Source organism: Cricetulus griseus, chromosome 7 (assembly GCF_003668045.3).
Source record: "Cricetulus griseus strain 17A/GY chromosome 7, alternate assembly CriGri-PICRH-1.0, whole genome shotgun sequence".
Classification (NCBI taxonomy): Eukaryota; Metazoa; Chordata; class Mammalia; order Rodentia; family Cricetidae; genus Cricetulus; species Cricetulus griseus.
The window spans coordinates 12,302,155-12,372,660 of record NC_048600.1 but is presented as its reverse complement, the minus strand read 5'-3'; the positions used below and the strand labels follow the sequence as shown (position 1 = coordinate 12,372,660).

The 70,506-nt window shown below is 49.0% G+C and overlaps 1 protein-coding gene, 2 long non-coding RNA genes and 1 pseudogene across 4 annotated transcripts in view; 3 read left to right on the top strand and 1 right to left on the bottom strand.

The window, feature by feature from the left end:
* LOC113836596 overlaps positions 1-10,070 on the top strand; it is a 12,301-nt gene extending 2,231 nt beyond the window's left edge. Inside the window, exons 1-4 of the long non-coding RNA XR_003486939.2 lie at positions 1-3,989; positions 5,492-5,970; positions 6,853-6,935; positions 7,614-10,070. The exon at positions 1-3,989 is cut by the window's left edge and continues 2,231 nt beyond it. This is a non-coding gene — a long non-coding RNA (uncharacterized LOC113836596). The remainder of the gene's footprint in view (positions 3,990-5,491; positions 5,971-6,852; positions 6,936-7,613) is intronic.
* On the bottom strand, positions 4,599-12,204 carry LOC113836597. Its single transcript, XR_004770819.1, has 3 exons — positions 11,510-12,204; positions 9,846-9,997; positions 4,599-6,003 (listed from the first exon to the last, which is right to left on the bottom strand). It is a non-coding gene; the product is annotated as an uncharacterized LOC113836597 (long non-coding RNA).
* Positions 12,205-33,864: 21,660 nt separating this feature from the next.
* Positions 33,865-56,404, top strand: Fosl2 (FOS like 2, AP-1 transcription factor subunit). Of its 2 annotated transcripts, none has more exons than XM_027424424.2 (4): positions 33,865-34,817; positions 45,250-45,501; positions 48,679-48,786; positions 51,160-56,404. In XM_027424424.2, the coding sequence occupies exons 1-4, from the start codon at positions 34,716-34,718 to the stop codon at positions 51,667-51,669; spliced, it is 972 nt and encodes a 323-aa protein (XP_027280225.1). In that variant the 5' UTR covers positions 33,865-34,715; the 3' UTR covers positions 51,670-56,404. The 2 variants fall into 2 exon arrangements, with proteins under 2 accessions (XP_027280225.1, XP_027280226.1); XM_027424425.2 differs by lacking the exon at positions 33,865-34,817 and adding an exon at positions 35,049-35,821.
* Positions 56,405-67,090: 10,686 nt separating this feature from the next.
* Positions 67,091-70,506, top strand: part of LOC100762100 — a 13,088-nt pseudogene continuing 9,672 nt past the window's right edge.

The window sequence follows — 70,506 nt, the reverse complement described above, 5'->3', positions numbered from 1 at the left end:
GCACACTTGCATCTGCACACATGCATGTACACACTACATGCATGCACATACAAAAGAAGTCATCACTGAATTGATAGCAATTGCCAAGACCTACCATTGTAGGTATGTGGGTTTTTCTTTTTTTTAATCATCTGTTTGGAGATAAAGGCAAACATAGTTGCACATAAAATAATACTGTGTCTGGGGCCGTTTTAAAATAACAGAACAGTGAAATGGAAGTGAGCAGGGTGAAGTTCTGATGAAATTCTAAGGTGATTGGTGGGCCCCCAGGGGTCCTGGCACCACCTTCTCCTCTTTGTATGTTTGACCTTTCACAGTATCAAGTGCAAGATAACATGTAGCCTAAGTTTCCCAAGGACCCATGTGACTTTCTTCACTCCCTCCTTAGAAGTCCCTTGGTCCGGGGTACCCTGGATATGGAGATGACTGCTTAGGTACAGAGGCCTCAGGCCAAGGCAGCTCACACTGAGCAACAGTGGCACCCCAGCTGGCACAAGCACTGTTGCTCCTCGTGCCTTCTCATCCCAGTATCCATCCATCTGCTCACTGGTTCCATTTCTTCCTCCAAAATCTCTCTCAGATTCACCGTCCTTAACTTCATCTTCTCTCCTCAGCATTTGTCTAAGATGCCATCCTTTCCCCCAACCCAGTGGCCATCCAGGCCACCTCCTCTCCCCCTCAGTTTCTCACACTCCTTTTCTTCTCAAGTCCACACCAGATCCTCAGAAGTTGAGAGCATCAGATGGATGCTTGGTGCTCAGAACTGGTGATTTAAACACACCAGGTCCCCGCCCTTGGCCTTCCAAGCAGGGACACCAAAACCAAATGCATGGATAGCCCTGCTAGACATTGTGATTATGGACAATACTGTGATGTGCCATCCAGGTGGTGGTGACAGGCCCTAACCATCCTGGTGGCTGTAGATGCCAGCGCCTGTGAAAGCCATGTCTCTGTCGCCAAACCCAGTCCTTTGTAGAGATGACAATTGTGACCTGGGGTGGAGGCAGCTTGGTTCCTCTCAAGTTCCAGAGCTAAGGGCTACAGCTAGGCAGCTAGACTGCAAAAAGAATGTCAGCCTACTCCTTCCAGAGAAATCCCTGACTGATCAGTTCCCCTGGCAGGGGACAGGGCAGAACTAGAAAGGACCCAAGAGGCAAGCCTGCTTCTCCTAGGCCCCTAGTCCCAGCCCATGCCTAGGTAAGTGGAAAAGCATTTCTGTTTAATACTTCAGTCTCCACCCACTGCTTAATGAAGAAAAGGGCTTTTCTGGGCCCCCTCCCCAGCCCCTTAGCCACCACACACAGCTTGAGCAGGCCCCACAGGGCCTTGAAAACCCAGCAATTTGATTTTCCCAGGCCCCTCCTATCCCAAGTAGGGCCCAGAAGGCAGCTCCTCAGTCACGAATCAGCCTGTGCGGCCAGCTCCAAACCTGGGCCTCTTGCCAGGGGTGTTAGAAGGGAAAAGCTGGGTTTCTATGCTGTTCCCTGTGCCTCTGGCTCAGGCCTCACTGCCCTTGCCAATGAGTCTTCCTCACCTCCAAGTCAACCCTGCATCTCATGGTCCAGCTCTGGGCCTGCCTGCCTTCACTGAGCAGCCTCAGAAAGATGATTAGATGAACCCCAAGTTCTGCTGATAGGGTACAGAAGCTGGCTGATGAGAGGACAGACTAGCCAGAGTCAGGGTGGAAAGCTGTTGGGGACATGAGTAGGCAGCAGGGGCCACTTCTGAAATGCTCCTGACATCCAGCACCCTGGGAGTCTGCCCCTACAGTCAGTCAACAATATGGATGTGCCTGCTGCAGCTGAGGTTGAGAATCCCCGCCAAGGATGGAACCGCCCTGCCTGGTTTCCTCCCAGGCTGTCCTGGAGACCACCCAAGTGGACTCTATCTGCTTGAGTTAAGCTAAACTCACTGTCTCCAAGCTGTACAGGTCTTCCTCTCTGGACTACTAAGCCCCAACAGCTGACCATGGCATGCATCAGGGCCACAGGGATTGAGGTGTAAGAATGGATTGGGGCAGAAGATACTGAAGTGGCTCCCACCTGGACTGGTTCCTGAGAACACTGGCTTTGCCTGAACCAAAGGCAAGAGGACTGTTGCCTAGCGCTGCTCTGGCCCACTCTGACCTTGGTGTCTGCTTGGCTCTTCTTTCCATTGCTCCCGTGTTGCTCCTCTCATCAGCACTAAGAGTTCCACTCAAGCTGGCCCCGTGCCTTCCCCTCTGCCTGCTTCCCAGTCTGCATCCTACCTACCATTCTACCTAGGTCCTATCCAGATCCCTAGCTCTCTTGCACTCCATCCTTTGCACGAGTATAAATTTTTCTGGAATATGCATCCTTTTGCCCCAGGTCTGAGTTCCTGATCTGTTGTGGACAGGGCCCTGGGACCAGATTCTAGTACCAGTTGGATGACCTCCAACAACTGAAGCCTTATTAAAGAGGAATATTAAGGCCAATTAATGGGCTGTTTGGTAAAGATTGGATAATATGTGAGTGGCTGTCACATTGGGATATTTGGTAAACATAGTGATCATGCAATGATGTGACCAGGGCAGTGTCCACTGTCCCGTCAGTGTCTCTGCAAGGATGCAGCTCTTTGAGGACTGGATCAACCTTTCTGTCTTCTATCCAGTCCTGTACTCTTCTAGTGCCCAGTGTGACCTGCCCAGGAAGAGGCCCAGTGAGAAACTGGTTCACATGGAAGGAGAAGGGTCCCACTGGGAGGGCCCAAGAGCAATCTCTTACTCAGCTCTGGACAGATCAGATGTGAGGTGATCATGAGGTGCTTTGGTTACTTTGTATTTACAGACAGGAGCTGCCCCTGTCCCGGCCCACATCCTGCCCCCTGACCAGACCCCGCCCATGACCCCACCCCACCCCTGGCCCCACCTGCTATAGGACCTACCCCTTTCTCTGCTTGGTAGAAAAGGAGAGGTGGGGAAAGGGAGGCTGAAGGGGCTCTGTTTCCAGACTTAGGTTGTCTTCCTGTTTCTTTCTGTAGAAGGTGAGCCAAGGCTCAGAACCCTGAGGTGGCCAATGGTAGTAGCACTTGGGATCTTCAGGTCAGGATTCTGGGTGCTGAGGTGCCCAGATTTCCTCATGGCTATCAGGAACCCCCATGCTTAGAGAATCCTATTGCTAACTTTTATAGAACAGGGAAACTTCCCTTCAGGCATTCCAGGTCACCTGTATCTTGGCTGAGTGTGAGGACTCTCACACAGCCCCAGATGCCCTCCCTGAACCTTCCACCCTGAGTCAGAAAAGGCATTATTTCCCCCAGGCCAGCCGAAACTTTGAGTTCTTGGCCTTTTCTGGTTTATCTAGAGGAAGGGAAATGACGTCATGAGGTAAACCACAAGGCTGGGTGCCCCATGAGCTTTGCTTTCCAGCAAAAGTTACTTGTACATGTGGAAGGGACAGGGAGTCTGGGTCACTCTGCTTAGAGATGAGTGGGGTGGCAGCAGGATTTTTAACATGGAACTCCGAGAAAGAAGGGTTCCCAGAGATGTTGGACACAGAGGCCAGGCAGGGTAGACAAATGGGTGATGTGAACACCTTGACTTTTCTATGTGGCAGGTCAACTTCTAGGCAGGGCAGGCTAATGGCTGACTGCTCACAAAGTCCCAAGTTGACCTGTGTAGAATTCCAGATCATATTTACCATGGCATAGGAAGAGCGGCAAGAATAAGAAGCTGGGCAACTCATGCTGCTAATGTCTCTGTTACCTCCTTTCCATGACCTCCTGAGATGGAACCCTGTGAAGAAGGCATTCACCATGCACAAATGAGCAGCAGGAAGCTGGTAACTCCCTGGCCAGGGCTTCCAACTCTACATACAAAGCTTATTTGGAAGCAGGCTGGCAATGTCTGCTTGAGTCCTGTGTGACTGGCCCCCTCTATGAGCACCAGCTCTCGTCTGCTACCTGTCCCCTAGAGAAGCCTGCTGCCCTTGGCAAGTCTGGGCCTTTTAATCCTTCACTCTGCCTCATGGGTGAGTTATTTCCTCTTGTTAATTCTTTCCCTTTATAAGACAAACAGCCCATGGGAAAGAGAGCTCAAAACCCTGTGTTAGAACACAGACTGTGTAGACCACATAGTCCAAGCCCCGCCCTTTACTGGCAGTTGGAGCCACCGAAGGACAAGGATGCAGCTAGGACCACATAGTTAGCAAGGAAGTGAGCAGTCAGGGCTCTGCCCTTGCTATGGGTTTTCCCTTCTCATCACTACTGCCATCTTAGTCTGTTTCCTTAGCCCGTCTTGCTAATAGCATGATAGCGTAGATTATGTTATAAAGAAGAAGCAACTTGCGGCTCATGCTTCTGGTCTAAGATCAAAGTGGCATATCTGAAGATGGCTTTTTTTGCTGGAATAGCCATGAGGTAGCACAGGACATTATGGGGTCAGAGACCTAGCCAAGGTGGCTGATATAAGCAGATTCAACCCTAGCAGTTCTCAGCCTGTATGTCATGACACCTTTTGGCCGTTTCACAGGGGTCGCCTAAGACCATCAGAAACACAGATATTTACATTATGATTCATAACAGTAGCAAAATTACAGTTATAAAGTAAGCACAAAAATAATTTTATGACTGGGGGCTGGTCACTACAACACATGGAACTGTATTGAAGGGCTACAGCATTAGGAAGGTTAAGAACCACTGGTCTTGAGATAATCCATTGATCATGTGGATGATTCTTGAGAGTGGAGCCCTAATTACCCTTAAAGGTCCCATCTCTTACTGTCTTCTAATGCCATTTAAATATCAATGTGAGTTTAAGACAAATAAACCGCATTCAAACAACACAGTCCCATTTATGAAGTCTCCGTCAGTCATTTCTAAGATACAACTAACTCTGAGCAGAGGTAAGCCTGGAGCTGAGGAGTATTATGAGGGGTGAGATGGAGCTGGGGGTGTTCCTCAGAGCCAGAGGCTGCAGCAGACAGTCAGGAAAACACATATTTTGTCATTTTCCCAAGACCAGCTCAATACCTTGGACATAAGAATTAGTCATAAGCAACTGCCTGACCCCAAACCCATGGTTCACTGGGTTGATGTCCCAATGATGGTTTGCTGACTTGTGGCCCAGGATGACACAGGGTCCTGAGGGAGAAGCTAGAGAGCCTACTGGACCAGCTCCATGGTCCACAGTTTCTCTTTCTGTGACGTAGAATTGGGACACACCCTTTTGCCTGGCTGCTGGGACTTCAGAGCAAGGGTGGTGGGAAGGGCTGACAGAGAGGTGGAGTTGTTATGGCTACAGGGCCTGGGATTCTCTCTGTTCCCTAGCTTCTGCATCCTTGACTGCAAAATGAAAAGTCAGCTGGTCTCTGGGCAAGTTCCCAGTCCAAGAGCCAGGCTCTGCCCCAGCTCTTCTTGGGAAGGTTGGGATGGTTTAAGGCAGGCACAGGGGTGAGGCCTGTACCCACTCCTTACTCCAAGATCTTCTAGACTAAGCTTGGAGCCTGCTCACCCTGACTTCCCATCTTTCCAGGACCCCCTGAGACCACACAGCCAGAACCTCAGAGCTCAGCCTCTTGCTTTTTGCTTCATCTGAAAGGAGAGGCTTGAGGCGTGGAAGCTGAACGGCCTCCCAAGTCTGATTTCACTAGCCATCCCTTGTATGTAGTGGGTGAGGCCAAGAGAGGACAAAGGGTTTATCGAAGGCTGCCACGAGGCAAGCCAGAGTTCCGGACTCTTCCCCCAACATCGGCTGCTTCATGCTTGTGCCTGAACAAAGCACTCTCACGGGAGAGCTGGAAGCAGAGGGGCTGGGGAGGATGTCTTCCTTACCATCTCCATCAACATTAATGCCATCCTCACCAGTGTCAGCCGGTCAGACCCTTCAACACGGGTACAGTTCCGTGGATGCTTCCTTGCTTCCTCGTTTGCGAATTCATTGACTCATTCTCCGAGACTGCCGATGAGAAGCAGGCTGCCTGGCTCTCTTGCTAGCCAGTTGTGTGACCTTGAGTGAGTTCCTCTCCATCTGTTTCAGCTCCTTGGCTGTGGAAAGGATACCAAGGTGTTCCTTGGGGTGCTGTTAGGAGGCTTAAATCCAATCACTCCTTCAAAGTGCTGGGAACAGGGCCTCCCACCTACTCAGTACCTAGGCAATACTGTCATTCATTCACTTACTCTGCTCTGCCTGTTTTCCAAGAGATTTGAGATATTTCACATGGGAGCCCATAAAAGAGTATGTGAGGGGGCAGGAGAGATGGCTTAGAGGTTAAGAGCACTGGATACTCTTTCAGAGGACCTGGGTTTAATTCCCAGCACCCACATGGCAGCTCATAACTGCCTGTAACTCCAATTTCAGAGGATCCAATACCTTCACACAGACACACATGCAGGCATCACATGAGGGGATAAAGTATGGAGGGTCTCATTCCATCTCCTCCAGGGGCCCCGAGAAGTGACAGGCCTCTGAATGTGGCCCGAAACCATCCTGTAGACAGATGTCACTTGAGAATTGAGGCCCATATATAGATAACAGTAGTCATACAGACACACAGCACAACAAACCCATCATAAAAAATTCTGAGCCAGGTGGGCATTGGTGGCGCACGCCTTTAATCCCAGCACTCAGGAGGCAGAGGCAGGCGGATCTCTGTGAGTTTGAGGCCAGCCTGGTCTCCAGAGTGAGTGCCAGGATAGGCTCCAAAGATACACAGAGAAACCCTGTCTCAAAAAAACAAAAAAAAGAAAGAAAGAAAGAAAAGAAAAAGAAAAAGAAAGAAAAAAGAAAATTCTGTGTCTATTGTGGGGAACATGTGTTGCCCCCAATTCTTTGGCACCCCGTAGCTCAGGGATTCCATCCTGGGCTCTGATGGGAGTTACCTTCCCTCTTCACAGCTCTCTTCCCAGACCTTGGTCATGATGCTTAGAATGTCTTCCCCAGCAGCCTGGAGCTTTCTGTCATTAGTCTTCAAGGCCTGGTAAGCATTTTACTGCCTGCATTCATCAGTGTAGACAGTAGTGAGAGGCATCTCCTGAGGTCACCTCTCATTGGGTCTCCAAGCATAGCTATGCCTCTCCACTCTGTCTTCCTTATTCCCTGAGTATGCCACTTGGTAAGAGGGAAAATGGGACCAAATAGGATGTGATGATTTGCCATACCAATGTTAGCACATACATGAGTCATGAGAACAGTTTGGCAAAAGGTGTTTTTGAGGGACAATGTAAGACAGTGGTATTCAACCTTCCTATGCCATGACCCTTTAATACAGTTCCTGGTGTTGTGGTGACCCCCCAACCATAAAATTATTTTATTGCTATTTTGTAACTGTAATTTTGTTACTGTTAAAATCTTAATATAAATGTCTGATCTGTGATGCCCAAAGAGGTCATGACCCACAGGTTGAAAACCGCTGGTGTAAGACATGGGTGCGAGGGAAGTCCCAGATGTTCCTTGCACAGGTCCTAAAATGCCAACATCCCTAGAGTGGACACTAGGGCAAGACAGTTCCATTTGGTTTGAGGCTTGGTCTTGACTGGTGGGTAGAGCGTGTCCAGTGCCCCCCAGTTTCTGTCCCTGTCACCTCTTAGCTGATTGTTCTAGCCTTCTTCCTACTCATGGCTCAGCCCTCTAGTGACCCTGCACACCTATTCTTCAGCTGTTTCCCACAGAACACATTGGCAGCTTTCTCCAGACAGATAAGCAGTGATGTCTCCCCCTGGTCAGAGTGTCAGTGACTCTCAACAGCCATGGCAAACAGAAGACGCTTGGGCCTTTCGGGACCCAGGCCCCCACTTCCAGGCCTTGCCCTCCCTCTCCAATCCTGGAGACACAGCCCAACATCTTCAGGAGCCCCACTCCTCCACAAGGGCTTGTCTGACTATGGGATTGCAGTGGCGGTGTGTTCTCAGATGCTGTGCGTTCTCGTGCTAGGAAAACAGCCTTGGGAACCAGATGGGTAAGTTGCATGAAGCTAAAATGGAGCAGTGACTGCCTGAAGTCTGGAAGAGAGAATTTTAGACAAAGACAAGGGAGCTGGCCCTTTGACAACAGAGCAGAGGCTGGGTTGATGCATGTGCCAGTCAGGTATTTGCAATGTGCTGACCCCAGCCAGAAGCTAGGAGAGAACAGGGTATGGTCTTTTCTCAGAGCCTCCAAAAGGAACCAGCCTACCAAGGCCCATGGGAGACCTGGATTCCTGATGCTGTAACCCTGGATTCTCTGGCAGCTCTACTAGCCTCCTTAGTTACCTAGGCCAACCAAGTCTCTACCTTTCCTTAAGCTGTTTCTACCAGGGTCCTTTCTCATTCAACTGGGAGAGGCCAACATGATAACAGATTTAAAGTGTATTGCTTAGTACCTGGCTGGTGATGAGCCATCTCTAAATGGCAGTTATGATTGCTTTATTCCAACTCTAGAGCAAGGGCCCTGTCACAGGTTGTGTTCCTTGGGGAGTAGACTCTCAGAGGGAGAGGCTTAGGTTAAACCTCTATGGACAGGGGCAAAGATACAGCATAGGACAAAGGGATGCTGATCTGAGATTGGGCCCATTGGGAATTCTGCAACTCGAATTGCTCTGTACAGTCTTGCCATGCTGGGCCAAGGTTGCTGGGCCTTTCTGTGATCACAGCCTTCGGCCCTTGAACCTGCACCACCTGAGAAGAGGTGAGGCTCTAGGAGAGGCTCCTCCCTACAGCTAAAGTTGTTCCTGGAAGGACAGACAGCAGATCAGGCACACTCTCAGTAATATGTCCTTCCCAAAGGTGACCCAGGAGAGACATGGTGGCTCCTGTCACACCTATATATTCAACATGTAGTGTGAAAACATTCATCATTCAAAACCTAGAGTTGATGGTGGCAAAGCCCAGTGACCCAGGTGGTCTCAGTTAAGGAAGTCTTTCAGACATGATGCCCTAGTGGTGGATGGAGATGGAGTCAGAGTAGAAGGACACACCTCAGCAGGGCTGGACAAGAGGTAGTCGTGTGAGGTGTGACCAGGTGTGGTGGCTTGGCTCCTCAGTTGTCTGAATGAGTTAGTAGGTAAGCAGGGCACTGTCTATGGCTGTTTCTGTTGCTTCTCTTCTCCATAAAGGCAAGCTCTTGAAGCTCTGCCATTTGTTTTTCTCTGCTAAGTAGCTCTCTGTACACATAGGGTAGAGTCTTCCAATTGGATAACCCTTCAGAGTCTCCCCCTTTTTTTAGTGCTTTGTTTCCCAGGGTTTTTCTTCCTCTAGCCCTGGTATCTCTACATCCCAGGCCAGAATAAAAGCCTCCTGTACACACTGCACACAGTTAGGACCTACTTGTGTGCTTCACTAACCCTAGCCAGGACAGCTGATGGCCTGGCTCTATCGCAAAGCCAGGCCTGCCTGCCTTATCAGGTGAGATCCAGGGCTTAGAGAGAGGAATCTGGTTGTTCAAACAACAGTAGGTGGTTGACACAGGAAGTGGGACCTACCCCCCACCCACCCTGGGCCTTCCCTGGGCACAATGCAAACCCCCCAACGAAGCCAGGTTCATTTCTCTAAGGAGCATCTGGGTTCACACACAGGGTTTTCCCCAACATAGAACTGGAGAGAAACAGGCTGCCAGAGACAAAGGGATGAGGAGGATGACTTGGCATGAATGAAGCAGCCCTGTCTCTGGGACTACTTGGTCCTATCTTGTACTCCTTCTCCAATTACAGGTGATAAAAAAAAAAATGGAGTCCCCAAAGTGAGGCAGTGCATCAGTAATTTCTCCATGGGGGTCAAGTCCAGGTTGGCTGCCCTATCTTTCTATCAATTATTTTCCCTAAACTTGCTTTATTCCCTGAGTTTATGTGGAGCCCCTTAAGAGCTATCTTATTGTGTCTGGGTTCTAAAAGGTCTTCCAGCCCTGGCTTTCTTACCTCAAGTAGACCTTGGGCAACCTAAGGGCAGATTGCTAGGAGAGATGCTGTGATTAGCAGGAGAGTCACTTTACTTGTGCCCTTTTGTTTCCTGTAGCCAGTCCGCTGGTGAAACAAGCACTTCCATGGAGGTCATTCCGCTTTGAACGTTTCTAGAAGGGACGAGTGTGCAGAGAAGGACTGAAAGGTGGCAGGCAACTGTGTGTGCGCCAGATGCCTGCCTGATAAAGGGGAAAGGGTGGGAAGGGGGCTTAACGGGGAAGCTAGGTGAGGCTGGGGTTCTCATGCTGTGAAGAGGGGAAAGCATGTGGGAATTCCCCCAATGGTGTAGCAAAACAAGCACCTTAACCTAAATGTGCTCTGTGCCATGTCATCCTTTCCATTTATGCTGCAGTGAGGACTTCCACCCAGTACTCCCTCCAGGAAGAGGACAGAGAAGAGACAGATGCCATGCCTAGGTTACAAGCTAGCCCAGAAGGGAAAAGGCAAATGTAATACATGAAAATAGAAGAGGCTTAGAACTTAAACCCTGCAGCTCTGGGAAGGAGGGAAGGAAATCCTGTACGCTTCTCCTCCTGGTGTTCCAAGCTGGGCATGCCTTGACCTTGGGAGAGCTAGGTAGCACTCGGTCACACCTCATACCTCCATTTTCTGATTGAATCCTTTTCTTGTCATTATTGCTATTTTCTACCAGGGACTCAGAGCTGCATAAAGGGTAATGCACGAGGCCCCCAATAGTTTAATGGTCAAGTATCCCAGGGTCTAATCTGTGCCTCCCAAATGCCTTCTATTACATTCTGACATCTAGGGATACTGGGTTCACCCAGCATTGATTATTTGTGAATTGTATCTGAGGAGTGTTGAGAAAAAGCACTGGGCTCCAGAGACCTGGGTTCAAATCCTGCTCTGGCACTCACCCCACCCCTTATATTAGGAAGGCTAAAGACTCAGAACTTCCATTTCCTTGCCCGTAAAGTGGGTGTTGAGCTAGACACTGAGAGAATGGCAATATCATTGTCAGTGTTGCTTGTCCTCCAGAGTCCTAGAGCGGTGGCCTCTGCCTGGCAAATTTCTCTGCTGTGGGCAGCCCCACCCTTCCTGCTCTCCTCTCTGTTCCTCCCCAGTTCAGTAATAGGCTACTTTTAGGACAAGCATTCAGCCTGGCTTGTTCCATGAGCACTATCCCTTGAGCTGTGATAGCCCTACCCTCAAACAGGGGAGCCCCTGCAAAGACCCTGGAAAAGGCCAGTGACCAGGGGTCCCTTTGGGACTAGGACCATGGCCGGAAATGGGTTGGATGGTGGCCTGTGGCAGTGGCTGGCTGGGTGGCTTAGTTCCCAGTTTAAATGGGGAACTGCTGAGACTACCCACTTAACCACAAACAAGGGCCCCAGCCTTTCCTCATGCCTCTGCCTCTGAACTCCAGTGTCTGCACTGTATTCCTGGACCTGCTGGTATGGGTGGGAAACCCTTCTCCCAGCTCCTCTCCAGCCTATTCCTCCGTCTGAGCCATGAAGCTCCAGTTTCTAGCTGGTGTCAGTTCTCTGCCCCTTGGATCTGTTCAGCCTCTGAGAAGTTACCAACCAGGGACTCAGAACACTGGCACTCAGTGTTCCTAGACACCAGGCACTGGTGAAGTTTGCCATAATCATATAATTACTGACCCATTTCATAGATGAGGCCCAGGTTTGTCCAAGGCCAGGCAGCTGATTGGTGAGCCACTGACATTTCAGCAGGATCCAGCTGTCCTCAAAGGCTGCTCCAAGGACTTGGAAGGGAGAAAATGAGAGGGAAAAAAGGAAAGGATATAATGGCTTTTGCCCATGTGCAGAATGCAGCAACTTCTGCCTAGAACTGCCTTTTATCTCTGCTGGAGGAACATTTAATTGCTTCCTACAAATAATAACAAAACACTGTACAGTGCTAGGCTTGTTCTATGCCGGGTACTAAGTACTTCACATCTCTGAGCTGGTCACAGGGTGGGGCTCAGCAGCACTGTCCTCCCTCGGAGGTTCCAGCCACCCTGAGCACTGGTCCCCATCATCCCATACTGGCCTCCAAACATGACCTCTCTTGCCTTGATGCAGACATCTTTTCTGCCTCTAGCAATGGAGGCCTTTGACCCCAGTAGGCTACTCATCAAGCATCCTGATCTCCAGTTTTGTGACCTCTATAATCTCAACTGAAATCACCTCTCCTTCAGCAAGTTGCATTGCAGGCAGGAATCTTGGCTTCCCCTTGGAGAGCTCCCTTCTTAAAGTTCCCTTGGACTACAGTTTTTTGTTTGTTTGTTTGTTTAAAATAAAGTACGAACTGGGTATGGCAACTCACACTTGTAATTCTAGTACTTGGAGGCTGAGGCAGGGCTATTACTGTGAGTTCTAGGCTGGCCAGGGCTAAGGTAAGATCCTGAATCAAAATGATAATAATTATCACCTCCAAAAGTCCAACATTTATACCAACATTTCTTACTTAAACGTACACACACACACACACACACACACACACACACACACACACACACCACAGGGACATGTACCTGGGAAGATGCCAGTGAGTAAGAGTGCTCGCTGGGCAAGCACAAGGACCCGAGTTCCAACCCTGGCACCTGTGTAAAAAGCTGGGCGTAGTTGCATGCCCATGCCCCTGTAACCCTGGGGCTGTGGGAGTCCAGACAGGAGGATTGCTGGGGCGTGCTGGCTGACAGCCAAGCTCCACTTTCAGTCAGAAACCCTATCCAAAGAGAATAAGATGGAGTTGACAGAGTGGAACACCTGATGTCCTCCTCTGCCCTCTATGTGCAGGACACACACACACACACATGCCACCTGTCCACACATGAGCGTGAGAAGATTGAAACTGGATGCTGCTCTAGCAGAATTAAAAAATACCTATGTCAAACCAATAGGCAGCATCCCATGAGATGCTGAAACACTAGGACATTATCAGACATAAGATGATTCCAAGGGGCCTGGAGAGCTGGCTCAGCAGGTAAGAGAACTGGCTGCTCTTCCAAAGCACCCAGGGTTCAATTCCCAGCACCCACATGGCAGCTCACAGCTGTCGATAACTCCAGTTCTGGGATCCAACATCCTCACACAGGCATGCGGGCAAGCAAAACACCAATGCACATTTTAAAAAATTAAATTAAAGAAGATGCCAGGATCTTCTACTGTTACTTCACATTACAGTATTCCAGAACTGGTGACTAGTAGCAGGTGCCAAGAGACAATGACACCCAACAAAAACAAGCCAACAGGTGTCCAGATCACAGTTTGTATATGCCATTCTCTGCAAAAGGTACTGGGGTTCACTCAGGAATCTGATGGAGGAGGATTGCCATGCGTTTGAAGCTAGCTTAAACTTACATAGTGAGTTCAGGCCAGCCTTTGAGAGAGGAAGGAAGGAAAGAAGGGAGGGAGGGGGAGGGGGGAAGCCTCTTAACCTCTTTTTGTGCCAGACAATGAGGAAATACTCAAAGAATTGACGTCAAAATGACACAAATAAATCTGATTGGGTTCCCACTGGCTAAATCTAGGACAATTTGTGTATCAGCATAAATAGCTGTATTAATAAACTATAACATTTTGGTTAAGATAGGAATTTGTGGGTCTATGCATTTCTTATAATAGGGTGCCAGTGGATGGATGGATGGATGGATGGATGGATTGATGGATACATGGATGGGTGGGTGAATGGGTGGGTGGGTGGGTGGATGGGTGGATGAGGATGGGTGGATGGATGGATGTGTGGGTGGAAGGAGAGCGAATGATAGACATGGATGATCTTCATTTGGTAACTACTGTGGTGGATGATGAAGGCTGAAGTCATCAAAGGATATAAGGGTAGTGGGTGGAGATTTGGTGAAGGACAGAGTATTGGTACTGTCTTGCAGTTTCTCCTCACCACACAGTTATCAAATTCAAAGCAAAACATGGTGAGTGTGTGATGTGGAAACCTGGCAGGCACCAACTTGACCCAGTGGCAGGATGAGTTGTTAGAGAGAGCTCCGTCATGCCTGTGAGAAGCAGTGTCTTTGCATAGCATTCTTGACAAGAGTGAATGGCCTGAGAGTAGACATGCAAACACAGGTTGGAAACCATCCAACAAAATGATGCCCTGCACTTTTTAACATTGTCACCAGACATGTGACACATTCCTGTAATCCAGCACTTGCATGGCAGAGGCAGGAGGGTCACTAAAAGAATGAGGTCAGCTTGGGGCAACATGGCAAGTTTTAGATTAGTCAGAACGGCATAGTAAGACCCTGACTCAGAAAGACAAAAAGAAACATGACTGTCAGGGTGATGGTGATAGGGAAAGACTGAAGATCTGTCTCAGATTGAAGGGAACTAACGAGGCATGACAGCTAAATGCAACTGGCAACCCTGACGTGGATCCTGAACCAGAAAGGCGGATGGAGCATTGCTGGGAAAGCTGAAGGCATTTGCATGTGGTCCAAGAATTGGATGACACTGTTAAATTGATTTTGATTTCCTAATTTGGAGTGTTGAATAGAGATAATGAGAAGAAGGTGTTTTTTGGAGGAAATAAAAACTGGATTATTTAGGGCAGTGGTTCTCAACCTATGGGTTTTACCCCTTGGGTAGTTGAGCAGCCTTTTCACAGGGGTCGAATATCAGATAGCCTGCACATGAGATGTTTACATTACAATTCATACCAGTAGCAAAATTACAGTTATGAAGTAGTAATGAAGAGAAATGTGTCTCTGGAGATAACAGTGCTTGCTCTGGCACTACCTTAAGACATAGCCCAGCTTCCAGCTCTCAGAATTTGATGCACCAGTTGATAGCACATTGGTAGCTTGAAAGCAATCATGGGAAAAGGGCACCATGGAAACGGCCAAATGCTAGACCAGGTGACTGTGGGGGTGTGTATTTTTGTTGTTGTTGTTTTGAAAGTTGGCTAAATAATCTCACTAGCATGCCACTGAACATCAATGTCTCCCATCCAATGCTCTGACATCTATCTAGAGCAGTGGTTCTCATCCTGTGGGTCACTACCCCTTTGGGGTCATATATCAGATATTTACCCTGATTATGATTCCAGGGAGGCCAAGGTGGCTCCCTTTGCACAGCCATGCTCAGCAGCTTCTAGAAGGCGCGTTCTTCCCCTCTCCCAGCAGATCAGATATTATGATTCCTAACAGTAACAAAATTACAGATATGAAGTAGCAACAAAATAATGATGGTTGGGGGTCACCACAGCATGAAGAACTGTATTAAAGGGTCACAGCATTAGGAAGATTGAGAACCAGTGATCTAGAGAGTAGGCCAAGAACGGAAAGCCTAGAGTGATCTAACAAGACGAGCCTGGTAGAGACTCACACTCTTCGACCAGATCTGTTCTTGAATAGTCTTGCAGCTGATTACAGTATGGCACTAAATTTACTTCGTATAGTTAGGATTATAATTCTGTATGCAAATAAGTACAGCCCATGTTCAAAGTCCCACCTCTAGGATGCTTTTTTTTCCCAAAAAAACCTTAATCATAGTATCCACATTGCACAGCACCATGGAGCCAACCACAGACATCAGGAGCCCCTGATGGTCTCCAAGAGGCAAGAAGCATCTCCAGAGTGGGTGGACAACTGCTTGTGCTCTCAGCCTTCCTTGGCACCAATAGCCTGGCACCTGTCCTTCTTCTTGTCCATCCTGTAACCACAGGTCTCTCCCCGGACTTGGATGACCCTGTAGAGATCACCTGCAAGGCTGGCCTTGGGTCACCCAAGTTTGAATTTGACCTCATAGACAGGTGACCAGCAGGGTTTGAGGAGGAATGGGAGTCTGCTCTCACCCTCCTCCCGTGTCTCCCAGTGAAGACTTTTGCTGTCCAGCTGGCTTAGACATGGGTCACCCTGAGTTCTCTTTGAGGAAAGTTCATCAAGAAAAATAGAATCAGAGAAACAGGTTTGAAAAAGCTCTTGCTCCGAACCCCTCCATAGCTCTGCAATCAAGGACCCTGGTGACCCAGCTAAAGGAGATGGCCTAAGTATAGCCCGAACAGTGTGGGTGCAAGGACCAGGCCATAGTAAATTCTAGGAACACTGGGATGTCTCTTAGCCCTTCTGCCCTCTTGTGACTTGACTTCTGTCTGTGCCTTAAGTTTCCCATATGTGAAATGGAGCTGATCATCCTCAAAACACCCCTGCAAGGTACTAATTACTGTCTGTAAAAGGCTTTGAGATCCTTGGATAGAATATAACAGGACTAATAGTGGATAATAACACTCTGTCCGTCCCCCAGCCCTTTCATCCACGGATCTCAAAGCCTTTTACAAACCTTAATTAATTCTCACAACACCCAAATGCAGGAGGCTGGTGGTCATTAGTTCCATTTTACTGGTGGGGAAACTGAGGGAAGCCGGGAGGCTGGCTTGAGGCCACACAATAAGCTGGTAGCTGATGAGGGTTAGAACTCACAGCCCCCGGCCCCTGGGTAGGGCTCAGACAACAGGACTTCCGTCCCGCCCAGCAGTCAGCATGGAGACTGGGGGACTGGGTGATGCTAGGGGAGCATGGCAAAGGCAGGCAGAACTCTGTGACATTGAGGCCAGCCTGGTCTACAGAGCGAGTTCCAGGACAGCCAGGGTTGACAACACAGAGAAACCCTGTCTTGAAAGCCCCCCCCCCCAAAAAAAAGACTCAGGGACGTAGACATTGGTCCACAAACTAGGGTTTGCTAGCCTGACCTGGCAGTTTGAGGAGAGAACTAACATTTATAGGATACCTAGTGTGTGCTGATCCCTAAGAGCCTAAGATTTAGTCATTCATTTATTTATTTTATTGGTCATTTGGTCTAAATCCCACCTGTGAAGATAGGCGTATGGTCCCATTTCACAGAGGAGCCTGGCTCATTGAAGATATTACCACTCAGACTCACTTGTTTCTGCCTTCATGGCCACTAGACATCCAGGCAATGGGAGGAGGCGTCATCAGCCATTATTTAAAAGATAGAGAAACTGAGGTACACAGAAGAGAACCAGTTTCCTTGATGATGGGACTGTGGCCAAGCCACTGTTCTTAAATGACCTCTTTCTCCCTTCCCCAGCCCCTGACTCCCTCCCAACCCCACGTGAGGTCAAGTGAGATCATGTCAGGAAGGGTTTTGAAGTGCCCAGAAGCAGTGTCTCTGGTCCTCCTTGGGGGGAAGATGAAGAGAGGAGCCTTGCCATGGGTTCCGTGCCATCTCATGGGGAAGTTCTCAGAATATTGGAAGCAACAGGGTCATCTAGGCACAGGAACATCATGGGCTTACCCGAAAGCTTTGGGGGGCAGCTTCCTGTGTCCTGCTTGTGGGCCTATCTAGGTCAGAGGGGTGAGTGAGTGGAGTGGCACCTCCCCCTGCCACCTGTCTTGCTGGCTGACTACTCCTTTGTCTGGGGCCCAGTTTTCCAAGAAGGTTGACATGGAAGACTTCTGAAGTCCCTGGAACGATCCTCAAGCCCTTAAAATAGAGCCACATACTGCAGTGGGTTGTGCAAACCATGACCCACCCCTACCCTACAAGAATCTGTCAGAAAGCAAATTCATTCTGGTGACAGCGATGGAACCTTAGGGACTGGGCAGGGTATGACAGACCTGGCTCTAGGCCCTGGCTATCTCTCTAGCAGACTGTGTGGTCTGGACAAGGCTCCTTGCCTCTATTTCCTTGTTAGTAAAAACTCTCATGGGGGGCTTTGGAATCCAAGGACAGAGGTGCAGAGGTGGCAAGATCAGCTTGTCCTGGCCAGGGTGACAGATGGGTGGAGTGCCCACTATGGGGTGGGGATCTTTTGGAGGGAAATACTTAAAGATCCATGAACAGTTTTTCTTACAGCTTGCTCAGTCTTGACTAAGATTTTAATGTTTGTGTAGGTAAATTCCATTATCATCTGTCAATCCCCCCTTCACACCTGCAAGAGAGCTGTACACAGATAAGGAAACTGAGGCTAGGAAGTAGGAATAATCTGTTCAAGGGGTCCCAAGCTCTAAGGGGCTAACCCAGGCTTCCAAAGCAAACATCCCCCTCAGATGTTTTCTAGAAAGTTCTGGGCTGCAGAATCTACTTTCAGGGATGCTGGGCTTTCTACACCTTCTTGAGGGCTCATGAGAGGTGTTCAAAATTCTTTGGGATGGGAACCTGTTCCCATAGGACTCTGGGGATGGTGAGGCCAGGGTGTGGCCTGCAGTGGGTGGGTGGTGGCTGTTGGTGGCTGGCTGGGCAGGGCAGGACAGGGTGGGGCAGGGCACTGGAGAGCAGGGTGACCAGGTCAGCCCGACCTGGAATAATTGAGCAGGGGCAAGCAAGGATGGTAGAGGCAGAGGTGGAGAGGTTCCTGGGTGCTTAAGAGCCCTCAGCAAGGGAGGCCAAGGTGGCTCCCTTTGCACAGCCATGCTCAGCAGCTTCTAGAAGGCGCGTTCTTCCCCTCTCCCAGCAGATCATCTCTGGAGAGCCTGCTCAGACCTGCCTTCCCCACAAAGCACGGTAGCAACTCCCTGGGGCGGAAAGTGTCTCTACTGAGAGCAAGACAGGAGTTTAATTAAGCCCTAAACACGCACAGTTGAGCCTGAAATTAGGGTGGTGAAGGGAGGGGGAGAAGGCAGCTGAGGACAGGGTGTGGGGGCTTCAGCTCAACCCTGCCCAGCTGAACAAAACAATCCCAAAAGCCTGGTTACAAAGCATTTCTGATCTAGAAAGAGTGTGGAGGGGTGCTGGGTTGCCTGCCCCTCTCAGCCAAGGAAGGGGCTGGTTACCAGGGTTCGAGAGGAATTGGAGAGTGGGAGACCAGAAGTCAAGAGGGGTCTCCTCCGAAAGAAAGCTTCCAAGGAAGCAGGGGCCTATGATTGACACTGGGCAGAAAGCGGGAGCCCTCCCCACCCTGGGGGGGGTGTGTGGAGGATGCCTGTGGCGGTAGGCTCTGGCTAATCCTGTCAGACTGCACACACAGGTGTGCCCAGGTTGGGACTCCTGCCCAGAGCATCCATCTTTCAGGTGGGCAAAGCTCATTCTGTGTCCCCAGGAGGAAGGGAACACCCAGCCAAGCTCTGGCTTCAGGGACAAAGTTACAAGACGCTTTGCCAACAGCTGCAGACATTTGGGTCATCTGTAGCCTTGAGAAATCTGATGGCTTTGCCCCTCTCTGTCCTGTCCTGAGGTCTCCCCAAGTTGTGGCTGAGACATTCAAACCACAGCCTCCTCCTTTGCCTGGTAATTGATCTTCCTCTGCCCTGCAACTTGGGTTTGGTCTTAATTTGCCAGGGACTAAAGGCAAGAAGAGACAGGCAGGCGGGCATGTTATCGCTTGTCTCTGGGCAGAGAGGCTGTCGTGACAGAACTCCTAGGTGCATGTTAAAGTGCATGTATGGAGCAAAGTTCTGGGGACAGGCTAGTTGTGTGTAGAGAAGTTATCTCTCGGCTGATTTCTGTCACTGAGGCAAAATCCCAGAACAAACCTGCAGTCCCAGCTATGGTGTGAAATTTAGCAATCCCTTGGTGTCAGCTAAGCAAGAGGCTGCTGTCCTGGTCTATCTCCTTACCCAGTGCTGAAGGCCACCTGCCTGCCAGGCCACTTAGTGGAGATAGCCCAATACCCTACAGGCCCAGAAGTGGCTTGTTCGTCCTTTAAGGGACTAATTTTGAAAGCGGCCAGCTTGCTCTTCCTGTCTTGTGTCTAGCACTCATGGCTTCCTCTTCCCAGGACACATAGGAAATCCTACAGCTTCCTCATTACTGCATCACCAGTGTCCTTAAGGAGTGCCGGCAGCATGCTGGTGTTGGGGGGACCGAGAACATCATACAGTGTAGCCTCTCTTTCGCCCTGTATACATCTCCCCTTGCCAGCACCCCTTGTCCAAAACCAAGAAGTGTGTTTCGTGGCTCTGGAAGCCACCTTTATCCACTGGCCCTAGTTTTGACCTTTAGAACACAGAGGGTCCTTTCCTTGTTTCTTAAGCTCTCAGAGTTGTTGCCAGAATCCTTTGGCTAGTAGCTGCAGCTGCCTCTTATTTTCACGCTGCATGTGTAACTGCCGTCTGTCCTGTCATCTGTCCTGGGTCTTATAGGGACACTAACCTTGAATGTAGGGTCCACTCAGACATGCACTTATTTATTTATTTATTTATTTATTTATTTATTTATTTATTCGAGACAGGGTTTCTCTGTGGCTTTGGAGGCTGCCCTGGAACTAGCTCTTGTAGACCAGGCTGGTCTCGAACTCACAGAAATCCACCTGCCTCTGCCTCCCGAGTGCTGGGATTAAAGGCGTGTGCCACCACTGCCCGGCTCATGCACTCATTTCAAGAACCTTTATATTGCATCTTCAGAGACTCGTTTTTCCATAAGGTAGTCACCTGCTCTGGGGACTTGACTGCGCACATATCTTGAGGAGGACTTCTATTTGACCTGGCACAGCACTCACTCATCAGTCAACCATGGTTTAGAAGCTCACTCTACTCAACTGCTGAGAGTTCTTGCTTAGGAGGAGCTGAAATGACTCTAACACAACAGGAACCTCCTGGCCTTTAGAACATGTGTGTGTAAGTAAATCAGTTCTCAATTCCCACATCCTCTCCTCCCAATCACAATGAAAAAACAAAATTGGGAAGAGGATGAGTCAGCTTCGTATTTTTTATGGTCTTTCCATATAACCCACGCTGGCCCCAAACTCTTAACCCTCCTACCTTGGTGTTCGGGGATTACAGACACACAGCGCCGTTCCCATTAGGCTTTTTTTTTTTTTTTCCTATTGGCACACCCACCCACCCATGAGGACCAGAGTACAATGTCAGGAATGGGCTCTCTCCTTCTACCACTCAGGTATTGCAGATGGAACTCAGGTTGTCCATTTTGGCGGCAGGTGCCTTTAAATGTTGAGCCATTTTGCTGCTCACCACCTTTGTCTATTATGTTGTTTTGTTTTGTTTTTCTTCTTTTTGTAAATCAGTTTTGATGTTACAGAAAGAGCACCACTCCTGGACTCCCTGGTGGCTCTATCCCTAGGATTCTCCTGCCTCAGTTTCCTTTCCATTACACCAGAGGGCAGTTGAGTGGCTGCTTTGTGGGATGTTTTTTAATCACACACCCTAGAGGTTGTCAAATCCCTCTGGAATATTTAAGGCCCTGAGAAGTTTTGAGTGAAGGAACTCTATTCACACTGAATTTTCTAAACTTACTAGAAGACAAAACAAAGCAAAACAAATAAAAAAAAAGAGTTCTTTTTATCAGCTACCATCTTCCTTTAGCACCAGGCAAAGCTTCCTCAACACGATAGGAAATGCCAACCTGAGAGAGTCCCAGGGGCCTTTTCGAACTTTCACAGTCAGATTGTATAGTTCATAGTCTTTCATTCTCTCCTCCAGCGTGGTCACCCTCAAGAATGAGACTCAAGAGTCTAGGGGTAAGAGATTCCTTATGAACAATTTGGGGTGAGCTACAGCCTCCTCTTATGGCTGAGATTTCTCCAACCTCTGCCTGCTTCTAAATTCCTTTGGAGAGAAGAAAGGGGAAGAAGGAACTGTTCCAGTGGTCCTTGTCCCCAGGGATCCAGACCTCCACCCAAGCCAGCAATGCTGCCTGCCCGCTCTCCTTCCTCAGACTACAGCCTCTGGGGTCTAAGCTCTCTGGAAGCTTTTAAAAGGCAACACTGAAGGACCTCACCTACATCCTGCTTTTTTTTTTTTTTTTCCTTTTCCTTTTTTTCTGGAGAAAAAAAATCTGAATAAATCTTCGAAGTTGGATCTTGTGAAATGGGAGCAGGAAAGATAGGAAAGACAGACGGAGGGAGGTGAGAGAAGGGCTTGTCCTGAGGGGAAGGGAAGAGGGCTGGGATGAGTCACATACACACAGGCTAGGTGGGGGTAGGGGCTCCAACCTGAGGCCACAGAGCGATCTGGAGACCATGAAATGAAAGCTGAACCAGGGAAGCAGTGTGACCCTAAAAGGTCAACGAATTTGTCACCTCTGACCCCATACACACACCTCTAAGTGAGATTACATCTGGAACACCTGGGCTCTTGCCCTCTGCTCTGTTTAGCCTGAGAGCAGCAATTTTGGAACACCCATGCCGTGCAATCTCTGCCAAAGCAAGGTTCACTTTCCTTCCTTCCTTCATTCATTCTTCCCTTCTTTCTTTATTTATTTGTGTTTTTTTTTTTGTGAGACAGTTTCACTATGTAGCCCTGGCTGTCCTGGAACTCACTCTGTAGACCAGGCTGGCCTCTTGAGCTCACAGAGATCCACCTGCCTCTGCCTCCCAAGTACTGGGATTAAAGGTGTGCGCGGCCACCACCAGGTTCACTTTGCTTTTAAATACAGCTTTGGCTTTGCTTGTTCAGGGCCTGCACATTGGGCACCATGTTAGTGACCCCCACAGTCAGCAGCGGTATAGAATCTGGCATAATATTTTGCCTAAGGCCCATACCATAACTTTCATTGTTAGTTTTCAGCTCTGCATCTGGTACTGTTGTAGCTCTTTCTAGGCGTGACCTGAATCTTTCTTACCCTCACTTGACCTGGAGGTGATGAAAGAGCCATTTAAGAAGGGTGAATCTGCTCTCAATTTGTCTGGAGAGACATCTTCTATCTTCTGGTCCAGGTGGTAGTCTTCCAGTTCCTTGGGTGGGGAATGTTTGCATTCTGTTAATGAAAAGAAATAAACGTGATAATAAATAAATGCCCCACCCAGTGCAGTAATCGCTGTCTCTAACAATAAGGCTCTGTGTTTTCTCTCGGCTGTGTTATGTTTATTGGCTGTAGGTGCTGTTCAAGGAGCCCCTTGGCACATTAACTGGGCACATCAACTGGGGGTGCCAGGCACACTTAGTGGGAGGCAGTCCAGCCGTTCTGTCTATGTACTTCCAGGTGTCCCATCCAGAGTTTGGGGGTGGGGGGGTAGGGGGGTGCAAGGGCCGTGAACTTGGAAACAGTGTCCTATACTTAGTGTCAAGAAACTGGTGTCTGCTGCTGCTCTGCCTCGGCCACTCTGGGTGACTAGAAGCAAGCCATTAGACACTTGTGAGAATTGAAGGCCAATTCTCCCCACCCTGGCACTGGCCTTCAGTTCTCATAATCGTTCAATAGTGTGTGAGGCCTTCTGGATGTGGCTCCTCCTGATCGTGCCCATGCTCATGGTGCCTGTGGGCAAAGGAAGGCTCAGTGGTTCAATAATCCCATGTCTTTCTTGGAAGATGACTTGGTACGTCTTCCAGCCTCTGATTCCCTCCCTGTTTTTTCCCGCTTCCTCTAGCTGTCCCGTGTATGAAATTTCCAAGTTTACAAGCTATTTTTAGAAATGTTACCCATTTGAGTTCCCCACAGCTTTATGAGATAGGCAGAGACAGAATGCAATACTGTGAGCATTATCACATGCCAAGTCCTTCCCAGACTGCTTTGCAACTCTTCCCCACAGTCACAGAGACCCTCTGGGGAGCATGTTGGAATATAAATAAATGGACAGAGAATGATCCCTTCAATAGAGATATGCACACATAACCCTCAGAGTGGCTCAAAGATCCTTTATTATGTGCTACTTATTTATGTTGAGGGCATGTGAGTTTGTGGGCATATGCTCAAATAGAGGTCAGAGGACAACCCATGGAAGCTGGTTTTCTCCTACCCACTTGGTAGGAATTGAACTCAGGTCATCAGGTTTGGTAGCTTTACTTGCTGAGCCATCTTGCCATTCCAATCTAAGATCTCTATGTTACTATCACTACACATCACAAGGGAGGGAGGCGAGGTGTGGAGAGATCCAGGAACGGCCAGGCTTACTTGCTATAGGGTAGCAGACTGGGATTCTAACCTACTGCTCTTTGACGGAATCACTAGGCTTTTCTACATCTTTAGGCAGACACAGGATCAGCACCCCTACACATACACACACAGGTGTGTGTTGGCTGTACAACAATGGAACAAGCATCAACATATGAAACAGGCAAGTGGCAGAGAGGAGAGCACACCCCAAGATTTTGTCCACAAGCCCAAGGCTGTCTCTAAAACCATCACAGCTATGTCAGAAGCAAAGCCAGTAGAGTCCTTCCCTCCCTCTGTCCCTCTCTTTCTTCCTCCCTTCTTTGCTTCCTTCTTTCCAGGGCTCTCCCCTCCCCTCTTAAGAGCTCATGTGTCCCCAACAGGAAATCACACGGTGTGCTATTGGTGCAGATAGCACAGCCTTGGTCCCCAGACACCTGGTGTGCCCCATGGGGGCAGTGAGAGTACCCAGTACTCTCCCCCCCCACAGCAGCTGGTCCACACCATGGCAAGAGGAAGTGTGTTGATTCTCAGAGGGAATTAGAAGGGATTCTGGCAGAACTTGGCTCCCTCCTAGGGTGGCATATGTGGGCTGCCTGGCAGAGTCTAATTAGGCCTTGCACCTTGCATCTGAACCTACCCTCAGACAATTGGAGGGGTCAGTGAACTTGGACTCAGAAGCCCCTTTGCTTTGAATCACTCTTGCCCTTCTGTTCTTTATCCTGCTGCAAGGGTGATTGGCTTTAATGTGGCCCATTATATGTGTCCCTTGTTCCATAAAAGGTCATTCTCAAAACTGTTTAGAAAATTTAGGATTAATGTGTATTCTAATTGTACCTTCTTCATACACTGGCCATGGAAGATTCCTGATTGCTTTAGCCTCTCAACCCGTATCTCTATGTGCGTTAGTAGTTTTGGGGTATATTTACTGAAGCATAAGCCATGCACAAGGCACACAAGTTCTGTGCATAGTGACATGTTTCACAACACACCTGTACACATCTTACCCAGTCAGGAAACAGGTGGACCCAAGCCAACACAGAGCCCTAAGGCTCCTCCATTTTGGCCCAGCCCTGATCACACATGGCCAGCCACATTCTGAAGTCTAACATCTAGATCGTAGATTCACTTTGTCTTTAGAACAGAATTTGTGGAATGGAATGATACGTAGTATTTTGTGTCTGGATTCTTTTGCTCAGCATTCTATTTGTTAATTGGCTATGGATCTATGTATAGTATAAGACATATACACACAGAATATGCATGCATAGAAGAACGTATAGAAATATTTTCCTTCCTTTTTAGCTGAAATATTTTAAAGCAAACTCAAAAGCAGGGGCCAGGAATGTGGCTCAGTGCTTAACATGCATAAAACTTGTTTTCTCCTTAGCACAAAAAAAACCCTCAAATCTTACGCCGGTCACCCCATGTTCTTCAGTATGTATCTCAAAATAATATTACTTTATATAATACAACCCATGTCATTGTCTTACCTAACAAAACTGAGAGTAATTCTGGGCAGCGTCTAATACCCAGTCCGTGTTGACATTTTCTATACTGTGTACTGACAAACGAGATTCAGGCCTACTGTTGAGGTCTGTTACCCATCCCCACTTCCCACCCCACCCCTGCTGCTCCTGCCCCCCACCCTCCCTCCCTTCCTTGGATGCTTCCTGATGCACTAACCTTGCCTTTGCTTTTCAATCCAACCCATCTGGGTGAGTATCCACAGTAGACTCCTGTGAAAGGTGGGACGCTCATCAGTCTTTCGAGGGACAGTTGACAGACACCCATTTTGTTTCTAGATGGCCTTTACAGTCTACTATGCCACCAGAGCCTCTTTCTAACATGTGCCCCAAACTTTCCATGGTCTTCAGGTCTCTTGCTGAAGTTAAATCAACTTCCCCCAATACTACCTTGCTCACGAAGTCATTCCAAACAAGCCTAGCTCTTCTAGAAGGTGCCTGGGGACACTTCAGGGTCATTCTCTCCCTACTCCACCCACCCCAGACTATATATGTGAGACCATGCTTCTGCTATCAGTCAGTCCATCAGCTCTTACCCCTAGACCCAGGCTTCTCTGAACCTAGACCCCTCCAAATGCTGTCTGCCCTATAATTTTCCCCAGCCTTTACCTGTATCCTATCAGATTCCCAAGGCCAAGTTCATGGCTACACAGGCAGACATGCTCCAACCTTTTGCAATAATCAGAGAACACTGTGTGGTGTTGTCCTGCTTGTTTTTAAAGCTGAGACTATTTCTCATCCACGTGCCAAATTCTCCGGAGTGACCCACCTTACCTATCTTTGTGTTTCTAGAAATGTCTGGCAAATAGTAGGTGCTCCTGGTGGGTGCTCTTTGTATGTTCACAGTGAAGAATTCAGGGCCCTTTTAGTTGTGAGTGATACTCCCCTCAAAGTGATTTGAGCAGAAAAGGGAGGTTTTTTGTCATAGAATTTACAAGTTTCAGGAGACACTGGCAGGTGATGGAATACTGTTACTGAACTCGACTCTCTACCCTTCAGATCTGCTTTGTCCTAGTGGCCTGGCAAAAGATTGCTAATTTTAGAGGGATTTTTGCCGATGTCTTGGGCCTGACTGTCATATAGCAATCTTGGGACTTGGATCATCCCTATAGCCATGATACAATCAGGAACTGCAGCCTGAGACAGTTTGTTAGCCAGGCCTGTATCGTGTGCCCCATGTGTTCACTCTGGAACTTAAGGGTCAGCCACGGCACGTGAGGTGGGGAGCTGGAAATTTCCTAAAGGAAGATCAATGCTGTCACTACAGGAAGGAGAGTGATGTGAGCCAGGCAAAGGAAACAGGCTCAGCACAACTGGACTGAGTCCTCAGAGCAGCTGTGGGGCTTTGGCTCCTAACATTCCCAAGTGACTCTTGGCTTCCCATGGTATGCCCTTGGGTCTATGACTTGCTATAACCGAACTTCAACTATACTTATTTATTTAGTATGTTTGTGTGCACATGTGTGGGTGCCACAGTTCACACGTGTGGAGGTCACAGGACTTTCTCCTTCTACCATATGGGTCCCTGAGATCAAACTCAAGGTTTTCCAGTTTGGTGGCAAGAACCTTTACCTGCTGAGCCATCTCCACGGCCCCTAAACCTCAGGTTTTTATCTGGAAAATAGAGTGTGCTCCTTGGTTTTTGTCAGGTTGACACAAACTGTAGTCACCGGGAAAAGGAAACCTCACCTGAGCAATTACCTTTATCAGATTGGCCTGTGGGCTTGTCTGTAGGGGCTTTTTCTTGACTAATGATTGATGTAGAAGGGTCCAGACCACTGTGGGAGGTGTTGTCTCTAGGCAGCTGGGCCCATATAAGAAAAGAAGCCATGGAGAGAAAGCAGTTAGCAGCATTCTTCTATGGTTCCCGGCCTTGGCTTCCCTCAATGATGGACTGTACCTTTAAGCCATACAAACCCTTTTCTCCCAAGTTGCTTTTGGTCATGGTGTTTATTCTAGGAACAGAATAGCAGAATAGAACAAGTGGCCACAATGTGGGCCCCATCTACCATCTAGGCTATTAAAGGATAAAGTCCTGTTCTGGTGACCAGACTGTGGGTGTAGGAGATGGCTCATACGGAATGCTTCAACACTATTCTAAAGTAATAGTTCTTTTAAAAATACACCTTAATGTTTCTTTGAGAACTCCTAATGGCATATTTTGACAATTATTCACCCATGCAATAGTTTTTAACCACCATCTATGCCAAGACTCCAGGGCCAGAAGTTAGGATATTCACCTTGACTGCTTTGTAGCTCGGACAATGTGGGCAGCTTGCCCAATCCCGATCCACTTTCCTTGTTGCTGAATGGGCACAGTGAGTGTAACTGCCTTAAGGTTGCTGGGAATGTACTAGTGTGACCCAGTTAAAATAATAGCTGGTTCAAGTACCTGTGAATGGTTTATAGATGTTCCCATTGTTATTGCTCTGTGGCTCCACTATGACTGTTTTCCTATATTTTTTTCAGACTGCAAGGTGCCTACAGTCAGGGCACATCTGGGCTCTCTGCTTCCCAAGTAAGTACTGGGCAGATCCTGCCCATCAGGCTGACAGGTGACTATAGAGCCCCTGGAGAGTTCTGGGCCCAAACCAAGTAAGAAGTGGTTTGAACCTATAGCCAGCTGCTTGTTGGGAGAAGCTCATGTGTGTGAGTGATGAGCCTTTCCCTCGGTATTCCTGGCCCTCATAACAAGTGAGCTATAAGGGTAGGTTTCAAAATGGGATGCCTGGAAGGAGACTGATCCAGGGGGAAGAGACAAAGTTTCACCTCCTAAGGGGCTTCCCTGTCTCCCCTTTTCTGAGACAGAGAAGACAGTCCAGCCTCCTGGGGCAGAGGTGCACAGATGTCAGGACCCTTGGCCCAGGTCACAGTGGGATATGTTTGACTATCAGCTATCCAACTCCTGCCACACCCATTATCAGCCATCCTTGCACAGATCTGAGAATAGAAGGAGAGGCAGGTAAGTTGGTCATTACCCCCTTGGAACCTGACAAACATCCCTACCAGGAATGTATCCAGCTTTCACACACACACACACACACACACACACACACACACACACACACACACACACACTCTGCAGGGAGGGTCTCTTTTCTGACCCCAGGGCAGAATTCCTATTTATCCTCCAGGTTCTATAGTGGGGGTGAGACTGAGCACAGAAGGGCATTATTTATACATAATTTCTAAAATTTCTTGCCCAAATTTTGATTTATAGTCATATAATACCTTACAATGGCAACACTTTCTGAGAGATGGGTCACTTTTGTCATTGTGTGAACATTGTAGAGTATTCTGACCCGATGTCAGACAGTCATGGTGTCCCCCAGGCAGTTGTTGGCCAAAGCATCATCACTTAGTATAGGACAATAACTCTGTATGTGAGTGGAGGCCACAGAGGGCTTTGCTTCTTGCTGTTTGATTTTATTGAGGGTAACACAACTCAGCAGAGTAAATAAAACTCTGTAACCTTAAGGGTACAGCCTATGAATTGTTTGATGTATGCACACACAGGAATCTCTAATATCCACTAGATGTACATTTTATTTAATCATTTTGTGTGTATGAGTGTTTTGCCTTCATCTATGTCTGTATACCACACGTGTGCGGTGCCCTAGGAGACCAGAAGAGCATGTTGGATCCTGTGGGATTGGAGTTACACTTTGAGCCACCCAGAGACTGGAGAGATGGCTCAGTGGTTAAGAGCACTGGCTGCTCTTGCAGAGGATCCAGTTAAGTATTCAGAACCTGTGTGGTAGAGCATTTCATTAAATATGACTTGTCTCCTCCACCCTGGGGCAAGGGTGTAGCCCAGGCTGGTCTTCTACTCACAAGGTAGCGATGACCTTGAACCCCTGATCCTCTTGCAGTCACCTCCAAAGTGCTGAGATTATAGGTGTGTGTCACCCTGCTAGTGCTTTGTCTTCATAGTTTATGATCATGGTCGCTCTCCAGTATATGTTGGGAGAAATGTATGTGACCTGTCTCAGAACACATATGCTGCAAGTGCCCTTCGGGCCCTCAAGAAGGTGGTGTGTGGCCACGGAGGGGAAATCTGTCCTGCTCACTTGGCACCCCACTCCCACACCCTTGAAGTTCCCTTTGGATCGATAGCAGTTCTGAGCCTTTCCTGGAATCCCTCACCTGACAGATGCAAACACACCCTTCAGGGTTAGTGGCTCTGAACAGTTTAAGGGGGGCATTTTTCTCAGCCCTCCTGCAACTCTATTGGTGGTCTGTTTCCAGCTGTTGCCAGATACTAGATATATCAAGTTCCCTGGTTCTTTACCCCTGCCCTTGCTCCAGGAGCTTCATCACAATGACCTTTCCGTTTGAACCATTTATGCTGAAATCTGCTTACTGATTGCCCCTGAGAATTTTTTTTTTTTTTTGACAACTTGACACAAGCCAAAGTTAGAGTTAGTTACTGGGAAGAGGAACTTCAATTTAGAAAATGTCTATTGGATTGTCTTGAGGCAAATCTGTAATACATTCTTTGGATTAAGACTGGTGTGGAAGGGCCCAGTGTACTGAGAGCCATGCCACCCCGGGACAGGTGTCCTGGACCATGTAGGAAAGCAGACTAAGTAGGGAACTAAACCAGTAAGCAGCATTCCTTCTCCGGCTCTGCCTCTGCTTCAGTTCCTGCCTGGGGTTCCTGCCAGGACTCCCTGTGATATGGAAGAGTAAGCAAAACAACCCTTTCCTCCCCAAGCTTGCTTTTGGTCACTATGTTTTATCACAGCAGTAGGAACCCTAACCAAGACTCAGGCTTTAAATTGAAATGCTCTCAGGGATGTTAAGACATCATCTAGGCGGGCGTTGGTGGTCCACGCCTTTAATCCCAGCACTCGGGAGGCAGAGGCAGGCAGATCTCTGTGAGTTCGAGGCCAGCCTGGTTTCCAGAGCGAGTGCCAGGATAGGCTCCAAAGCTACACAGAGAAACCCTGTATCGAAAAAAACAAACAAAAAAAAGACATCATCTGAAAGCATTGTTTACAATAAAGTTGTGATTGCAGATTCCTCCCAGCAGTGTGGGAGGTTTCTTACAGAGGAGTAGACTCTGTAGACTGTCAAGGTTGGCAGAACACTGGGTTTAAGGTCGTGTGAGATGGGTTTGCGTTCAGAAAAATCCACAGGCTGGCCCATGCTAAGAAGGCAGCTTTGCCATTTTGTCATTTGGCTTTGCTTCAACAATCCCCAGTCTGGCCAACAACTGTCCATGCTTCTCCTAGGGATGTTGTAAAGACAAGCTAAGCGGTACATGAGAAAGGTCTTCATGAAGCGCCCGGTGCTCTGATGGGTGGGCCAGTGTGGCCAGAGAGACAACCATTCTAAGATCCAATGCATCTGGATAGGCAAACAAGGAAACTGATAGGGGCGCGGCGGGGGGAGGGGGGATGGTCCACATACCCAGAGACACAAAGAAGAATCAGCAGAGATTTTTTTCTCACCTCGGCTTCTCTCCTCCCTTCCCTCACTCCACATATTTACATAGAAGAGAAAGAATGAACACGTTTAAGTGTTAGTTAAAGCCATGAACAAATGAAGTCCACGCTTAGAAAGCCAGAAAGGCGTTCCGATAGGAGGCAAGTAATGCGGGGGCGGAGGGACCAGACAGACTCTGAGTCGGGCTGCACTCCCGACTCGTTACTGCACACTGACCAGTTCCCTTGGACGAGTTACTTAACGTTATTTTCCTGAACTGACACCTGGAAATGAGAGCCACCTCGAATGTTTGTTGTGAGGATTACAAGAGACAGTATCTGTTTTCCTTAAGATTCTAGACATTGGGGCTTAATCCCTGTTCTTAGCATCTTACTCCAGGCCCTTCCTAACTGCGTGCCTCCGAGAATGTCTCCCCACGTAGGCGCCGCCTTACTGGGTTTCGATAAGGCAAAATTCAGGCATCCACTGAACTGAGGGAGGCCAATCCCGGGGCAGCACCGGGGCGCACTCTGCCTCTGGTGCCACAGGACTGAAAGGTGGTCTAGGCTGTGGAACGCGGGTCTCCAGGCGGGCACTGAAAACCAGCACACGTTCGGGAGCGGGGCCAGGCAGGGATCAAAGCTCTTGCAGGCAGGCCGGGGCGCACCAAAGGGAGGCCGGCGACTTGCATCAGCATAGATTCCGTGATGCTCTGCAGACGTCTGGGGGCTGCTGGGCTTTACTGGAAGCCACAAGAAAGGAAAGGACCGGGGAAGCGGGTCCGGGCGGGGGCGGGCGAGGGCGCGAGGTTGCGCTGGCCCGAAGGCGCGCTCCCGGCGGCGCCTGCTGGTGGTTGGGCGCGCCCGGGACGGCGGAGGCCTTGGAGGAAGCTCCTGTTCTCCTTCCCCCTCTCCGCCCCCCCCCCCCAACCCCGCGTTACTGGAAGGACTGTGTGGGAGAGACCCAGAAGCACAGGATTATTGAGTGCGGGCTGGGGGAGGGCTGGACAGCCGGTGCGGCTCAAAGGAAAACCAAAAGTGCGTCTATTCGTGCTGCTGTGACATGCGGTTCCTCGGGGAGGCCCCTACGCACCCCTCAGTTGCTCACCCCCCTACCAAGATTTCTCTAGGGCGATCCAGGGCTTGCACAGCACAGGGCGAGGCGAGTGGGAAAGTGTCACGATTTTTCCTGGGCCCTGCCCCCGTCCCCACCCCCAGTTTTCTGGGGTATGCTGCTGCTGCTGAGGAAGGGCTGATCCGTTTTGCGTCAAAGGACTGCATTTACTCAGTCCTGCTGAGAGAGGCGCGTAAACACCCAGGCAGGCCAGGACGCAGGGATGAAGGGGAAAAAAAGCCAGGCACCCACGGCTGGTGCGTGTACGCCTGCCCCACACCCCAGTCGCGGGCCTGCAGAACTGCGCTCTGCTGGGAGAGCAGCTGCAGAAATGAGAGGAGTCTGGCCACCTCGACTCACCATGCGCACAAGTCCTTGGGGATGGAGCTCGGGACAGAATGTGTTTTATAACTGTAAACAATGACCCCGAGTATTGTTTGGGATTACCGTATCTTGGGGCCCTTGGGGCGGCCAGATGCCGCCAGCCATCCCGGAAACGCCAGAGCTTTATATAGAGCCCCGGGAAAGCTTCGAGTTCCCGACTCTTATTTTTCTTTCCTTAGTTACGCCCCCACTTCACAGATAAGGAAACTGAGGACTGGGACTGGGATGTGAAATAGCAGATGCATAGCGCTTCAAAATCCCCAGTGAACCCCCAACAACTCACCTTCCTAGTCACTCCTCAAAAAGATCTTTAGGATACAGATGTGCTGCCTAGGATGGTTAAAAACTGGGCGTAATTACTGGTTTGTAATCCCAGCACTCGGGAGGTGGAGGCTTATCTAAGACATATACGGAGTTCGGGGACAGCCTGTGCTACCTGAGCCTCAAAAGAAAGAGTTCCTCAACTCCTGGTACAACACTTAGCATGGTACCTTCTCTTAGGATGATTGGAAGTCCGGAGCAGACAAGAGCTTCAGAAGGTCGTCCGCTCCAAACCTTTCATTATACAGAAGGAAATTGAGACTGCAGACTCGCCCAAGATCTCACAGCTCGTAAATAGCATGGCCAGGCGTTCATACTCCAAGGCCTGCGCTCTTTACCCTGTGCACCACCCCGCCCAGCAAGGCGGGAAGAGCCAGGAGTCCGGCCACGCGTGCCCTGAACTTTGCTCCAAAACAGCTCAAGGCAACTTGGGGTACATCTCTCGGCCCCCCAGTTTGTTTGTTTGAACAGCTTGGTTTGCTTTTAAGGCCTGGTTGCTGCTATTAGATGCGACCAAATTGTCTAGCACAGGGGACTCCCGCAATGTCTCGCTAGCTAGTTTCATCTTCAATAGCACTTCTAGCAAATTAATTGGAAGGTCAAAATAAAAAACAAAAACAAACAAACAAACAAAAAACCCAAGAGCACACACATACAAAAGGGAAGCAGTGGGCAGCCAGGCTCCGAGGGGGAAATGGGCAGGCCAGCCCCGCCTGGCGGCGCCGTGCCGCACCCCGCCAAGACCCGGCCGCAGGGCGGCGCGGGTGCCCGGTGCGTCCAGGACGCCTGCTGTACCGGGCGGCGCCGCGGAGGGTGCGGACGACTGCGCACGGCCGCGCCCTCCCCGCGAGCGGCTCTGAGCGCCGGGCTCTGGGCCTCGCTGTGGCGCCGCACTGAGCCACCCGTCTCGGCTTCAGGGCTGCGATTGTTTTCTAAAACCCGGGGCCCGAGCCCGCGAGGCCGCTTTCGGGGCCCCGCCCCGCGCCCCTTTCTTTTGGGGTGGGGATGGTGGGTGCGCGCTTGGGAGCGGGCAAGGGAATCCCTCTCCCTCCACGTCACCCGAAAGCGAGGAAACCCGCACTCGCGTCCTCTAACGCAAATGACCATCTTTGGCAACGTGCGCCAATGGAACAGACCAAGGGCGCTGCGCCCCGGGGGGTGGAGGAGCTCGGCAAGAACTCAAGCGGCCTCGGCGCCCCCAAAGTGCCAGGGCCGCACGCTCCCACCCTCACCACCACCCGCCTTTCTTGCGCGGGGTGTGCGGCTGGCGTCAGCGTGACCGCGAGCAGGGCTGGGAGGGGAGCGCCGTGCCCGCCTCCTCCCCTCCCGCGCCTCTTCCTCCTCCTCCTCCTGGTCCCGGGCCTCCTCCCCCGCCGCCTCGAGAGCTCCTCCCAGCAAGGTGGAGTCTAGCGTTGACGTGAGTCGATCCACATGGTGCGGGGCTGGAGAATAAAGAGTGTGGAGTTGAACTCGTGCCATTGTAGTGACTCATCTCGGGCAGAACGCAGGGGCTTGAAGCGAGACAGCGAGCTGCGCTCGGCAGGGACTGAGAGAGAGAGAGAGAGAGAGAGAGAGAGAGAGCGAGAAAGGGGGAGAAAGAGAGAGAGGGAGGGCGAAGCGAGGCAAGACGCTCGAGGCCAGCTCGTCCTGGAGCGGACACCGGGTGCAGGTCACTGCGACGCGGAGCCACGTCCCTCTTAGCACTGCTCAGCCTGGAACCCCACGGGCACTGTCCCGCCGGCGCGATCCGGGCAGCTGGACAGGCGCTCACTGCCTTGTCCTAAGTCAAGTGTCCGAGTCGCCGGGAAACTCAGGCGGCGAGTTGGCCACAGGAAGTTTATTCTCGGGCTCCTTTTCTAAAAGGAGGAAACAGAAGTTTCTCCCAACCGGCAGCTTTTCTTTTTCGCCTTTTTGGCGCCCTGTGAGATTGGGGAGGGAGTCCCCCAGAGCTGCCAAGCAACACCCGCTGGGCTCCTAGTCTTTTTTGCGTTGCCCATTTTTGATCCAGCCCGTGGGTCCCGGCGGAGCTCCGGCTGCGCGCGGGGGCGGAAGGGCGCGCGCAGGGGAGGGACCGAGGGACGCGCCGACTTTTTAGAGGGAGGGACCCGGTGGACAGCCGGTTCCGCGGAGCTTGCAGAGCAGAAACGAAGTGCGGTGCGCGGCGATCGGGGGATCACTTCCCGAGTGTCGCCGCCTCCCTGTCTGCCTCGGTTGGGGGACAGCCCCGGAGCCAAGAGCCCAGCCCGCGGCGGGGCCGGTGGACCAGCGAGCGCGCAGCAGACTGCGCGGCCGCGGCGAGGGCGGGGAAGAAAACCACCCTGTTTCCTCTCCGGCCCCCACCGCGGATCATGTACCAGGATTATCCCGGGAACTTTGACACCTCGTCCCGGGGCAGCAGCGGCTCTCCTGCGCACGCCGAGTCCTACTCCAGCGGTGGCGGCGGCCAGCAGGTACGTGCGGGCCCGGGTGCACCTGGCGGCACCGGCTGACTCCTTGCCCTCTCCTCGCTCTCACTGCCTCCATCCCCAACCTCCGTCTTTACCCTTCCTTGGCTGGGCTAGAAAAATACTTAGGGGCCACCGTTGATAAGTTGTGGGGTTTTGTTCTGTTCCGCCCCACCCACCCCACCACTTTTTTTTTTTTTTTAAACAAGCGGAGAGTGGGCTTAAAGAGCCAATAACAACCCCCCTCTCCGGCTTCTCTCACTTTATTCCAGAAAAGCTTCTGGAATTGTTGGTCCCCTCTTGGAAGCCTGTTGCCTCCTTCCGAACGCTCTCCCCTCCTTTTCCACCTTCCCCTTTCTCGGTGGTGGATAGACAAGGAAATCTTTGCGCCTCCTAAGTCCCCTCCCAATCGTCAAAGACCATACAACGAAGGCCTTTTAGCCTTTCCTTTTTCTGTTTTCCTTCGGTCTTAGCAGCTTTCTGAAATGGGTTGGGGACTCAGAAATACGGTTGGGCTCCTTCAAGTGATCCGGAGGGAGGGCTAGGGTTGCCTCTGGGAATCAGGTGCGAAGGTCAGGAAGGAAGAAGCTGGCTTTGATTGGCTCTTGACACCTCTTGTGCTCACCCCCCTCCCAGCTTCCGGTGAGGGTTGGGCAGGAACCTGTACTGTCCCGGAGAGCAGAACCTTGGGGGGCTTGGGGATACCTGGGGCAAAGAAGCTGGCAGAAAGAAGAGGGAGAACGAGACATCACTTGGGCTCCTGAGTAGTGGTTTTAGAAGTAGAAAAACAACTTGTTTCTAAAGCAGGCAGACTGGTTTCCATTGGAGGGATTCTGCCCGCACTCCGTGTGTCTGTAGGATACCAAACGGGTACTGGTGAAGTGGTGGTGCTGGTGGGGTACCTGACTTGTGTAGCACACACACTGTCTCATGAGGGAACTGCATGAGCTTACATGGTCCTCTGCCGCCCGAAGCCCTCTGGAGTTCCTAGCCAAGTTGGCTGCAGCAGCGTGAGTTACTCCATAAGGCCATGGCTATGGCCTTGGCTTTGGCCTCCAGCAGTCAACCCGATGGGGGGGGGGCGCTTCCAGGGAAAGATGGACTGAGCTGGGAAATATAGTAAAAACATGTCTTTCTTTGTAATCCGAAAAAGAGGAGCACCTCTCTCAAAGTAATGCCCCATGTCGAGTGAGTCCCTCCAAATGGCTTTTCTGTGTCTTCTCTCTAATCCCTACATACCTGCTAAGCACCTACTGTAGAGAGCCTGGTCTTCACAGAGGGTGCAGTCAATGGACCCTTACTACTGAAGTGATGAGTTTTAAGGCTTATCTAAAAAGTCATTGGTTATGTTTGCATCCCAGCCCAGTGGGTGATTTGTGTTGAACCAAAACATCATTCACTTTATACCTGTCCCCGGACTTTCTAGTTCAATAACCCCACCCCACCCCACCCCACCTCCCTCTCTTTCCCCAGCCAACATTGGAGCTTTGTATTTCTGTTTCTTTCACTAATGAGATGGAGCCATTGACCAGTGACACAGTGCAATCTCCCTGCCTGGTGCTTGGCTCAAACTCTGGGGCCTGGATGGGAAGTCAGACCGGACATCAGTGCCCCAACTGAATAATCTGTGTCACTAGGGCTTTGAGCCCAGGATATGAGCAGAGGCAATTCCTTGTTTTGGAAGCAAATCAGACAGGAAACCAATGCTAGGACGAAGGAAGACAGAGCTCCGTCCAGCAGTGTGTAATGGGGCCTCATTACCGAAGCAAAAAGCAGCTGTTAGCTAATTCCTAGCATGCTGTAACACATGAGGATTTTGCAATTAGCAACAACCAATACATGGGATCCTCAGGTCTGTCTGCCCATTCTGCTCAGTAGCGAGAGCAAGAAGTCTCTCAACCCAGAGGGATTGGCAAGGTAACACCTCTTTGGCCAAGTTTCACCATGGCCTCTTCACTCGTTGCTGGTGTGGTGGGTAGGAGGTGATAAGTGTGTGTTTGTGTGGTAGTGGGGATTGTTCCCTTCCTTGCTCTGCCTTTCTCCAAAAACCAAAAAAGATTCTGTGGTCCCAATGATAGGTCTTAGCTTTTGTTCCTTTCCGAGTCTGTGCTACAACCCCACCCTGATCTGGGCTCAAGGTAACTTTATTATATACCAGATAAAGTCTGTAATCAACTATTCTCTCAACCTCCTTCATGGGGAAATTTTTCCAGCAGTTAGTGACTGGGCCTTCCTCCTTTATGACATTATGATGGACCAATCATTGTGAGATGTTCCTGATTTTCCCTTGAGTAAGTGGATATGATTTTTTTCCTGATCTCCTTGTTTGTGGGATCCTGTATCCCCATAAATTTGCTGTTTATCCAGCCCCAAACTCCACCCCCACACACACACATAAAGCCTGGTCTTAGCACTGAGCTCCACTGACTTGTGGGGTGGGGGGCACACAGATCTTTGTTAAAAATCTCTGCCTGTGTATATGGCAGGAACTTGAAACAAGAAAAATATTTCCTGTTGCAGCTATAATCTCAATCTCAAAGGTTAATCACTGGCAATTTAATTTTCTTGGGGATAGCTGTTTATACCTCCCCCTCCTGGAGTTGACTTTGTTGTTATTTTCTTTCTCCTGGCTTTCCTAGCTTAACACCTCCAGATATATGCTGTGCCTTGCTCCTTGGCTGTTACGGTTTCAAGGCCCTGGCATTACGCAATCCAGCCAGTTACACAAACAGAGGTCATTTCATAACTTGTTTTCATCAGCCAGGCCCCCTTTAAATGAAAAAAACAAAACAAAAACAAGACACAGAACTTTTCCAAGGCTGCTTATCTGTTTCTAGATGACTTGTGAGAGTTAAGTCAAGGCTATTTCCTCTTGGAATCAAGGAACATCAGACCAGCTTCCCCCCCCCCGCCACATTTCTCCCAACAGGGGCACACACACATACAAAATTCCCCAGAGTAAACTTTTGCCAACTGTTCCAGGCTGGGGCAGTACACACACACACACACACACACACACACACACACACACACACACAATTCCCCAGAGTGGTGAACTTTTGCCAACTGTACCAGGCTGAGACATTCCTTACACACACACACACACACACACACACACACACGCACTCTCTCTCTCTCTCTCTCTCTCTCTCTCTCTCTCTCTCTCTCTCTCTCCTCTCTGTCTGTCTCTCTCTCTGTCTCTCTCTCTCACACACACACACCACACACACACACACACACACACACACACACACACACACACACACACACATTCCTCAGAGTGAACTTTTGCCAACTGTACCAGGCTGGGACATTCCTTGCATCAAACAACTTTTACCAGAAATGACTGTGATTTCCCAAGTCAGCCTCAGCCATACCTCTCTAGTGCCCCCTACAGGACATTTTTGGAAGCACTATCCTGGGAATGTATTTTTCCAGTCTCAGGCTGTTAAAACTGGTTAGTTTTCCCAAATTCTTAGAATTTTTCTTTTTATTTAAGGCAAATAAATGCCATATATTTAGCAATAGCTAACTATAAACAGCTTGAATTAAAAGTTTCTTTTTAAGAAAAATATTATGTTGTTTTCTTTGTTTTAAATAAAGCCTGATTGGGAAAGGGGTGCTTTTCTCTGTTCACCGGGGTCCCCTCCACATGTTGTTTTCTTGACTCTTGTGTGGGGACATGCTAGAAGAGTGGGAGATGCAAATTAAGAGTCTTCTGCTTTTTTCTCTTTTTTGTTTTTCCATGACCTTACAGATGTTGTATATCTAGGATCAGACAGAATGTTAACCCAGGAATGTATCTGTTCCGTTGATTCTTGGTGGTGGAAGTGCACTCCATTTTTTCATCACCATCAGAGTGAAATAGCAATCAGGAACTGTCTGAGTGACAGTTGAATTTTCCTTTCCAAACCCCAGTGCATTTCCATTGTATTTCTGCCTGTCTTATATTCAGGGTGAGTGTAAAATTTGAGAGCTTGAGGGTTTGTGTGTGCATATGAGTGTGCGTGTGCGTGTGCGTGTGTTACTACAAACACATCAGAACCTACACATCGCTCTTCATTGTTGTTTTCTCCGTCCTTGCTGCTTTGGGGGACACTGAGGCCGCTGGGCTCAAAGGCTTTGCAACAAATGCTCTTTTGGAATTGTTTTTACTGTGTTTAGGAAATTCTCCCTGATAACATATCTTCCTTTGAAAGGTGAATTTGATATTTGAAAATTACTAAGAGGTCTTTGGAGTTAAGTCTTACATATGAAGTCTGAATGGACAGTCTGGGGGCCAGCACAGAGTGAGACCCTAAGTCCTATTGGCTTCAGTGTTCCAAGCCCACAAAAATGGCCCATTGCTGACACAGCATCTCTGCCATTGATACCTTGGGCATTGTTTCTTTGTTAAACAGAAATCAAGACACTAGTTTTGAGAATGAAGGAAGCTAACTTTCTGGTTTATATGTTGAAAGAAAAAATAATAGCTTCATTGCTGGGTGGATATGTCTCATCTCTATCACATATAGTCAGAGGCAGGAGGATCTCTGAGTTCAAGGCCAGCCTAATCCCAACCCTGGTCATATTGACTGCAGAGGGCGAAGGATCAGTGATATTAGGAAAGGCTTCCCGAGTGTATTCTTGTGTTCAGGAGCAGGGCTCTCACCAGAAAGAGCAACGGATCCAGGACATCTAGGGATAACTCCACAGCCATCTCTGCCCGTCTTTTCTCTCTGCTGCTTGCTTTCCTTCACCTTGGCCATGAGGTACCACAGGCTAGATTGGTTCTCTCAGTGGAACTGGTGCAGAGATGATGGGGTAACCTGTGATACATTTGTATAGTGTAAAGTTTGGAAATTGTGAGTTCTTAGCAGCAGTTTCCATTGTGACATAAATGGAATTTCCTCAGAAAAGAAAGGTCAGAGTTCAAGGTGATGGCCAGTGTAGCTGCTATACTACAGACTTTGGAAGGCACCCTGTGTTCCAGTGAACACAACACTTACCCGATGTTGGTGTTGGGACTCAGAAGGCTGAGGTGAATAAGTGAGACTAGAACATTCGGCATTCCCCTTTCTCTCTCCAAAGCTAGTCTTCTGGGATGCTGAAGTTTTCCTGGGATGTTGAGGATATAGAAAAGGACAAAGGCCAGTTCAATCCTAGATGGCACGCCTGTCTTCCTGATGGAGCAGGGTACAATGGTCACAGGTTCACGTCTTGCATGGTCAGGGTCCTGATAGACAATCTGAGGATTGGCCAGAAGGATGGGCTAAGAACACCAAGCTTGACTTCTGTCTAAATACCATGTCTGCCTAGCTTAGGACTCTGGGAAGGGGCTCCATCTATGCCCATGGGGATGGTGATCGAAGCTCTCATTACTAGTGATGACTCTTTTCTGAAAGTCCTGTTGTTGAGTCCCAAAAGTCTATTCTCCAAGTCAGCAGCAGCTGGGCTGTGGGAGTTGGGTCTGTTGAGTTATCTTTGAGTGACTGCACAATACTCACTGAGCACCCCATTACACCCCAAGCACAGAGTACTTCTGGTGACATTGAAGTTCCCAGTGCCCAAAGACTTACAACAAAGCTTGGAAGGGTTTGGACTTTTGCTAAGGATCTGGAGATCCAAGCCAAGGAGTGAGATACATCCCCTTGGCTTCCTGGCTCAGAGGGGCATCTCTCTCTCTTTTTGGTTGTTTGTTGCTTGCTTCTTTCTTCTCTTTTGTTTCCCTCCAACCTGAGCCTAGGAGACCAAAGTGTCTAGAAGTGACATTTAATGGAACCCAGGAATGCTGGCTTGCTCACATATTCTCTATGGATGCTCCCCTGCCTCAGTGGTGGAGTAGAGCTGTAACACAGATGGTTCCCAAAGCTCTCAAATGGTTGTTGTCTGACTACTAGAGCAGATCTTGTCAGATTTGGTGCTAGGAGTTCTATGGGGGCTGTTCATCCTTTTATGGGCATTCATCCACACATTGATAGGGAGGCACATTTTTTTTTAAAGTACTTGGACACTCTTCCAGGCTGGAATGTCATATAGCCCAGTGTCTTCATTCCTGTCCCCAGTGAAAGAGTTTTCCAGGAGCTCCTAGAGACCCGAGAGAACTTGGTCCCTGGGTTACCTCCTCCATCCATCCTGTCACTGCCAGCCTGTACCTGGGCACTGTCACAGCATTGCCCTGATTCCTGTGGCTGGAAGGCTGTCTTGGCTTCTTTCTCTTCAATGTGAACTCTTTCACTGGGAACCATGACTCCATGCCCCATTTACAGGACATTTGGGTCATTTGTGGTCTGTTAGCATGTCGGAGAATATCGGGCTGACTTCTGAGACCACAGACTTCTCTCTTAGCCCAGTGTCACTTTCTGAATAACATGTTTGGAGTTGAGACAAAAACATCTGCCAGATCTAATTGAAACTTTTGTGCATCTCTCCAAGAGGCTCCTTTGGAGACAAAAGCCTTCTTTATCGGGCCTCAGTCCCCTCTGGGGACAGGACATTGTTTTCCTTGCAGTTTGGAGCCAGCGTGTTATCCGTAAGGCTTTACCTCTGTCTGAAACAAGGTGTACATGTGAATCAGAGGCCATCATTACCTCCAGCCTTGTTTTTATTGCTGCCTTGTTTTGTCTAGACCAAGCCATCACTGCAAGGAATCTGGCTGGTGTCTGCCGGTAAGCAGTGTGTGGACTAGAGGGCCTGAGAGGGGTTGGGCGGCACCTGCCCATCCCTGAGGAATCTTAGTCTCCCAGCTGGCTTTGGGTTTTCTGCTTTCTTCCCTAAAACAGGCACACTGTTATTCTTTGGACTGAATGTATTTCTTAGATAATTTCCTGAAAAGAGAACTGACAGGAGATGTGGTCGAATTAGGCCATCACACTGGGTGCTTTGGTCTGAGGCTCTGTCTTGGGGGAGAGGTGTGGAATACAAATTTGGGTGCTTCCAGAGGTAGGAAGCTGGCAATTCTCCCAAGAGCTAGCCTGTGCAGTGTACACAGACCTACATTATGAGGGTGACGTGATGCTGATGGTGACGGTGGCGGCGGCAGTGGAGATGGTGAGGATTTGTAGTGCTTTCCATTTGTTTGGGGCAATGTTTTTTCTGCCCTGGTTGCTTACTATAGTAGAATCTCCTTGGAGTTTGAAAAAGTACCTGTAATAGAACTCCACCCCTAACCGATTATTTTAGACTCTAATGATGATGCCCGACGTTGGTAATTTTTACAAGCTCCTTAGAATATTCTTAGCCAGGGTTGAGTGTGCTTCACAACCTGTGATTACAGTAGCTGTGGCTTTAATCCCTGTAACAATGCAGGAAGTTCAGAATCAATATGTTCTCTCTTTTTTGTTTGTTTTTTTGAGACAGGGTTTCTCTGTGTAGCTTTGGCTGTCCTGGAGCTGCCTTTGTAGACCAGGCTGGCCTTGAACTCACAGAGGCCCACCTGCTCCTGCCTCCTGGGTTCTGGGATTAAAGGCATGCGCCACCACTGCCCGGCCCAATGTGTTCTCTTTTGTCCCAGAATTTAGTCCTCAGTGATGGCCTCAGAGTAGAGCTGTTGAAGCCAGACCTCAAACCTGGACCTCCTGACTCCAGGCAAAGTCACCATGCCTCCCCCAGTAGCCCTGGAGAAACATTCACTACCTGGACCTCAGTGTTCCTGAACATACTTAGCCATATCCACTGTTCACGACACAGTTCTGCCTTCTCATAGTCCAGCTCCTGTCACACCCTTTTTCCACCTCAGGAAATTCTAACCTGCTTTACACACAGAACCTGGGGCCTTGTGCATGCTAGCAAAGTGCTCTAGTCCTTTTTCTATTTTGAGATAGGGTCTCACTAAGTTGCTCAGGCTGGCCTTGAACTCATTTTGTAGCTTAGGTTTGCCTTGCATTTTATTTATTTTGAGAGGAGGTGGTTTTTCAAGACAAGGTTTCTCTGTGTAGACCTAATCATCCTGGAACTCATTCTGTAGACCAGGTTGGCCTCGAACTCTGAGATTGCCTGCCTCTGCCTGCTGAGTGCAGGGGTTACAGGTATGTACCACTGCCTGGCTGACCTTGGAATTTTTTAAATACTTCTGCTTTAACCTTCTTGAATAGCTGAGATTTATAATCTTGAACCACCAAGCCTGGCATACTTGTTTCTCTTCAGTCAACTTTTGGTTCAAAACCAAAACCAACCCTACTTACCTTCAGTTGTATAACTGTGAAACTGGCTAGACTTACCAGAAGCCACTATCCTGAGCAACCTCCCTGATAAAATCCCAGAATGCACTGCACTGGGCAGCTTTCATGCACTGGGGCAATCTGGGAAGTGAGGCAGTCATGTTCGGCCACAGGGCCTGGAGTCAGGTGGGTGACAGAATGGCAAGTGAGGAAGGGGCTGTCAGTTTGGCCAGGTACGGTGGGAGAGGTCTGTAAGCTTCACTTTATTTTCATACCTGTGATGTTATCAGCTTGGGTAAAGACTGCAGAAGTGGCCACATCCTGATTCTTCTAGTCTCAGTTGCTCTGACTAGACCAGTCGGGAGCTACTATAGTGCCTGGCCAAATGATAGCAGGGTTTCCTTTTAGATGGAACCAATCTATAGGACCTTCTTAGTGGTATTGGGGGTGATGAAGGGACCCGTGGCAAAGGGTGGACTCCAGCACTTAGGGCTGGGTTTTGAGAAAGAAAGAATGCTGGATAAATCTGTGTGATACCATGTTGAGAGGCTCCTCAACAACCAATACAGTTCAGCAAATCTTGGTCATGCTGAGCTGGATTTGAACTCTGACCCTACTGCTTAAGCAACAATATAGCCTTGCATAAGTGGCTTGGAGTCTCTCAGACTGTTTCTGACTCTGAAATGAAGATTATGTGGAACTTACCTTGGAGAGAGAATTAACTGGGTAATCTAGGCAAGACATTAACATGGTGTTGGGCATTCTGAAAGTGCTAGCTATTAACAACTGTCGTCATTTTACCCATGAGATCGGGGGCAAAGTTTCGAGATGTTCTTGTGGACCCAGATCATCTGAGGATGAGGTTTTGACTGGTCCATTGAGAGCCTTCTCCTGAAATGCTGAAAATGGGAGGGGCTCCCCTTTTTGCCTCTCTTACTTTCCAGGAGCTGTCCTAGAGAAGGGTCAAACCAGCTGAGCCATCCTGGCAGGAGGGAAGATATTCTAGAGAGACACACGTGCCCCTGCCTTTGGCTATCAGACCATTAAAACAATGGTCCCCCAAAACTGTATTTGTCCCAGAAATCTCATACTGAGAGGAGGAGAGGGCTGTTGACTCCCAGGAAGGGTCTTTATTCAGTATGAAAACCTGTCAGAGCACCTTGCAGGACACACTGAAGATGATGACTGATGCTACTTAGCTATATGTGCCTCCTGCCCTCCGTTTAAATCTCAGCCTTGTGTCCTGACTCTGCAGATAGGCTTGGGGAGTCAATGAACCTCTGTGTCCCTTTTCTTAATATGGTCATGTTGAATAAATCTCTCTTTTCTATTTTCCCCTGTTACTGTTAATTGGCCTGCTGGGGATGGGTGCAGAGCCTAGCTAGTTAGGGCTATGGGGCCCAGGCTCTGACCCTAACAGCTCTAGTAACACAGTAGCTGAGGGGCCTGATCTATTGTGCTGTGATGTTTTATCTTGTTGGATTTCAAATAGACTGTCCTGCAGCTCACAGAGCTCTGCAACATGGTCCTGACCTATAAATTAAGAGGTAAAGGGAAACCTCTGAGCTGGCAGCACTGAAGCTTTCCCGCAGACACTTCTGTGAGTCCAGGTAGATAGATGTGTCGATGGTAGAGACAGACCCAGTGCGTCTTTCTAAGCAAGGAGCTGTGTCAAAGACAGTGAGAGGAATTCTGGCTGTAAGTCTGACTCAGGGCTTCAATCCCACCCACTGACAATAGACTCTCTAGTAAACAGAGGCGAAGATTTAGCCTTCTCAACTTGACCCTGATCTGATAGGTGTATAGGCTCATCATGAACTTCCTTGGAAAGTGACAAAAGCAGACACAATATACTTGTAGTGATCTCTCTTGATCTACTGGTGTGTAAATCTCCAAGAAATGTGTCCTGAGCCAGTACCCTGGGGAATAATTGGTAGGTGACTCAGAGCCCCAGGAGGCTAAGGTGAAACGTCCTGCAGATATGAGCCCTGGAGGGCTGCATGGTGAATGTGAGAGGCTCAGTCTCACATGTGTCTTAGAATTCACTTGGGATATGGCTTATTCTTCCCAGAGCCCCTGAGAATGGAGTCTTCAGGACTCTAGGAAGAGAACAGATCTGAGACATAGGCCAGGGATGGGTAAGATTGGCTTGAGTTTTGGTTATGTGGGATTTGCCTAGGGAAGCCCACCTGGGACATGACCTTAACCCAGAAGTCTATAGGTTTTGGCCTTGGCTTTGGCTCTGCTTGTCCTATTCTGCTGTTTCTTGGCTCAGTGTCATGTCTTTCTCCTTGTTTCAGAAGTTCCGGGTAGATATGCCTGGCTCAGGCAGCGCCTTCATCCCCACCATCAACGCCATCACCACCAGCCAGGACCTGCAGTGGATGGTCCAGCCCACAGTGATTACCTCCATGTCCAATCCTTATCCACGCTCACACCCCTACAGCCCCCTGCCAGGGCTGGCTTCTGTCCCTGGGCACATGGCTCTCCCCAGACCTGGCGTGATCAAGACCATTGGTACCACTGTGGGCCGCAGGAGGAGAGATGAGCAGGTATGCCTCTAAAGTGGAGAGGAACCATGTTGGTAGCTGGGGGAGGGAGGGGCTCACGAACAGGGATGTTAAGTTGGTGCTTGAGGGAGTTCTTGAGTTGGGGAACACCTTGGAAGTGTAAAGTATCAGTAAATGCGAACCGTCATGGCCTCCTACAGTAGTGCCCTGCCCTGGGCCTTAGTGGGGAGCCATAGGACCAGGGCTGTGAGCACCCATGTGACTTTGCATTCTTCCTCAGTTTCTCAGGCCTTTAGATCAAAGCTGTAGCCCATTTCTGGTTCCTGGAATATATGTCCCAGAAGTATAGTGATCTGGGCCCAAGGAGCCTGTTCAGCTCTGGGGGCAGATAGAGGTCACACATCAGGTTTCCCTTGTTCTTCCTTCTCAAGAGACTCAGCTTAAGAGAGAACTGACTAGAGAACTGACACAGGCCTCCAAAGATCTCTTCTGTCTCCCATTACAGACTCAAGGCCAAGACCTGCTTGCCTGGGCTCCATGTACAGTGCCCTTCCCCCAAGGCCATGCCACTATAAACCCAGAGAAGGGAACCCTTGAGCAGTACATTTTCCTTTCCAAATGAAATGTGAATCTGGTAAAGGCTTCCTGCTAATTGTGGGAGCCTTCATTCCAATCCTCACCTGCTTCTACTCCAGGGTCCGAGGTCCACCATATCCTAATGCCAGTGCCTTTAACATGGCATAGTGATGGACCCAGCGCCAGTAGTCCCAAAAGGGCTTAGAGTTACAGGGCTCCCACTCCAAGGAACTAGAAGCTTTCTCAGGAACCGTCTTCTGAAGACAAAGTAGGACCTCGTGGCCAATAGATGGGGCCACAGTGCAGGCCCTCAGGGGCTACATGTACTAGACACTGAGGTGCAGTTGATGTGTGGGGAAAACTACTGGCCCCTCTGGGGGCTTCCCATAGTCTCAGGTATTGTAGTAGTGACCACACTGTCCTTTGTAATTGTGCCTGTATCCATGCGATTGTTTCAGGATATAAATGATGCTGAGTGGCAGCCAAGCTCCTGTGGGCTGGCAGGACATTGCAGCATGATGTGTCCCCCCACTCTTTCTCTGCTGGGCCTACCTGACACTACATTCAGAAGTTCACACCTAGAAGGGATTTTAGGAGGGTACCTCTGAATTTCTCCCCTGAACCTAGCTCATAGATGAGGCCTAGAAGGAAGGGCTTTGCCCAGAGTCACACCAAGTTAGTAGCAGAGACTGGGATCCACCACTTTTGACCTTCAGTTGGATGTTTTTGATGCCATACCACCTAGGTATGCTTCAAGACCAGCTATCTGGAGACATCCTTCCTTTTGTGGTACAGGGTAGAGGGGTTGGGGGGGGGGGCGATCAAACAATTAGGAGCTCAGGGGACCACTAACCTCTCACACTATCTTTGTGGCAGCCACTTTCTTGATTCTTGGCTTCCTGGCCCTAGTGTTTTCTCTGTGGCTTCTTTCCAGCCCTCCCCACCACCCTCTCCACCCCAAGGCTTGTCCCAGGAGTCAGCTTGGTGCCTCATGGCCTCCTCCAGAGCCTGCCCATGAGGCTCCTCTGAGCCCAGGGTGGGGACTGGGGAGAAGGGAGGGGAGGGCATGTGTGGCTTGTGGGTGGGTCCCTGGTGATGTTAACAACACTCAAGCTGTAACCACGTTGATCTCACCACCCCAGAACATTTCCTATGTCGACAGTACCCACAGTTGCCCCACACCTCCCCAGACAGGGAGAGACTTCTAAGGCTAAAAGTTACCAAGGTAGAAAGAAGGCTGTCTTTGAACCAAGCTTAGCTTTTTTTTTCTCCCTTAGCAGTAAAATCTGCTTGTGGGGGAGGGGAGGGGAGGGTGGTGCTGCTGGGCCTTCAGGGGAGTCCAGGGGCTGTAAAGAAACCTCAACCCAGGACTGCCACAAGACCCACAGGCTTTCTTGGTTACCAACTTTGTAAGGCTTGGACCAAGACAGGTTTGGGAGCAGGTCTTAGCTGAGTGGCCTGTGACCTCCGGTGGGGTCATCTAGATGGAATGGATTTACTCATTTGATGCTTTTTTTTGGCCACTCAGGACATCACAGCCATGGACTGCCAGGGTGGGAGGGAGCTTCCTGGGGTCCTGACCTGAGCCCAGCCCAGCTAGCACAAATGACTTGTTCCTCATGGTGTGGTCTGTAGTTAGGGATATTTCTCTCTCTGGAGCAACTTCAGCTTTTCCATGGTGTCATACTTAGACTCTTTGAAGCCCCTAGCAGAGCATAGGCACACAGTAGGCATGCACCCCTGTCTGGTCTGAACGGGAAGGTCTTCCCTTTATCCTGTGTTGTGCTTTGGCCCATGGCGTTCTCTTTGGCAGTGTGTGTGAACAGAATTCCTTGTCCCTGACTGGTTCACCAGAAGGAGCTAGTTCCTGATCTCTCCTGGGGGTGTGTGTGTGGGTGGTGTCCTTGAGTTCACAGCCCCAACTCCTGGGATTATGTCTCATATAGATGATCACCATCAATCAAATAAGCAGAAAGGCTGGACAGTGGGACTTTTATGCCTAGGCTGCTTTTTCTCTTGCCCAGCCTAGCACTGTGGCAGGCTTCCAAGGAGTCCTCGTGGAGACCTCTGAGAAGCTGGTACTCTGGTTGGCAGAGGAAGTTGGGAATACAGTGGTACCCATGGCCCTCCCACTGGTGACAATACATCAGCACCCCTCCCACCCCATGGGTGGATCTCACTTATGTGGAGACTCTACATAACCAAAGGTGGTGGTGAGGCTCATAGAGCGTGATGGGAGGGTAATTAGCTAGGCTTTGGAGGAAGCTGCTACAGCAGGTGAGGCCAGACCTGGCTTGCTGGCAGGGCTCTTCTCTGCCTAAGGCTTTCAAACAGAGCTGACAGACAAATCCTGCCCTGGTGCAGAGCCATTGAGCTCCTTTCCCACTCTTGGTCTGCTGTCCCCTTAAACATGCAACGTCACCTTGTCACATTCCAAAGCAGAGCCGTCTACAAGCTCCCTCCAGGCAACCACAAGGTACTGACCTCATGCCCTGGGGACCTCTGAGCCTGGCAACACATCTCTTTCCCTCCTCAATTCTAAAGGACAGCTTGTAGTCCTTAAAATACAGCTTTTTAAAATGTCATGAACCATTGCAGCATTCCGATCATGACTCTTGACCTTGGCCTCTTTGGCCTCTTTAGCTGTCTCCTGAAGAAGAGGAGAAGCGTCGAATCCGGAGGGAGAGGAACAAACTGGCTGCAGCCAAGTGTCGGAACCGTCGCCGTGAGCTGACAGAGAAGCTGCAGGCGGTAAGGAGCTGTGTGTGGTGTGGCCCTCCCAGTACTATCATTACAAGTGATGAGTCTGGAGAGACAGAAAATTCTTTTGAGCACATGGGTCAACATTATGCTCAACTGGGAGTGGGAAGAATGGATAAATGAATGTATAAGAATCAGCCAGGCAGTGGCAGTGTACACCTTTAATCCCAGCACTTGGGAGGCAGAGGCAGGCAGAGCTCTGTGAGTTTGAAGCCAGCCTGGTCTACGAAGCCAGTTCCAGGACAGGCTCCAACGCTACACAGAGAAACCCTGTCTCAAAAAACAAACAAACAAAACAAGAACCAGCCATTGCCATCGTGTAGGCCTAGAGAGGAGCAGACCACCTTTCTGGGCAGTATGTTTTCTCACTCAGTACCTAAGTGTGCTCTGTCGTCAGACCCCTGGGGCTCCTGGATGAGGGCTGATAGTTCCAGGGAGCTAGGGCAGGCACAGCAATACCTGCCTCTCCATGGCTCCTTTTCAGGGTTCCAGTTGCCCCCATTCCCAAGGTTAGCAAAGGTGGCCCAGCCTGACCGAAGCACCCTGATTTGAGTGGGGTGGGAGCAAGCACTCTCATGTAGACAGGTCACATGTCAGTTGAGTTACATTTTCTTGGAACTTTCGTCTATCCTTCATTGGCAGGAAGGTTTCCCACCTCTATGGTGAGCTGAGAGCTTTGTTGTGAGTCACTGTCCCATGCTTCTTAATTGCCCAGACCTGGAGGAGGGGGCACATGGTCCTGCCCCTCCCTCTTCTGAGCTTGACCTGACCAATGTCACGTAACTCCCTTCTGTGTCTGGCCCTGAAGGAAGGGCTGAGCGTCTGGTAGAGGAGGTCCCAAGCCTGGGACACAGTGCTCTCAGAAGGAGGAGATGAGCCGAGAGATTGTCCAAAGTCCTCACGTAGTGACTGACGAGTAGATCTAGAATTTATTTAATCTTTCCAGGGAGTTTATCTGCTTTCAGCTGTTTCCTTCATGCCTCAGCCCTAACTTTTGGGCACACTCACTAAAATATATACTTGGTGAATCCCATGGTGCCTGTACTCATGGCCTGAGGAGGTGTCAGAGTGGGGATGAGGGTAGAAGTTCTTCCTTCCCAGATGAGGCAGACCAGGGAGTGATCAGCCCACCATGGAGGCTCCCTCAGCGGAGACTTCCACTGCTAGCCATTCTCTCCTACTTCAAGGAGCTATGCCTTACCATGACTCCCTGAGGACATCCCTCAGCCCGGAACAGCCACTCCTCTGAGTCCTCCCTGCTTTCCTCTCTTCTTCCCAGAAGTCTCACACCCTACTTCTCCGCCTCCCCCACGTCCTGAGCTACCCAGGCCCCTGAGCCACATCCTCACAGGAAGCCTCTGACGTTCGTCAGACCCTTGAGACAGATGGAAACTTTTTTTTTTTTTTTCACGCCGGCATATACCATAGTGTGCTTAATGAAGCTCTTGCCCGTATCTCTTCATTTGTGAATGGGAATCTGTGTTAGAGAAAAAGTGGGGAGGAGACTGGTGACGCATGCCTCTCTTTTCCCCAGCCATTCCAATCCACAGACTGCTCTGGCTCTGTGTGAAGGAGGGGAGTGGAGGCTTCCCTGGTGAGCTTGGCATCCTCATAGGCTCTTATGGGCTGTCAGGTGCCCCTCTATTGGGCACAGTGGAACTAAATGTGTCCCTTGCTGTCTCTGGTCTAGGCATGTGGGCTTTAGAAACCAGAATAAGAAAGGGAGGATCCATCAGTGATCAGCTGAGCATTTATCACAAGCCAGGCACTTTTCGGTCCAGTGCTTAGGGTAGGAGTTTATGCGTGGGAGTCTGCTCTCATTCAGCATCCAGCTCAGCATCTGTGTCCCCTGGCGGGCTGAAATGGTAGAGTGAGCAGAGTTTCCCCTTCTCTATGAGTATCCCACTCTAACCTGTTGGGGGACCCAATGGTGGTACTGGCATCATGGGGGTGGAGTGTAGCAGCATACAGACTCCAGTCAGATGCATTGGAATTCAAATCTGGCCTCTCCGTTAGCTCTGTAACTTTGGGCAGATGGGCAAACTTCTCAGAACCTTGGTTTCCTCATCTTCAAAATGGGTTGATGATAACATCTGCTTTCAGAAACTTCTGGAGGGTTGAGTGAGATAACCTGTGAAGTAAGGACTCAATTACAGCAGCCCAGTTAATTCACCTGCCCCACAAGCCAACTTCCCTCCTTCAGGAGTAAAAGGGACTGGGAGCCACCATGTGACTCATATCCAGTTAGCTCTCTGGACAGGTGTGGGAGACGCCTGTGCGAGGCCACCTGAGGACACTGTAGATCTCCCTTTCATGTTTGGACTGTGGGCTTCTGCCCCTCACACCTTTCTTTGCCCCTCATAGGAGACAGAGGAACTGGAGGAGGAGAAGTCTGGTCTTCAGAAAGAGATCGCTGAATTGCAGAAGGAGAAGGAAAAGCTTGAGTTCATGTTGGTAGCCCATGGCCCTGTGTGCAAAATCAGCCCCGAGGAGCGCCGATCGCCCCCGACCGCCGGGCTGCAGCCCATACGTGGTACAGGCGCTGTGGTGGTGAAGCAAGAGCCTCTCGAAGAGGACAGCCCCTCTTCCTCAGTGGTAGGGATGGACAAGACCCAGCGCTCTGTCATCAAACCCATCAGCATTGCTGGGGGTGGTTTCTATGGGGAAGAGCCTCTGCATACCCCCATCGTGGTGACCTCCACACCTGCCATCACTCCAGGCACTTCAAACCTTGTCTTCACCTACCCCAATGTCCTGGAGCAGGAGTCGCCTGCATCACCCTCAGAGTCCTGTTCCAAGGCTCACCGCAGAAGCAGTAGCAGTGGGGACCAGTCGTCAGACTCCTTGAACTCCCCCACACTGCTGGCCCTGTAACCCTGTGCTCCTCTGGCCAGCTCTGGAGGAGTCATCAGCATTATCACCCTTCCCGGGGACCAGTACCTTTAGCACTCCAGGGCCATGAGGGAAAAGGGGGGGGGGGGGCTTGGCTCTGGGGACCCAGTGGGACTTAGCGGTGAGGTACTGGTTGATGTCTTGAAAGCCCCGGGACCCCCTTCCCTCCTTCATCTTGCAAGCCGAGGAGAACTTGGTTTTGGTGGACTCAGACGTCTCTCCTGCTTCTGAAGCGCCTAGAGCTGGCCCGGATGGTTCCTGTCCCTTTGTTACGCTGTTGTCTCTGGAGTGATGGTGTCCTTTCCTGCCCCACCACGCATGCTCAGTGCCTTTTGGTTTCCCCCTCCTTCCCGCAATCTCAGTTTTACTCCCTCTGGGTTTTTATGAGATTTGCCATGACATTTCATCTGGGTGGTCCCGCTATTAAAATGCTGGGGGAGCAGGTGACTCTTCTCCTGGGGCGGATATGTCCCGAAGGGGCAGTCAAAGTGCAATATTATTGAACCTTCCCTCCCACACACCCCAGCGCACTGCCATCCCAGACTACCAGCCGGCTCCCTGAGTTCTACAGGCGAGGCTGTCACCGTTGGGGTACACCAAGGACCTTTCCTCCCCAGCCTTGGAGATGTTCATCTCTTCGAAGATCAGCTTGGCCGGAAGACAGGGTGTAAGTGCAACAACCAGGGCACAGGTTGGGTTTGCCAAATGCCAAATTACCAAGCCAGGATTAGTGCCAACAAAGCCACGTGACTGTCCCAGTGATCCTCCTTCACCTAATGGCTCGAGCAGAACCTCTCTTGTAATTACTGCCTCACAATTCTGCCCCTGGACCCTTCTCTCCAGACCAGGGAGGTGCACCTTCCTAGGAACCACACAGCACTCCGAAGCCCTGCTGCGTTCTGCCCTTCCCTGACTCTCAGGGTGACAGTGCCCATAGATATTTAATGAGTGTGGGCCTGGCCCCTCTCCCAATTTGAACTAATGGTTTCTCTTCAGACCTCAGGTGGAAGAGCTGGGGAGATGTCGGACTGTGCTAGGAATGTTTTTGGCCGCAGCATCAGCCCCGGGTACCTAGCCTTTCCTGGCTGCTCTCCTATTAGTGAGGTGCAGGACTCCTACCCCACCTCCCTCAGTGGTCTCTGCCGTTGATGAATGGATTCGTTTCCTTTGATACTTTGGTGGCCCACTCCAGAGTGACCTTCTGACCAGCAGGCCAGTTGGGAGTCATTGGTCTCAGCCAGTCGTGCTAGGGCTTGGGGTATCTGTGCCATTCCTATCAAAGTATGGGATCCTTTCCACTGCTGAATCCTTCTCACAGGTATCCTGGCCTCCCCAAGGGCATACTCCTGCTCCTGCATCCCATCCCTCTCTCCCCGCCGCATGCTGACCCAAGTGTGGGAAGTGGTGTCGGGTCAGAACTGGTCCCTAGTGCTAATGATCTGCTTTAATGTTTCCACTCCAGAGATTCTAAAACCCTGTTATTTGAACCAAGCCCAGTGGTGAAAATCTGAATTTTGAGAGGGAAGGGACAGCTTCACAGACCTGTGCTTTTCTCAGCCCAAGTTCACTTGTGCCAGCCACAATTTAATCCCATGATCCACTGACATGCATGCACAATACACAGGATCCAGGAGCCATGTGGAAAGTTTGCCCAGCCCAGCAGAACTGAAAGTGATAGGGGGTGGGGGGCAGGGTTTGGCTAGGTAGAGAGGGAGAGGGGAGGAGAAAGGACTTTTGTTCAGAATAATTTCCATATACTCGTTCCCTATGCCCTGGCTCTAACTTTGCCATCCTGGTCTCCCAGAGCCTCTGAGTGGGGTGCTCCTGAGGAGACTGAGCAGGTGGCTTCCTGGCCTCAGAGTCCCCCTAGAAACAGAAGACAGCTAGGAGTAGCTGAAGTTAGGCAAATACCCAGGGGTGAACTGGGTGAACTCAGTTAAGCATTTATCATCTCAAGCCAAGTGGAGCTCTTTCCCTCCTGGTGCCCATGGGTATTTCTGAAACGAAGCTGCTTTTATTCTGTTATTTCCCAAAGGCCCTTCCTGCCCCAATCTCCACAGCATGGATCCCAACACAGGTCACAGGCCTGTGATTTGGTGCCCCAGTTGGACACTCCTGAGACCCCCAAGTCTGGCTCTCGGTTCAGATTTCAAGCTGTGTTGGCATCAGTGATAGAAGGCACAGCCAGCTAACCTGAGCCTCAGAAGTCTCTGAGGTCATTTTCCCTTCTGAGCTGCTTGCTTTCGCCTACAAGATCTCATGGCTTTTCCAAAGGCAGAAGTTTCTGGGGGGAAAGCTGGATATTCACACCTAAACTGTGGGTATAGCCTCAGTTGGCTTCCTTTTGGCTTGCTGTCCAAGTTCATTTACCTACATGTCACTCACACATATGCCTGTGCTCCAGGTCAGGCACCTGGCTTGACGTCCTGCCCACAGTTCAGGGAACAGCTGCAGTGGAAGGGGGGGAGGGCTGTTCTCAGACAAGGTTCCTGTCTCCCTATGTGTGTCCTCAGCTGGCGTGGGCTTTGGCTGGACTGTGAGCAGCTCTGGGTTGGCATAGGACAGGTACTCCTTAATCAGCTAGTATGGAACACAGTCCTCATGGCCTCCCAGTCTCTGTGAGGACAGTCCTCCATCTGACTAGCTAGCTAGGGACAGTTGTGGCACAGGAAAGAGAGGAGAGCCCAGGTGAGGGGAGATAATGCCAAGCAGATGGTTTTTCTGGGGGAGATTTTTTTCGGAAGTCAAACTGCTGTTGTCACAGGATGCGTGTGCCCATGTTGGCCAGTCATGGGAGCGTTTCAAAGCTAACAGTAAGCAGAGCCTGGCACTTCCTCAGGCTTTGGGGGAGAGAACCCAAGTCTGCTTGCACTTGACTCCAAGTGTGGAAGGCAGATAGGCCATGTGAAGGGTCTGAATTCGTTTCTCCCCATTTTCCAGAGACAGCAAAAGTGTTCTTGAGATGTCACCATTTGTCGTTCACAGTGACTTCCTTCCCTGGTTAGATATCCATGTGGCCTCTTTAGGGAGGAATGTAATAAGCACCTACTATGTGCCAGGCACTATGAGGCACTTTAATATTAATCCTCTTTTAAGATGGAACTAAGGGTTCATCCCCTTCTCAAAGGTCCCAAGTAATGGTTAAACAAAAACACTTGGAGATGAGAGGGCTTTCTTCAAAGACCCCAGGTGGGAGTGCCTTTAGTCTGGTGGTCCTCATCGACTCATCCCCCTTGCAGCATCTGCCCACCCCAGGCTCCTCCCCCTCGGGCTCCTCGAACCCGGCCTGTGCTCTCCTCACAGGCAACCTGAGTTCTCATAGAATTTGTGGACCAATAGGATATGTAGTGTGTTTGACTTTCTTTTTTTAAATGTAGGTAACGGGGTCTTGCTGCATTCTGCTTGAGTCATTGTGGCATTTGTCTTCAAGCCAGCATCTCACTATTTATTAACAGGGGCGTGTGAGTGTGTGTTGTGTGTGTTCACATTCGGATTCCCACGAGTGTGAGCATGTGTGTGTACTTGTATCCTCCTGCAGCTTTTTTTTTTTTTTTTTTTTTTTTTTTTTTTTTTTTTTTTTTTAAAGAAGGGAACCAATCATCCCACTGCTAAGTTGGTGTCTTCTCGTCTTCTCGTGCTTCTAGTGTTTTGGCCTGGCCACACCTCACCAAATGCTGGTGATGATCCAGTACTAATGTGTTCAGGAGGAACTGGGTCAAATTTTGACAGAGGGTATGGGAAGGGAAAGGGGAGAAGAAAATGACATTTATTTTATTATTTATTTTAAATGTTTACATCTTCTTTGTGTTGTTTCAAGCCTGAATAGAAACAGATAGCATTAAAGTACCTTCCCCCACGCCCCCCTTTTCTAACTTAGGATAATGATGCTCTATTTTGTTTATTTGTTTCTAAAGTGACTTGTGGACTTGTGCTGTATAAACTGTATTAAAAGGTTCTGTTTTTAAAGATTGATTGTCATTCCTCTGGGGACAGTGGCTGCTAAGAAATCTACGTTGTAAGAGAACACAATGAAAAAGACCCTGGCCCTGTCTCTCAAAACTTAACTTTCTCTGTATGATTAAAAAAATATTCCATTTATTTTACTTCGTGGTTACTTGATTTTGAGGGAGAAAATATTCAACTTTGTATAAAGACTAGGTATCAGGGTGTCTTTTGCAGTGGGAGGTGTATATATCGTATTTGGGTGTATAGTGGAAACTCAAGCTTCGTGCATCTGTATTTGGGATGTGTCAATGACGTGAAGTGAAATCTGCTATTAAGACCCTGGAGGCAAATGAGTTGTACAAGGTTTTATGGCTCTGTGGGGAATTTTAATGACCTTTCTGGGCACCTTTTGTCCCCTATTTTTAAAGTGATGGTGAAATGGCCCTATTGGAGGGCCTCTCTAGTCGAACTCTCCTGGCAGGACCATATGCTCAAAACTCTTTGTACAGTTTTTAAAATTGAGGAGTATCCCTGCTCGGAAGCATCTCTGGTGGTGTGTGTTGTGTTGTTCTGTGTACTGTACGTGACACAAGCCTACAGTGTTTGCACTAAGAAAAGCTTGTTGGGAGAAGCTTGCTGCTATGGAGAAAAGAACATATTAAAACTTATTTTCCCTTGGGGTTTATTTTTGTTTTATGTTTTTGTTGTTGTTGTTAGCTTTCCCACTTTCCATTGAGTAGCATTTTGTAGAATAAAATGAATTAAGATCAAAGAGCCTGTGGTGGTTGCTTTTATTTTTTCCATCTTCCCCATTTGTCCTTTCACTTCCATTTTTCTTCTATTCCTCTCTGCCTTTGGCCCCTCTTGAATGAAGTTGTGGGGGAGGGCCTCACCTCAACCTTGAGCTGCAGGGAGAGTACCTCCTGCCCCTTCCCATCTTTGCCTTTCTGATCTTATCCCCACCTCGTCCCATCCTGTGTCAGGGCCCGGTACTCAGCCAGCTGCCAATTCCGGCCAACATGTGATCCAGCAAAAGCTTGGGGTATTTTATTGGAACAGGTTCACTCTGGAAGCTCAAAATCTTGAAAGGATCAATGAAATGTATTCTAAGATTGTCATGGTCAGACCGACTGAAGGCAGAAAGAAGCCCTAGAAAACAAGACATGCAAACACATGGAGTGTAGCATTTCTGGACTTCTTTGCAAAGTCCCAGGTTGTCAAGTATGGAGTGTGCAGCAGTGACTGTGCAGCCTTGTTGTTCTGTAGACTAGGAAACCCAAGTGACCAAAGAGCATCTTCCAATGTGTTCCTTCCTCCCCATCTCAGTAGTCCCGGAGGCAAACCCATCATTAGTTAAGGCCTAAGTGCATGACAATGGGATAGTCACTGTTTATTAGTAAAATAGCCCTAAAAATGATGCCATTTGCCTTGGTGGGCCTCAGGCAATCTCAGCATGCAGGCCTCATCCTCAGACCCAGGAGATCTGAACTTGCAGTCAGAGGCACCCTGAATCCTATGCTTGCCTCTAAGTAACTGATGGAGAAAGCCATGGAACCTCTCTCTCAGCCTCAGTTTCCTTCCTGTGGAGGTGGAGGGGCAATGATGGTCAGGGAGAAATACCTACATAGGAGGCCTTAGACAAGACAACATCAGCCCCTCCACTTCCTGTGCAATGGGCCCATGGTGTAGAGGAACAAGGCTGCCAAGAAGTCTCACTATGGGGCCTCATTGTGACCTCTTTGGCCTGAATGGTCAGGGAAACAAATTTAGACAGAGCCTGGGGTGTTTCAATGATACCTGTACTTTCTTGAGTAACTCATGCTTCCTTGTGGGGTTAAGTAGGAAGGAAACAGCTGCCCAGAGGTCTCGAGGCTATGAGGAAGACACTATCCACAGAGAGGCACTGCAGTGATCTTTCTGAGCTTGCCTCCCTCATCCCTCCGTACAGTCTCCATCTTCCAGTAACACGTCACAGGCCCCACCTCTTTACCCATATGGCAATTAGAGAAGTTGATGATTGACAGGCACTTATTAGATGGAGTCATATATGCTGCTTTCTACAACTATAAATATTTTAACACCCAGACAGGCATTCAGGCTTTTATTGGAAAAAGAAAGAAAGCAAGGAAAGGAAGGAAGGAAGGAAGGAAGGAAGGGAGGAAGGGAGGGAGGGAAGAAAGAACTGGGGTGGTCCCACTGGGTTCTCAAATCTAAGAGCATCTACTAGGGGATTTTTGGAGTCATCTTATGTAATTCTTCATTGAATTGGTTCAAACCACTCTTACAACTTGACTGTTATTCTGTTTCCAACACAGACCTTTAACATTGAAAGGTAGACAGCATTTAGACTTACAAAGGGTTCAACAGGAGCCAACCTCAGAAGGGATGCTTTGGTGAAGGGATTGAGAGATAATCCTTTATGCTGAAACTAGAGTTCCACTGATGGAGACAGCTTTGTTTCTAGGCTTTCTTTGTTAAGTAGATCTCCAGTGTATAAGGTATAAACTATCTCCAGGAGTTGACAGTTTCCAGCCATTTGAGCCATGAGACCACGTATTTGAAGGCCTTTGAAAAGGAAGTGCTTGAATCAGGAAGAAATCAAGTCGTTAAATCCCACAGACTGGTTTTATAAAGTTGACTGATGCAACTTGATTACAGTACAGCCATTGGGCCCTGGCCCCAAATACCATGCCTGAATTGAAGGGTGCGTTCTCCCATGAGGCTGTAGGTGTTTAAAGGATGGATAGGATACTTGTCTGTGATAGCTCTATCCTTGCTTCTCATTAGGCCCCACCAAAGCCCACAGTACTGCTATATAAGAGAAGCGACAGCCTCAGGGCTATGCACACCAGGGTCCAAGTTGTGGCTCTGTAATCTTCCCCTGCCATTGAAGATAGGCAATTCTGTCCCTTCCTGGTGAGACGACAAGGGGCCATGGCACAAGGAGTGATGAGCTGCTAATACTCATCTGCTCGGCTTTCTTTGTCATCAGACCTACCTAGAGGCTCGAGAAATTGCTATGGCTGCCTAGTATGCAGGGCTTTTCCTCCCTCTCCAGAAGGGCCCTCCCTGGTGGACAGAGGCCATTTCAAAACTTAGCACAGTCACATTTCTGGAAAATTCTACTTATTTGAGGGGGGGGGAATGCTTCAGGCTCCACCTCTAGAAAAGAAGACTCTGACCCAAATTAAGCATCTTAAAAGTCTTTGTGAAAGCCAGAGGAGGAAACCAAGCTATGCTAGCTAGCAGTTGTGTTCACTCTCATGAACATCATGAGGACATGACCCTGCACACAAAGCTTCATTCCGTTCACAAGAGCAGAGTCCACGTCACAGTGGGAACTGTAGATCCTGTGCATTCCTGGAATAGCCCAGCCTTGTCTATTTGGAATGTGTTATTAGGCACTAAGTACTTTTTTTGTATTAAGTTTCAATTCATTTAACATGAAACTACCCATTTTGAAATGAACAGTTCCATGGCACTTGTGTCTCTACATTATGGGGCAACCACTGCTCTTACCTTGTTTCAAAGCATTCTCATCACCATGAAATAAACCTGGTTTATTAAGCAGGCACTTCCCTCCCCCATCCCGGCTTGCTGTCTGTCTCTCTGGTTTATTTTTAGGTAACATTTCTGAGGATTCCTGCAATTCCATTTTTCCAAACTGGGGGGAAAAAAACCAGCATGTTACAAATAAACTAAAATAACTATTGGTTTATTATTTATAGACACAGAACCCTCCTTCCTTTGGCCTCATACCTTCCCATTATACCTTTACATACATCATCTCATTCAGCCCAGGAGACAACTGTTGCTGAACGTGTTGGAAAATACCAGCTCCGGGAGGAATTCCTTTGCCCTTACGCAGTAGCCTGCCTAACACTCTGGTAAACACAATCACCACCTTCATCCAGTGTACAAAGCAAGCATTCGTTTCCCAAATAAAGATGGAACAAACTGGTAACCATGGTCGTTATTCACTGACGAGAACATATGCCTCTTCATGTAAACCTAAGAGGGCCGTGTTTTAAAAATTAGCATGCCAACAAGAGGGTGCACATCTGTTCTGACAGTTATAAAGGAGAAAAAATTCTCCCATCCACTCAAAAGTATTCTTGTGTCCTTTCTTGGTGACCCCCAATACCACAAAGTGGACACTTTGAGATCCAGATGGATAAGACCCTATTAGTACATGTTTTATACACAGTATCTCTCTTTTGTAGTTAAGTGTTTTCACAGGAAAACTAGAAGTTGCCCTCAGGGGAGTTACAGTGGGACAGGGAACGTGACCTGTGGCAGGTGGGGGAGGGTACAGAGAGGACACAATGGATGACAGGGCTGGGACAAAGGTAAACGGGACAATCACTGTTAGATGGAGCAGAGAGCAAGCCTGCCTAGAAGCCAGAAACGGCTGAGCAAAAGACATGGAGGAAAAAGGCCAGGGTGACTGACTGTCACCGGCGTTTGCTGATTTAAGGGAAGATAGAAGTTTTAGCTGTGATCTTGAGGGCTTTGAATGGCAGGCGTCTGTCATGTAGCGAGTGTCTGTAGTATATACATCAGGGAGTCCTCTGCCTGTGCCTTCAAGGGGTAGGGGTACAAGAAATTACAAGTTCACTAAACCAGAGAAGAGGCAGAAGGTGTCATGGGTTCAGGTACCCCTGGGGACTTTCCTAAATCTGGGGAATGGTTAGGGTCACATCCCAGAACCAGTGTTATTTAAACTGAAACCCCCGAAAGTAAGTGGAAATTAGACTTAATTTCTAGGTATTTAGCTTTGAAGATGGCAGCTGACTATGAGTGGGTGTGCTGGTTAGGGTTTTTGTCAATTTGACACAAACTAGAGTCACCTGGGAAGAGTGTGCCTCAATTAAAGAACTGACCATCAACGTGGCCTATAAGCACGCCTGCGTGGCATTTTCTTGATTTCTGATGAATGTGGGGGGAAGGGCCGAGCTCACTGGGGGTGGTGCCACACCTGGCCAGGTGGTCCTAGGGTTATAAAAGAAAGCAAGCTGAGCAAACCACACGGAGATGCACTCGTGGTCCCTGCCTCATTTCTGCCTTAGCTTTCCTCAACAGTGGGCTGTGAGATGGAAGAGTAAGCAAAACCAACTCTTTCCTTCCTAAGTTGCTTTTGGTCATGGCAGTTATCATGGCAACAGGAACCAAACTAGGATAGAGGAGGCGAGACAGCTGCAGTCACGCATAGAAGACTGAGGGAGGCCGAATGTAGGACAGGTGGGGAAGGAGCAGAAGAGGAGACCCTGGCAACAGCCTTGAGTCGTAGCCGTGGGGTTGGGTGACAATGTGCTCCTGGGGAGGCTGAATCCCAGATCCCCAGTTCAGGAAGAGAAACCGGGAGGCAATGGGACTGGGACGGAGGCCTGGGTCCTCAGTTTGGTTTTCGATGCATTTAAGTAAGGTGCTGGTGGCTTTGCAGAGTCCCCTAGACCACCACCAAGCAAAGGCATCCGGGACGCCTAGATGAGGGGCTTCCTTCCAGGGAAAAGCGTGGGACTCCACAGCTCCGTGCCACCATCAGCTCACTTCCATGCCACCCTGGACCTCACCATTGGTGCTTTCCTGGCCAGGTCTCTTCTGGTTTCCCAGAAGGGCTACTCAATGCTGTCTCCTCCCTTCTCAAACTGTCCCCAGCCTCCTCACTTCACAGGAAAGCAGGGATCTCTGCAGTTTCCCCTCATTGAGTTCACGAATCTATCCTCTCCTCTCCCTCCTGGTCCCTAAGCCTCACTCTTTATCAGCACCGGGATCCTCTTCTGTGAGTTCCTTTCCTTGTTCTGGTATTGATCTCTAGTTTCCCAAAGGCCCTTTCTCTCCAGCAGTAAAGAAGAGCAAGTGCGACCCCATCTTTAAGATGACAAAGCCCTCCCCAGCACCAACTAGAACATGTCCTTGCTCAGGTTCACCAAGTCTTAAGAGATAATCTTCACTTTGATGCCCACTTCCTCTCGTCCCCTCCTCTCCACCCACGAGAGTCTAACTTCCACCTCCATTGCCAGTCACTGGACTTTCTTGTTATGAAATGCTATAGACATGCCTGACCCTGCTGAGTGCTCTTGACCAGGTCTCAGCTTGTTGTCCCAGCTATTCCTGTGAAGGTTTCTCTCTCTGGCTCCCTTCTTCCAGCCTTGACTCCTCAGTCCTGTGTCCGTGCATCCCAGCACCACACCGTGTCTGCTTCAAATAGGGATGCTTCTCTATTGCCACCTTCCCAGCAAGATCCTTGTCATCTCTGTCTGTGCAACATTTCCTTCTCCGGTCCCCAGTGCACAGCACAGTCCCTACTCTGCAGCCCAGTTGCAAACTGACTATGGGGGTTTATGGTTTGTTTCCCCGGACCTACAAGTTATAGGATCTTACATGTAAACTCCTGATGTAAGGCTGTTGTTTAGAGTCTGTGGACGGACATTGCTAGGATTAGATACAGCTGTGCTTGATGTAGAATCCCCAAATAAGCAGACATTTGACCATATAAGGTTTTATTCTCTAATAGTCTAGAGCCTGGGGTTGAAGACAGAAAGCCTTATACTTCCTCCTCAGAAGGAACTCTGGTTCATTTTGCTGTGTCTCTGAGCTTTTTCTTCTGGGAGCATCTTCCTGGCCCCATCTTCCATGCCACCCCTGAAACTGGCATTGGTGAATGGCTCCCCTGGGGACATCAGGGTGTTCAGGGTCTACATCCCACTGCAGGTTCTTAGCTAAGGGACTATTAAGTCTATGGCAAGTCACAGTCATTGCTTTCTTAGTTTTTTAGTTCCTTAAATACACAATTCTTTAAAAGGCTGTTCTAGTTAGGGTTACTATTGCTGTGATGAAACACCATGACCAAAGCAACTTGGGGAGGAAAGGGTTTATTAGACTTACATTTCCATATCACTGTTTATCATTGAAGGAAGTCAAGACAGGAACTCAAGCAGGGCAGGAGCTGATGCAGAAGACATGAAGGGGGGTGCAGCTTAGTGGCTTCTTCCTTGTGGCTTGTTCAGCCTGCTTTCTTATAGAACCGAGGACCACCAGCCCAAGGATGGCAACACCCGCAATGGGCTGGACCATCACACATCAATCATTAAGAAAATACCCTACAGGCTGGCCAACAGCCCGATCTTATAGTGGCATATTCTCCATTGAGGATCTCTCCTCTCTTGACTCTCGATGGTGACAAGTTGACATAAAACTAGCCAGCACAAAGGCTTAGCAGGCTTTCATTCTGTTTGCTGTAGTCACTTTCTCTTGCAAATACCATAGCTAAAGATCTAGTGTAGACTTTGGAATAGGTATTCCTGGACAACTCCTCCCAGGGCCCTGGAAACACTGTCCCTCCCTCCTCTAATGAACCTTGGATGTTTGGGACTTAACTGGAAGATGACCTTCTTCTGCACTGGTCTCCTCCCTGCATCCTTTGGACCAAAGTTCAGGGTTTTCCTCTCTCTTTTTAAGGAGGATTACAAATCCATAGTTTCATTGATGCAAAAACTGACAGTATGATATACTTGTTTACATGCAGACAAAACTTTCCAAAGAAACCCAACATATATCTGAAAAGATTTTACAAGTCTGGCAAAAGGGCTCAGTCAATAGAAGCTCCATGACCTGAGTCTGATCCCCTGATCCTACAGTTGGTAAGAATAGAACTCCCTTCTGAAAGTTCTGACCTCTATATGCATATGTGGCATGTCAGTGCTTGCGTGTACACACACACACACACACACACACACACACACACACACACACACACACCTAATATAACCTGCTTAGTCTGTTTCTTTTATGTATGTGATTTCAGGGTTGGTCATTTAGTGTTATCCTGGATAACCAACTGGGAGGCTCATACATTTTATTCCCCTCTGCATTTCTTGGCTGTCTGTAGTTCTTTGTCCGCCGATGGCCCTATAGAGTTAGTTACCCTTCCTAGTTAGGGTGTCTATTGGTGTTGCACTTTGTCAAGTCTGTTTTTAGGCATCCATATTGTTGAAGTATCATCGGTGGAGCTTCTCTGCCACTTCTAGGAGACACACTCCCACAGAAGATTTCCTGGTCCCCTGACTCTTCCCTGCTCTTTCTTGAGCCTTAGATGCGGGAGTTGGGGTATAGGTGTCTCTGTTGGGGCCTGGAACCCCACAGTCACTTGTTCTCTGCATTTTGACCACTTGTTCTTTTTTTTTTTTTTTGGTTTTTCGAGACAGGGTTTCTCTGTGTAGCTTTGTAGCCTATCCTGGCACTCGCTCTGGAGACCAGGCTGGCCTCAAACTCACAGAGATCCACCTGCCTCTGCCTCCTGAGTGCTGGGATTAAAGGCGTGAGACACCAATGCCCAGCTTATTTTTTTTTTGAGATTTTATTTATTATGTATACAATGTTCTGCCTGCCTGTGTCCCTGCAGGCCAGATCTCATTATAGATGGTTGTGAGCCACCATGTGGGTGCTGGGTACTACTGTGTACATGTGGAGGTTAGAAGACACTTTGGGAATTCAGTTCTCCCCTCCACTGTGGGCTTCAGGGGTCAACCTGAGCCAAGCACTTTTACCCTCTGAGCCAATACCAGCCCCAGTACCAATACTCTTTAAAAAAAAATAGGAAAAATGGTTTATTGAGTATACTGCTAGAGGGCAATAAGTAGAGTAGCTTATAGCTCCACAACACTCTGCATACTAAGACAATTGTCTGGCTGAGAAATCTCATGTTGGATGTCACAAGCTAAGTGTTTTTATCTTTCTTAGCATTTTTCCCCTTTATAATCTTTATTCTGCTCCTCAAACACGGGAATGTTTGAACTGATCAGGGGGAAGGTTACATGTACTGAATCCAAAAGAGAAATGCAGTTAATCCCACTTGTCAAAACAGGATCTTGTTTACATAATGAAGGACTTCCTATTTTGCTGAGGGTAAGTCCAGAATGTGTAAGAGGGTCTGTCTGTCTGTCCATCCTATTCCCCGTTCCCCCCACCAAGCCCTGGCCTGACACTTTTCACAATGACTACACTGGACTTTTCAGTTCCTTCAGCAGAATTTTGCTTAGCACTTTCTTAAATGCTGGAGTGTGATCTGGAAACCCCTTTGCCTCTCTATGTCATCATCATCATCATCACCATCATCATCATCATCATCACCATCATCGCCGCTATTTTTGATACAGTCATGCTATGTAGCTCAGGATACCCTCAGACTTGTGATCCTCTTGACATCCTCCTGCCTCAGCCTCCCAAGTGCTGGGATTAAAGGTGTGGATGCCTTTTTAGCTTTCCTTTAAAAAAAATAATGGGTATGTGTGTATGGTATGTATACCTTTGAGCATGTGTGTTTACATGTGAATATGGCCACCTGAGTATGACATCAAGTGTCATTCTGAATTGCTTCTCACTTTATAAATGGAGGCAAGGTCTCTCACTGAGCCTAGCTAGTCTAGCTAACTAGCTTACTCCAGGGAGTGCCTGTTTCTGCCTCACACTCTGGAATTACAGGTGAGTCACCATGCATGCTTGGCTCTGGGTCCTTGGAACCCATGTAGTGTTGCTCATATGTATTTGTGTGTAGGGCTGGCCACTTGGGCTTGGATAACCTATCAGGGTTATCCCTAGGGGGAGAATTTATTCTCCCTCTCTGTATACATTGGTTATCTGTAACTCTTCATCTAGGGTGGGCGCCTCATGAATTTCCCTCCACCCACATTGGCTCATCTACTGGTGTTGTCATTGTTTGACAACCATAGTGCTGAGATCCCTATCACATCCAGGAGACACTATTTAGTAGCAGGCTCTTACAGTCCTCTACCTCTTCTTCTGCGGTGTTCCCTGAGTCTTACATGTAGGGATTTTGTTGTAGATGTACCAATTGGGGTTGAGCTCCCACAGCCATGAATTCTCTTTTAATTCATCAATTCCCCCTCACTGCCCAGATTTCACTCCTTGGGAGGATTACCTGGGCCTTGGCATCCACTGAACTGTCCCCACACTTTGTGATGATTGACTGAATTATTCTCAGGGAGTACTAAGACCCTTTGCTCCCTGTGGGAACATCAGCCACAAAAAGTCAGGAACAAAGCCAGCTCCTCCGTGTACCTGGCCCCTAGGAGGCCCTGTAACCTCCACTTCGGATGGGAAGATGCATTTTTACAATGCAGATCTTCTTGAAGCCCTTTTCTACTCTAAAGTGCAGCTCTCTTGTGTAACTTCCAAGGTCCTGCCCAACCAGGTCCCTTCTTCTCTCGTCAGCTCCTCCCATCTTTATCTAGGTTAAACCATCCCTCGGTCTGTGAAGGAGCTGAACCTTTTGCTTACTGGTCTCTAGATGTGGCATTCCCCACTTCCCAGGATAGCCCATTCTTCAGCCTCCAGCCTTTAGCTAGAAGATGAATTGTTTAAGTGACTGGCCTGTCCATTCTTCCCCATTCTAGGTTTCAGGAACTGTGCTGAGAGCTCAGCACTAAGGTGATAGGTAGATAAGATAGCCCTGATCTTTCCCTGACTATTTGGATCCTCAGTGAGACAGCTGGCTTTCTTCTGCCCCCTCCCCCAGCTCTCACATTGCTTTAACACAGTTTTAATGGCTGTTGACTGGTTCTTGCCTGCACCAGCCAGAGAGCACCCTGGTCCCCATTCTGGGGATTGGACCTACAGCCTCGCATCTTCTGGGCTAGTGCTTTATCCCTGATCTATATATCCCCAGCCTCTTTTTATTTATTTATTTTTTTATTTTGAGACAGGGTCTCACTAAAATGTCTAGGGTAGCCTTGAACTTGATATGTGGTTCAGGCTGGCCTTGAATTTCAGCTCCTCCTACTTCAGCTTACAAAACAGCTGTGATTAAAGGCTTTCATTAATAATCCCATTATCACGAATAGTTTGTTGACTGAATCTATGAACTTTTAAAGTATTGTGCTAGAGATTAGAAGAAATGGGAAATAGCATTCACTGTGGGTAGGAGACACAGAAGAGAGTGGACAGGGGGCAAGGAGGAGGGCAAAGGTGAAGAGGTTCCCTATCTTTTTCCTGAAAAAACACTTGAATCCAGGTGGAGAAGGGCACATGTAAGATTGCATTTAATCTATTACAAGAATAGCTAAACTCAGAGAGACAGAAGATAGGTGGGCAGTTCCCAGGGCCTGGGCAGACGGGAGGGAAAGGAAGACTAATGTCTGTGGGGTTTTCTTCAGGGGTGATGAAACTTTGGGAACTAGACAGAGGTGACATTTTCACAACATCACGAGTGCGCCAAATGCTGCCAAATTATTTACTTAAAAACTGTCTATCTCAATTCCACATCAAAAAGAGGGAAAGGGAAAAAGAAAAAAGGGGAGACAGGGAGGAAGAAGGGAGTAGAGAAGGAGTGAGGAAGAGAGAGGAGAAAGGAGAAATGCCAGCATGGGAGTAGAAAGAAGGAGCGAGGAAGAGAGAGAAGGGAGAGGCAGAAAAGAGTTTGTTCTTTTTACCTCAGTCCATGACTGGCCTGGTCCAAGTGACTCCTCAGAGTCTGGGGCTGCCTGGTGCTGTTCTGAAGCGGGGAAGGGGCTTCAGGAGGCCCCTGGACACAGTCCAGTGTGAATCAGGACATGGGTCAAAGAGCTTCCGCAGCACACCCATGGAGGCTCAGTGGGTGCTGTTTACACCACTGGGGTTTGTTTTGTTTTGGTTTGATTATAACTGTGCCCTGGCTCTTCCCTCTTTGGATAAGAAAGCATGAAACTTATTCCGGATTTTAAAAGCACCCACAGCTAAGAGACTTTGGATTTTTAAAGAGAACTTGAATTTTTCAAGGGTTGAACATTTTTAAAGACTGTGATTTTTTTCCCCAAGTTGAACCACGTGTTTGTGTATCAAGTTGACAACTGATAATAGTAATTACAAGTCCACTGACTAGTACTGGTTGTCAACTTGACTAACCTGGGAAGAGGGACCCTCAGCTGAGGATTGCCTTCATCAGCTTGGTATGTCTGTTTCGAATTTTCTTAATTATTGATGTAGGAGGAGCCAGCTCACTGTAGGTAATGCTACCCCTGGACAGGTGGTCCTGGGAAGTGTAAGAGAGAGAGCTGAGCGTGAGGCCAAAGCGAGTCAGTACACAGTGTTCCTCCATGCCCTCTGCTTCAGTTCCTGCCTTGACTTCCCTCAATGGTACACTGTCACCTATAATTCAAAGGGCACCTTTCTACCCCTGGGTTCCTTTTGGTCATGGTTTTATCATTGCAATCGATTGTGGACTAGAAGAGGTGGCAAGACAGGAGGCTGGGTGAGCTGCACCCAGACTTAACTCTCAAAATCAAGGTAAGTGGGAAAGCATGCAGACATGCATGCGGTCAAGCAGCAGCTACCTAAGTATGGAAACAGAAGCTCTGCAGGAGGTTCTTGCTATAGTGACTAACGGCCAGATGAGCTTCACTAAATCACTTTTCGTCTTTACTGCTGGTGAGGATGTGGGTGGTACTGCTGCTTCGAGAGATACTGTGAGTGTATATGACACTGAACAGACTCTTACTGTGTGATTCAGGAGTTGTGTTTCCTGTCCTTACCCAAGGCAGCAGGAAGTCACACAAAAAAATAGGCACTCACAATTTTTGTTTTGAGACAGGTTTTCTCTACATAGTTCTAGCTGTCCCAGAACTCCCTATGTAGAACTTGAACTCACAGAGATCTTCTTGCCTCTGTCAATCAAGTGCCTGGCTTGCACCAATGTTTTACAGAAGTAAATGTTCATTAGTGCCGCTTTACTGGATAAAGGATAAATAAATTGTACCCATCTAGGCAATGGAATATTATTCACTGCTTACATGATATGAACCATTAAGCCATGAAAGACCATGGAGAACCATAAATGTATATTTCTAAGTGGAAAGAGTGTCATGATTGGAGTGGGAAATGGTCCCATAAATCCATGTGTCTGAACACTTGGTCGCAGGCTGGTGGCACAGTCTTAGGGTGTACCCTGCACAACTGCAGCCTGATTGGCCTCCATCTGAGCTCTCTGCTTCCTCACTGTTAGCTCATAACAAGCCACTGACATATACTACCTCTCTCTCTCTCTCTCTCTCTCTCTCTCTCTCTCTCTCTCTCTCTCTCTCTCTGTGTGTGTGTGTGTGTGTGTGTGTGTGTGTGTGTGTAGGGGGGATTCTCACTTCCATGGAGTCACTGCCATCATGTCTTCCTGGAAATGATGGACCAAAATAACCCTTACCTTAAATTGTTTTGCCAGCGTTCTGTCCCAGTGATGAGGAAACTCTGAAAAGGGCTACTTGCAACTACATAATATTCTGGAAAAGGCAAAAGTATGACAATAGTAAAAAGACAGTGGTTTCCAGGGGCTGGGGAAACATGGGGTGCATGGAGGAGTGGGGAGGATTTTCAGGACAGGGAAACTATTTTATATGATACAATGGTGGATACATGATATTACTTAGTTGTCAAAGCCCTTGAGAATACAACTCCGAGAGTGAACCATAATGTAAACTTTGGGCTGTGGGTGACAATGAAGATCAATCTGGGCTTGCAGACTTAAATAATTGGCCATTCTTGCTCAGGAGTTTGATAAAAGGGAACCAGGAATGCTTGGGACCAGGGACTCCATACTTGTGTTCATTTTTCTGTGAACTTAAAACTGCTTTTAAAAATTAAGTCTCTTGGTCTTGGGGGGATGATAAACCACTTGCTGCACAAACAGGACTGTCTACATGTGGATCCCCAGCACATATGAAAAGTTAGCACTGTGCTCATCTATAACCCAGCACTAGGAGGGTGGAGGCAGGAGGATTCTGGGGCTCTCTTGGTAAGTCAGCCAAGTCAAATGGATAAGTTCCAGGATCAGGGAGAGACTCTGTCTCAGAGGGTAAGATGGGGAGCAATCCAGGAAGACACTCGGCACCAGCCTCCAGGGGCCTGGACACATGCATGCACACACATCTCCAAACACATGCATGTACCTACATGAACATGCCATTCCCTAACCCATGGTTGTCCATGTATGTCTATGGAGAAGGAAGACCAAACACAAAGCAGAAGATAGGGTAAAAGACAGGTTTGAGGGAAAGGATGTTCATTTTCTAATCACCCGTTGAATCCAGCCCTGCAGTCTTTGTCAAGGAAAGTGGGTTTGGTCCATTATCGTGTAGCCCTAAAGTGGGGTGTCCCATGGACAGTGTTGGAATGCTACCATCAAATTTCTCCACCCAAATTTCAGATTCTGAACTCCAGATGCTCACATGCCTGCAGCACATCTCTATTCCAAACAGCCCCTGAGCACATGATAGATACCTCTGCCAGTGTTCAGCCATCTCTGACCCCCTAACCCTGGGCATTTAGGACTAGCAGGGAGGCCCACTTGGCTGTGCCCCAGGCATGTCTTCCTGACAGGATGTCTTTTACTCTGAAGCTCCTGCTTCTGCTTGGCCCACATGGCCCTTCAGGGCCACAGTTACCATCACAAAGAACTACCACCACCCCCCCCCCACACACACACATACATGGTGTCATTCCTGTGCTATACCATACTATGGCCCCGGAGTAAGTGTGAGCGGGTGATCAGTTGAGGGAGACCCAAAGGTGACCTTGCCAGCTGGGCCCAGCTAGAGACCTATAGAGGATCCACAAAGAATGGCCACCAGAACCTAGATAGCTTTGATTTGGGAGCCTGCATGTCACACGCAGTAACATACAGTGGATATTATCATTGACCCAGTGAAAGACAGGAAAATTGAGATAGAGACTTGGTAGCTTGAAACAGGCAAACAAGAACTTAAGCCCATTGTCTAGATCATCATGCCCTTGGAGCTGTGTCCTGTGTCACACCTGTAGCTACACCCTCAGGGCATAACCTCTCTGCTAAGCAGGAACACACTAAGTGGAGGGCTGTGGATTGAATGAAGC

Excerpts from the sequence above, each read along its gene's own strand:
- Fosl2 (XM_027424424.2), top strand. The coding sequence starts at position 34,716 with ATGTACCAGGATTATCCCGGGAACTTTGACACCTCGTCCCGGGGCAGC. Across the intron at positions 34,818-45,249 it reads GCGGTGGCGGCGGCCAGCAG|AAGTTCCGGGTAGATATGCC; the intron begins GTACGTGCGGGC and ends TCCTTGTTTCAG. Across the intron at positions 48,787-51,159 it reads TGACAGAGAAGCTGCAGGCG|GAGACAGAGGAACTGGAGGA; the intron begins GTAAGGAGCTGT and ends TGCCCCTCATAG.